The sequence below is a fragment of the Pituophis catenifer genome, unplaced genomic scaffold (genome assembly GCF_029215685.1).
Source record: "Pituophis catenifer annectens isolate HBS135680 unplaced genomic scaffold, rPitCat1.0.hap2 SCAF_7, whole genome shotgun sequence".
Lineage (NCBI taxonomy): Eukaryota > Metazoa > Chordata > Lepidosauria > Squamata > Colubridae > Pituophis > Pituophis catenifer.
Window position 1 is genome coordinate 47,178,356 of NW_027256887.1, and position 72,089 is coordinate 47,250,444.

General features: G+C 38.4%; 2 protein-coding genes across 3 annotated transcripts; both read right to left on the minus strand.

Annotated features, from left to right (window-relative positions):
- Positions 1–6,410: 6,410 nt before the first annotated feature.
- Positions 6,411–9,076, minus strand: PHLDA1 (pleckstrin homology like domain family A member 1). Its single transcript, XM_070947417.1, has 2 exons — positions 8,592–9,076; positions 6,411–7,010 (listed from the first exon to the last, which is right to left on the minus strand). Exon 1 carries the CDS (start codon positions 9,074–9,076, stop codon positions 8,609–8,611), a length of 468 nt encoding a protein of 155 aa, XP_070803518.1. The 3' UTR covers positions 6,411–7,010; positions 8,592–8,608.
- Positions 9,077–15,099: 6,023 nt separating this feature from the next.
- On the minus strand, positions 15,100–58,608 carry NAP1L1 (nucleosome assembly protein 1 like 1). 2 transcript variants are annotated; one of them, XM_070946634.1, is made up of 15 exons: positions 58,510–58,608; positions 48,750–48,786; positions 46,031–46,119; positions 43,877–43,979; positions 32,613–32,754; positions 32,363–32,443; positions 31,312–31,437; positions 30,790–30,861; positions 25,754–25,893; positions 21,530–21,675; positions 19,243–19,262; positions 18,018–18,140; positions 16,346–16,378; positions 16,158–16,208; positions 15,100–15,800 (listed from the first exon to the last, which is right to left on the minus strand). In XM_070946634.1, the coding sequence occupies exons 2-15, from the start codon at positions 48,764–48,766 to the stop codon at positions 15,765–15,767; spliced, it is 1,179 nt and encodes a 392-aa protein (XP_070802735.1). In that variant the 5' UTR covers positions 48,767–48,786; positions 58,510–58,608; the 3' UTR covers positions 15,100–15,764. The 2 variants fall into 2 exon arrangements, with proteins under 2 accessions (XP_070802735.1, XP_070802734.1); XM_070946633.1 differs by having other exon boundaries at positions 31,312–31,440.
- Positions 58,609–72,089: the final 13,481 nt, after the last annotated feature.

Sequence of the window (72,089 nt, forward strand, 5' to 3'; positions counted from 1 at the left end):
TTTTTTTTCTTGTGCTAATCAAACTATGCTGAAAACGAAAACGAAAGTAAAGCAGGCTGTTTGCTGCAATGAGGCAAAATTGCTGGGAGGCAGAGACAGATTTCTTTTTCTTGTTTTCCTCACCAAAAAAGGTAGGTGCGTCTTATACTCCGGAATGTCTTATACTCCGAAAAATACGGTAGTATTTTATTCACAAATTGGCACTATCGGGGTGCAGTGGTTAGAATGCAGTATTGCAAGTTGACTTTGCACCCAGCCAGGAGTTCAATTTTGATCGGCTCAAGGTTGACTCAGCCTTCCATCCTTCCAAGGTCAGGAAAGTCAGGACCCAGATTATTGAGGAGAATATGTTGACATAACAAACCACTCAGAGAATGCTATAAAGCACTATGGAGTAGTATCTAAGTCTAAAATGATATTGCTAGTGCTAATGCTACTTATAATTTACAGAGTTTGTTTTAATTTTTTTTTTTTAAGAATTATGTTACTTACATTTATAATGTATTTTAATTTGCTCATTTTATTTCTGTCAATTATCTAGAACAGAGCTCTCCCCAATGTTTCTGGCTTTGTGGCCTGGCAGCAGGGGAAGAGGGGATGGTTCCTCATGAGTGACAGGCAAGCACATGCTAGTGGAATGCACAACTATGCACTCACCTGCCACTTCCGCAACCGAGTTCCAAATGGCTCAAGGCCCGGTAGTGGGCCGCGGTCCAGGGGTTGTGGATTCCTGATCTAGAAAATCTTTACTTAACTTAAGGTGAGATTTGTAACCATTTTGAAACATTCTGTGATATAATAAAAGTAATTTATTTTAACTCAAACTGAGTTTCAGAAAAAAGCTTTGCTTGGCACCTGCATAGATTGACCTACCATAAAATACAGTGAATAAAGTGGCTACAGAATGACTCCCTCACAGCCATATCAAGAGTAATTTCAGTAATGTCACCTTTCATCTGCAACATCATCACAGATTGTCTTGTTTTGGCATAATATGGGAAACACCGCTCCACAGCAGCCTTACTACAGATAGAGGTGATGTAAGGATGTGTCCTTAGCAAAAAGGATGTGGAAAATCTTGCACTGGAACAAGGATATTGTAGTGGTAAATTTTAAATTAGCCTTGCAAGTTACTTGGGAAGGCCCTGAAATATAGTTTACTTAGGATTACAATCTTGGGCTCCAAAAAAAATCAAGATAACATTGGAGTTTCCTGTATCTTTTTGGCTGTCATCTAATAAGTGTTAGTAACCCAGATACCATATTATATGATATCAGATATCAAATGTTTATACATCTCTGTAATAAATCTATTATTTTCATTAGTTAAAAATAGTTGGAACAATAGTTGAGACAACCACTATTACTTTTTTTAATGCCCTCAGTAGTCCTCAGTTTAAGACCAAATTCCATTCCCAAGGTCTGTCCTTAAGTCAAATTCATATGTAAACTGGAACAATACCATTGTATAATACAGTATAAATAATATTGTGTAGTGAACTTGAACTATTGTGTATTTAACTGGAAGTATTATGTATTTAAATTAATTTTTGTTACAATAGGCTCCATTCTTAACTGTGGGTCATCTTTAAACCAGGGTTTCTTAATCCAGGGACTTGCTGTACCTTGATGAATGTTTACAGTAGACCTTTATTGCTCAGCATTCCAATCTTAAAAGTCTAACCCTTTTAATGTAATTCACATTTAAATCCTCTTTAAATTCGGTCTGAAAACACTTAAAGATATCTATTAGCCCTTTAAATCATCTGTATCAGAAATAAAATGGTAGCATCTGCTCTCCCTGCTCTATTCTGCTTTCTTTGTTCTCAGACTTGAAATAAAATCCTGTTATATTTTTTCTCTTCTTTCCATTGCTTTGACCTCTGGTTTGCACTTCTGTTGTTGATGGTAAATGGCAGGCACTAAACAACAAAATATGGCTGCAGTAAGTGTAAGTCTTCTATCACAGTTTTCGTAAGCTGGTGCCCTTTAATGTGTTGGGGGTACAACACTCTGAATTTTCCCCAGAGTAATTTATGAAAGGGAATTCTCTAAGGGCTAGTTGATGGTTGACAAAATAAATGAAGTGAGGCACTGCTTTTTAATGGAAAATATTATGTCTGAGTCATCTGCCTTATCAGAAAAAAAATATTTGTTTTTAGGAAAGAAAGGAAGGGAAAGGCTAGTTTAATATTATCATGTCATCCAAAAGGAAGACTGTACATTCCTCCCACCTACTGACTGACTGCTGTGTGACTAAACAATTCCTTCTACTTTCAATTTCCTTGTGTAAAATAGAGGTCAAAATGATCTGATGTAAGTTGAATGCACATCAGATGCTAGGGTGCATGAAATCATCCAGTTTGAACAAAGCTTTGCTTCAAAGCCTACTGTTTTCTGTTGTTTTTCTATTTTTCTTACAGACAACTAGATAATCAAGTTAATCTGGGATTAATTAAGTGGTTAATTTCTTTAGCATTGTGTAACCTACAACATTTTTCATGTTTTACAATATGTCACATTAAATTCTACCTATGTATATATAAAATTGAGCTTGGAACTTGGCATTATGGGTTTTCTCTTCTTGTTTGACTCTTAATCTCTGTTGACCAAGGTGATGAATTGTCATTTGCCTTTGTTATTCTTCTGGACATAGTAAAAGTCTGAATGGACAAATTATCAGAAGTAGAGATGCCATCACTGTTGAGAACATAGAATCATGTACAATATGCAGACACTATGCTGGTGTCATCTCTGGTTTTTGGTTGTCCTCTGCATCACCAGGCATCTACTCAGAAGTAAACATAACTGAATCTGCAAAACTTATTCACAGGTAAGAATGTATATGATTGCAGTCTTTAAGAAGGATCAGGATTAGGACCTGGGAGATTTAATTCATGTTTAGTTTCTCCCATGCAGTTCAAACAACTGTAGTGGGAGTTCTTTTCTTTTCTTTTCTTTTCTTTTCTTTTCTTTTCTTTTCTTTTCTTTTCTTTTCTTTTCTTTTCTTTTCTTTTTTTTTCTTTTTTGGAAATGCTAATTGAAATAAGATAAAATTGCATTCGATACTATGCTTCAGATTCCCTTTAAAGGCTTTCTACCTATTTTCTAGATGTAGGCTGAAACCTAGTAAGTTCACTGTCAGTCACACAGATTTTGATGTTCATGATAAAATTGTTGTATTGTTTAGTACCATCTGGGTTGCCAAAATCTCAGTGACCATTAGATGACAGGATACAGAAAAAAACTCTCTCCAGATATTTGCACTCTAGATATAGGTAGTTCTAAATAAGCCCATGCATTTTGAATTTCTAAACAGTGATTACTCACATTTCCTACTGATACCTGTTCTCTATACTCTCTTAAAACTCTCTCATTTTAAGTTGATCATGAACATTCTGCCCAATTCCAGGGCAATCAACCCTGCTGATAAGTAAATTCTATTGAACTCAATGAGATTTACAGCAGTCTATTCATAATCCAAAACCAAGTATCAGTATATCTCATAGATTTCATATTTTGTATCATATCATCTAAACATTCCTAAAGATGTTTCTTTATTTGAAATGGAATGCATATTGAAAAATAAATCACATTTCTCCAAACTTTGAACTGAATTTAGACACATTGGTTTGATACACTGTTTCAGCTCAGAATGCCTGAAACCACATCATGGCAACTAATCTGCAGCCAGTATTTGTAATTGGCTTTTAATTTTTAAATTAACACTTTTTTCCCCCAGAAGATAACGTAGAAAACGTGAGATGATATCCTTTGTGCCAGAAACTTAAAATAACATGTCATTTGTATTCTTGAAAAGCAAATATATGACACAGAATATTATTTTTCACCTTACCATTTGTTTGCAACATCAGTATAAAGGCTATTTTCTCTAGAATAGTATATAGCGTCATGGTATCTCAGGTAAGCACCATATAAAAAGGGTAAAAATACCTAAATATATGTATGCAAGCCATCTGCTGTTACTAATTCACGAAACTTCCTTTCTAAATTCTGCATCAGGTTATATATAAAAGGACTGTGTGAGTTAAAAATTAATATTATTGTATTTGTGTCATACATTTATATTTGTGTCATGGCAGCATCTAGTTGACCTTTTTAGGACCTGGAAGGTAAGTAGGCAGAATGTAGCTAGTCCTTGGGTGAGAAGTAAAATAACCCAGAAGTTCCATAGAGCCCAGTAGATGCTCTGGTGGTGCAGAGGTTAGAATGCAGTATTATAAGCTAATTCTGCCAACTGCCAGCAGTTCAATCCTGACTGGCTCTAGGTTGACTCAGTCTTCCATCCTTCCAGGGTCAGTAAAATGAGATCCCAGATTGTTGGAGGCAATATGCAGACTCAATAAACCACTTAGATGGGGATGCAAAGCACTATATTATTTAATACTTCAGTCCAAAACCTCTTTCTAGAACAGGGTTGTTTAAATCTGGCCCTTGGGGCTGGCCTGGAAATATCAAAGGACCGGGCTGCGGTGCCTCTGCCAGCCAAAACAGGCCATAGAGGACCGCTTGTGGCCCTGCACAGCCCGTTTTCAGCCTCCCTGGCCTCCATCAGCACTCTGCCAGTCAAAAACGGCCCAACAGTGCTGCAGGAGGACTGGATTGGACTGGATTACAATTATGTGGCCTCAAGTAAGTGCCTGATCTGGATAGAAATCCAGCAACATCCTATTTTAATACTACAGTCTAATGCCAGATTTTGCATACTGTAGGTCCATTTAATCTACAATCAACAATCTATAATTGACAGCCATTTCTATTCACTGTCCTGGAAATTTACCTCTGCTGTTAGATCTTGTATTATCATGTTATTTATGCTATTGTATTTTTATTATTAGTTGAATAATAAAAATAACAATAGTATAAATAGCTTTTCTGTCTGGAAAAACAATTTACTATTTAATAGTAGGGTATAAATTTAGAAATAAAAAGTTAAGTGGAGTATGAAGAATAAGTAACAAATGTTTGCCAGTAATATCTGGTAGAAGAGATAGGAAAATGGTTATAGTAAAGAACTGTGGAAAGAAAGAAGGGGAAAAGTTGCATCTTGAACCTGTGTCAAATGCCTGCCATGGCCACACCCACCCCAGCCATGCCCGCCATGACTACGCCCACTGCAGGCACACACACACACGGCCCTCCAAGGTCAAACACAACCCTGATGTGGCCCTCAATGAAATCAAGTTTGACATCCCTGTTCTAGAACATGCTCCAGGATGGAAAAGATATTATTTCAATAAGTCAGAAGGAAGCCAGAAATACTATTGTTGTTCTTCCTATCTATGTTTATTTCAAAACTTAAATATAAGTGTTGAAATATCTACTTATGATAGCCCACTTGTCATAATTTGGTCACATTTGCCCCAAATATAAGATTGCACCTATATCAGAATGGCTATAGTTGCAATTCTTATACCTGGTATTTTTGTACAACTGAGCTTTTTGAATTGCCTGTTAGCTCCGCTCTCAATTGGAGAAGTGTGGGAAGCTGATACTTAGTCATTTCTGTAGGACAAGAGTAAGAACTGAAACTTTACAGAAACCTTCCATAATTTATCAGGATAAAAATGTATAGAACTGCATACAAATATTTAATATTTCAATATTTAGACACTGTGCTGTGTCTAATTTGACTTTAATTAGATCATAATGAATTTCATTTCATGAAAAACTAGACTGATTTGGAAGATTGCACATCCTGCAATACAGAATATCCAGATTGAAAAGCATAGCATATATTACCTTATCAAATTAGTAATTAGGAAATATTATATTGTAAATGAATAGATCAAGGGCTTTGATTCTTAAAGGGGATTTAGAACTCTTCTGTTATATTAAGATTCCAAATATCACAAGACGACCAGAATATTCTATTAAGCTGACAAAAAATAAATGTAACATAGTTTAAATATTCAATTGGACATTATTATAGTTTATTTAAATCTCTGTTCTAAGAAGAAATAATTTTGATTATAGGTGGTATGAAAAATATTGTATAGGACATTATTCCCCCCCCCCAAATGATAGGGAATATTGGTAAAATTATCTAATTAAGTACTTTAAGACATTCTATATAAAATAACGCGATAAGGAATTTGCAAAGATTTCATAAAAACATAAATCAAATAAAACCACAGTAAGAAATATTATAGGCTAGGGACAAATTTAAATAAAGAAGTGCAATGAGTTGTCTTTAGTATGTTTCTTCCAACAAATCTCATATAAAAAAGAACATAACTTTTTTATAATTATTCTTCTGGTAAGTCAGTCAACTAAGATTTTCTGCTTGTGAAGTAAGGATATGAAAACTGGTATAACTGATTACTACTGAATACAATGTATAATAGCACAAGTCAAATGACTGTTGAATAAACAAAACCATCCAGAATTTTAATTCAAAGCCACTGCTTTCTTTGGAGCGGGTATTCTCATTATTTACAATATTGGTACAATAGTTCAATATAGCAAGATACATTTCATACATTCATTTCATAACAGCCTTCCACTTTTTGAAATGAAAACTGTTGCAAAGCGGTAATGTAAAAGCTATATGAAAAGTTTGTATCCTGGTAAATTCTTCATCTTTCTGTTTTCTTCTTGCTTCAGTTTCTTCCACCCTCTCTACCGCAGTTTATACAATTCACCAAAGCAAGTATTTTCCACACTTCATTGTCTCTTGGATGATCTACATTCAGAAGTAACCTGAAAACTTAAAATCCCCACTAATAAATATACATACAAATAAAACATAGTGGAATTTTAAAAATGACAGTGCGACATATGTCCTTTGAGGTCAAATATGCCTTTCCTAAGCTTAAGCAGTAGCCAAACCCAGAACAGCTGAAGTACTTCTCGAAAGCAACCACAGATGGTGTCAAAACTGGACAAAATCCAGGGGCTGAACTGATGCTCTTGTACTTGTCCTCCTTTACTTTGCCAGCCTTTGATCACTGTTCCTCTTACTTCCAGAAGCGCCTCTTGAATTTGATCTATAACAACACACACAAAATATGATCTGAGTAACATAGCAGCATTCTTGTGCGTGCAAATTACAAACTAACCTATTGCTTGTTTTTTTTAAAAAATCCAATAGTGCTGATGAAATGGAAAGGTCCTCCCCCATAATATTTTTGCAAAAGAGCATAATGTTAGCAAACGTCTTCCAACAAATTGCATAAGTAGTTTTAAACTTTAGTTAAGACTCTCACTACTCTCAACACATCCCTATTACAACCCTGTAAAGCACACAATCACCAACTGGTTTAGGTCTCATTGCTGAGAAGTCATGGATGATTACATGCCAGTCACCAGAAAACTCTAATTATGCCTTTACAGAGAACATATTCATAATTGCTGCTTTACATGAACAGGTTGCCTTCCCTGATGAGAGACCATTCATGTAAAAAATGTACTGAATTAATTAACCTCTAATTCTTTCTACTGATTTTTCAGCCCTAAGGTTTTGGGGAAATTATTTGTAGGTGAAAAACATTCCAAGTAAAGATTTGGTATTGTATGAAGCAGGGGATGGGGGTGGGGGAAAGGATTCACAAATAACTCAGCCCCTCTCTTTCTTTACCCCAGAACCTGAATTCAAAAGGATTCATACTACTCGCAGACTGTAACGGAGCCTGCCTATCACGGTCCTAAGTCATAATAGTTAAAAATTGGTTCACCCTCTGACTGACTTGATTTTACTACCGTTTTTGAAGCGGTTAACAGTACACCGTGGTTGTAAGGCAAACAATGTGGTCGTTAAGTGAATCCATTGTTTGCTATGGAACATCTTTGCCAAAAACTGGAAATAAATACCATTTTTCAGCAAGAACATCATAAACCACGGTCACTTGACCACAGGACATAGCAAATGGCCATAAATGTGGGCCAGTTGCCAAGCTCCCAAAATGCCATTATATGTCTGTGGGGGTGGGGAAACTAATGGGACTAGGTTGTAAGTACCTTTTGGGTGGTTTGGCGTAACTTTGACCGGTCATTTAAACAACTGGTCATAAATCAAGGACTACCTGTACACCGCAAGAGGAGCACAAGAAGCCGATTAAAAACTGAATTACTCCGTTTAATTTTAAACACAAGAATCTGCAAAAGATAGTTATCCAATTTTCCAGCAGATGCAGTCCTTGTAACTCCACACTTTTGCAGGATACCAGGTTAAACTGAGCTTGTAGGAAAAGATAAAAAGTCCATGTAGGGCCATTTCTTTCCCTTACTCTATTGCCCCCCCCCCGTGCCTCTGCATATGTACTGAGTATACGTAAGGAAGCCCCTACACGTGAAGATCATCCGGGGATTGTTTTTGGTCTCTGGGGTGTCGGAGAAGCAGCAGCTGCACAGCAAAGGTGGGCGCTTCAGCAGAACAAAAGAGGGTTGAAGCTGCCGCCGCCGCGCTTCGCTTGTTTTTTTTGCGAGAAGCTCCCCTCAGACGCGGGGAGAGCTTGAAGGGGGAGAGGCGGGGGAGAGAACCCCACCTGCCCCCCCCGCGCGCGCCCTAGGCGGCCGAAGCCAAGTCCGGCGACTGCGGGCACAAGGCGGGAAGCGGGCGAAGCGAGTACCTGTCGGGGTGGCCCGTCTAGGCGGAGTTGGAGGAGCTTCGGAGGCGGGGCCCGAGCTGCTGGACGAGGTGCTGCTGTTTCTGCCGGGTCGACTTGACCGCCAGGATGGCCTGCCGGTTTTTGTACTGCACTAGTTGCAGCGTGATCTCGGCGTTCCAGCCTTGATCCTGCGGGCACCGAAAGTCGACCTCCTTCCCCTCGGCCATCACCACCGTGAAATACATGTACTTGCCCTTCCGCTCCACGCAGTCCACCGTCTTCATGGTGGAGAAGGGCAACTGCTTGATTTTGGCGGCGGCCACCGCGGGCTCCCCGTTGGCAGGAGGAGAAGCCACCGCCGCCGCCGCCGGCTCCTGCTTGGGCGGGATAAGCAGAAGCCCTTCCTCGGTGAGGATGCAACGCTTCTTCTTCCAGAGCTGCAGCAAGCCGTCGCTGCGTTTCTCCAGCACGCCCTCCTTTACCGGCTTGCCGCCGCTCTCCAGCATCCTCCCGCCGCCGCCGCCAAAAACTTCCGAAAGGAGTGAAAAGAAGGCGCGCGCGAGGGGAGCGGCGCACGGACGAGCGGGATTTCCCGGGACGCGCCGGAAAGGCTTCGCCTTCTGCCGAACGACGGCCAGGTTTAGCCGCGCGGCTTCTGGTCCCGCCGCCGCTCTTTCCTCAGAGCCGCTGGAGGAAGCGCCCTCCGTCCCCCTCCCGTTGTTTTTGAAAGCGGCTTTTTCATTTCAGCGACACCAGGTTTTCGGGGAGGGGGGAGGGGCGAAGGAAAGGCGGGGCGGCGCCTGCCGAAGAGGCTGGCCGAGGAAATCCCGGCCGTTTCGTCCGCGCCTGCCCGTCTTTAGGGACGGAGGCGGAGGCTCGTGGCTCGCTCTCCTCTCTTCTCCCCTCGGAAGCCTGCAGAGGTTCCCGGTCGCAACAACGCCAAAGAACAAAGCCGGTGGCAGCCGAGCCGTTCTCCCTCCTGGAACTCAGGAGGCCCCTGCGGCCCGCTTGAGGCTGGAGAAAGGCCACTTTGGAGCTGTCGCCGACAGCGGCAGGATGGCATCTTGGCTTCCCTTCTGGATGCCACAACAATTCGGGGGCAGGGATGCCTGAACCCAACAGGGGAAACCTTCTTCCGCGTTTTTGTGTGAGTGTGGGTGTGTTGTAATTATGAGAAATGCCTAATATGATAAAAACAAACCCAATGCTTGCATACTACTTGGATGTCATTCATAGGAGCTAGAAAGCATCCACTATATAGGATTCAAAATCTAACATTCACTTCAATTTCTATTACACACTAAGAACAAAGTTATTTCAGGCTTGTTAATAAATCTCAGCATACACACAGCGGTATTATGCAGCATATACATTAGTTATTTCAGGGGAAAGAGACTTTTAGTCACTGATTATTGTTCAGAAATCTACAACTACAGAATGCTCATCATTACTACTTTTGGTGCTAAAAAAATCCCATTGCTGATGTAATAGACAATGTTCCTAGTTCTATAAATAAGAAATGTACTTATTTTGTACTTATTTTGCCTCAACGTCAAAAGAGAGTCCTCAGAAACAGAACTATATGTACATCAGTAGGATAAAATTACATTTCAGAGCGCTGATGTAAGAATCTCCAGGCCTTAAAATTTACCTACTTGTTTCATCACTCTCAGCAATGCCATCTTCCCTTGAAAATGGGCCTATTTTATATACTGATAGGTTATTCGGAAAAACTAATTAGATTGAAAATGCCATCGCTGAGCAACCATCTAGAGGACATGCATAATAAGGTCATATCAGTAGTACTTAATCTGGGTGAATTATCTGGTCATTTCACAACCTAAACCAGCTCAGAGCCCAAGTATAAACTTCTTTCTTTCTTTCCAATTATTAATTCAATATCTAAAGCTTTCCTCCTATTCTAAGTATATAAAATATTTTGAGAAGGGTTTTTGGAAACAGAACCTGTGGAACTAGCCTTTGCCAACATCTGTTCTAATAGTTGTAACAATAGCCCATGATTGAAATAGGAAATATCCTTCTCCTCAAAATCATTTCTGCCATCTAGTTGGCTCATTACTGCACAAATCTCTTTCAATAAAGATCTACAGTAACTGAAGAACATGAGTCATTCATTTATTTTCATAGAAAATAAAGATTAACCAGCAAAACTCTTCATGGAAAAAATAGGCTCTTAACAGATTTCCAAAGAAAAATGCAATTTCCAATAACTAAAGGTTCTAGAAATAAGTGGTAGCTAGGCAGAAAAACTGCTACAAGAGAAATGTGGATCATAGTACCGTAATGGAGTGCATAATTCAGAGAACTTTTTTAGAATGAAGAAATCTTGAGGATAAGTCAGTACAGTGTTTGAAATAGAAATCGCATGCTCCAAGTAAGATACTTATTTTAGCGGCAGAATCCAGGACAATTATATTGCTGGGTTCAACAGATGTTCACAGAAAAAGCCCAGAAATAGTTAAAGACATGAGATTACTGGAGTTTGATTGTGAGTTTCTGTAAAGTAAAGGGCTATATTTTTGCTTTGTTGTGACAAGACTAACTACAGGGAGAAAAGGAAAGGGAAGAAATCAAAGATAATACATTGTTACTTAAATATGGATGGAGGCATCTGTGTATTTGCTGTTTTTTATATATATAGGAAAGGAAGCCACAAGAACATTGCTTGTTTTTAAGGAAAACTCCTACGTTTAAAAATATACATACCCAAACTGCCTGCAAATAGAATTGGGTACACTTATCCAAATTTCCTTACAGACCTTATCTTTATTAATCCAAGGGGCTGCATTAATATGGCATATATTTGAAAGCCTTTGGTTACTAGTTTTTAATAACCTTTTGGGAAATATAATTTAAAAAGCTTTGACTCATTTTCTTTTTGTACATGCTCACTCTTAATTCCATTTTACCATTTACTGTTTTCTTGAATTTTATGCCTTTTCTTTCTGCGCCCATTGTCTGCCCCTTGTAACTTTTTTGTGTTTTGGCTTACCATCATTAAAATTAGAAACCATTAAAAACCACCAAGGTCAGCAGCAACAACAAACAAGTTTCAATGTCGTGGCTAACTTGGGGTATGCTCCATCCTGCATTTCTTAGGTAATATTGGGCCAATGAAAAATTCTGTTTCATCACTTCCCATATTACAATGCTGTAACAGGCTGGAAACAGTATTAAGAATTCTTGTGGAGGTAGACAGGCAGATAGGTAGACCTTGTTTGCATCTGTCTGTGACCACATTCATTGCATGCCAAAAGATCCCTGGTCTCTTCAGATGCTACCAGAAGTTTGCAAACAAATATGAAATGCTGAACTGGCATCTGGAAAACTAGGTTCAAATTCACCTTCCATCATGGAAACTCATTAAATGACCTTGGGCCAAGACCCCATCTAGGATAACAGGATTGCAATTATTTGAGTGGAGTAGAATAAGGCAGAAAGAAAAACGCCCCTAAATTTTTATCATTTCAGAAAGCAAACCACTATAACATTCAGAGAATTCTATTTCCATTATGTGAGGAAATGGAAAACTGCTGATACTTCAGATCAATTATGTGCACAATGTCTATGTCGGCAATTTTATTTGTAAGATCATTAATAGTTTTGACTAATACACATGGAACAGTATTAATTTTACTTCTTCGACTCGATGGTATCATACACAGCATAGATAATTTGATATCAAGACACTGTAGCACAAGTACGCCTCCTAGTGTCAAGCTTAACTGTACGCACATTTCTGATTTGCTTAATGAGATGTACTGTCTCTTGAACTGTTTGCCACTAACCCAGTTTTTTTTTTTAAATCGTGCAATTAAACCATGCAATTTTATAAAAATTTCTTAGTTTTTCCTTGAAGTGACACATAACTATTTAGGAAAACTATCAATATTCTAGTTAATCTTAAATGGAACTTTAGAGTCATTTTTCTTCTTCATACTCCCACAAGACAAAATTGTAATTCAAGCCATTCAAATATGGCATTTCAAGCTATTTAAAAATATTTGAAATATTGCATGATAACCAAAGGGCATAAAAACTAACTGAAAAGTGATTTTTTTTTTTCCACAAGTAGGCCTGGAGTTATATCTCAGATTTGGCATCTTGGAACCACTTGTATACTATTGTACGCAAAAGTTTGTTTTTGTATTTCAATCTATGCCTTTGGGACATGGTTCAAAGTTAAATGACATTTCTATGAATCTAAGAGTTTATGCATATTTTAAAAAATGAATACAGAAGTGCAAAATTCTTATCAGTACTCCGTAACACCTCGGCAGAAATAATAGCTTCCAAGCATTATTATAGGTTCCAAAGTGTTCCCATTATTGCTGTCAGAATTTCTATTTACTACTCTTCTTTGCAAAAATAGTCTGACTCAGAAATATTCTTTGCGCCCCTTGAATGAATTGCTTAAAGTTCCTCAGATTTCGAACAATATTTTAATTTGATTACTGTGACAGCTATTCAAAGCCTTTCTCTCTTTTCTGTATTTCATAGTTGATTTGAAGGCTGTTTCAGATCACTGCCTCGCTGAAATATCCTATCTTTTTCAGCTTCTCTTTGATCAATGACGCCTAGATCTTCTGATGCAAATATAACAGCTCCAAGTGCTTTGTCAGATTCTGAGATTGTAATTGGGCAATGTTGTTATTACTTACATTGGTAACTGAGAGTGGAAAGCTTGAATTTACAGAAAAACACAAGATTGGTCACTCTTCTATTCCCTTGAATGTGCAATGTTTGATTATTCTGATTTCTGAACTGCTGAACAGAGTTATCATACTTAGAAAACTTAAAGCTCCACTATAGGGCACCTGCCTTTTAGCCCAGAGCACATTTCATCTATCACAAACAAACATTTTCAAGTTTATTGCCAAAGATAAAAAAAAGTTTGCTAATTTTTTAATTATTCCTCACGTACACGTTTCCTCAATAATCTTAAGTGTTCCACAGTTGTATTAATAAAACATATCTCATCCTATGATTCCATTATCTGAACCTGGATCATTTTTAAGGTTTATGGTTTCTATAATTTCTTTCACAAGCCATGCTAACAGTTTTTAGATGATTTCTTTCAATGGGATTTCAAGTACAAAATGGGATTTTAAAACTTCCAGAGCATTCACTAAATTGCCACATAACTGGATGATCAGTACTTGGGTAGGATACCAATAACAGACCCAGATCCTAGGAAACGGAAAACAAAAAATCCCAGAAGTTAACAAAATCAACAAGAAAGGCAAGTCATAATTACTAGGAACTACAGTATAGTGTTTTGACATGGAAACTCTGATTTACTGTACATTGTTTCAACACTGTTGCCCCGAAAGTCATGTTTTATTGTTACAATGTTGCCATTGTTATTAAGACTTACTTTCATTAATAACAATCTCCCAACCAGTTATAAGTTAAATTTGGGCTATACAGATCATCAGAGAAATAAAAACTAGTTTTTTTTTTATCAGTTTGGATAGATTATGAAATTGAGTGTGTGTTTTAATAACTAACCAGGTATTATTTTATGAGAAACGACTTATCTATCCAATGCTTCTCCAGAAACAAAGGTCCTCTCCAAATCTGTTTACATTCAAGACAACTATGCTGGGCAGCTAACTTTTCTGCAGCCAGGAGCTTCATGCGTATTTTATTATTTTTTAACTGAATGCCATGAATTTCAGCAATGTAAACCCCAGGTTCCTATAGATAAGAAAGTAATTGCTAGGAAACATAATCATTGTTTTTTTCTGTAATTGGGTTATTCTACAGTACAGTACCATCAATTTTTACAAATTATTCCAAATTCTGCCTTTCTTCAATTCTGTCTTTTGAGTGCTGATTGGGATTTATTAGAAATGTGGTTCGACTAAAGATTAGTTCTTATTATTTACGTCAAAAGCTAAGTACAGATCATTCTTTTTAGGAAGAAAATGGTTATCATTTGTTTCACAAACAAGACAATAATAACACATTTTTAAAAAGTCAGTAAAATTAGAAGATCTAAAAGAGAACAAATTATCTTATGAAATCAAGTTGCTTCTAGGCGTCACTCAAGAATTATGTTAATGTCTTATGTTAATGTGTTGCATTATTAGATTTTCCAGCTAACATGACAATATTGATTGGAAACTGACAGTAGTAGTTTGACACTCTTAGATATAATCAGAAAGCAGTTTTAAAGTTTGAGCTGTAAGGTGATTTATTGGTAGACTAATTTTTAATAGCCTAAGGCAACATATAGCTGCGAGCAGTTATAAGAATGGTTGAGGGAATTCTTCACCCTTGTTGCGAGGAGGCATAGGTGCCAAGTGACTGAATCAAGCTACAATATTGTCAAAACACATTTATGCAAAATGCAAGGCCTACTGAAATGAATTCATGCAGAAATACAGCATCTGACACATTGCAGTGTTTTGAATCTATATGTGAGGATTGTTTCCAACAGTAAATGTTTTCCACAACTTTGGTTGCTTATAAGATTTTAAAATGTATACACAAGTACAACTAGTTTCTGAAAATACTAGGTTTATTCACATCCCAGTGATAAACAACCTTAATATGATGTTTCTAGAGATTTTCTGTAGGTCACCATCACAAAATACAAAAACCTAGAGCATAAACAAGCAGACAATTATGAACATTCAATGTGGTCTTGATGGAAATTAACAGTTTATATGGAAGTTATGAAATTTGAAAACGTATGTCATTTCCTAATTAGTACAAGTCACTGCTATTTCTATGACAAAGTAATGAAGGCACAGCCAGTGCAAGCAGACTTAAACCCATTTAAACTACTGGGCCAAAAAATACTTTGGTTGGTTCTCTGGGAAAGGATTTTTTCTAAACAAATAGTGGTCTCCGTCAAGAGTTCTGGTATCTTCACAGCTGCAGTCTAATAGCTACATGACAACAGACTTCACTAGAACCAAACTATATATAGCAATGAATTAACAATTCATGCTTTAGGATTTACTGCATTCTACATATTGGCAGAAAAGTACTATTAAAATGCTAGGTACAAGGAACCTACATTTTAAACCGGTTCTGTCAGTTTGTTTTAACAAAATGTTTACTTAATTCTACCAAGATACAAAACATAAGGCTGTAAGTAACTAATAGTTGTATTTAGGCTATTACAGTGCAGATAATCCTCAAGGCCACATACACACTGTTTCACTGCTGCTTGCATTCTGCTGGGTTTTGATCCTTCTGTTGAAGAAAGGAAAGGATACATCAGTGTTCAAACAGGTCTGCTACAGGAATTTACAGGCAATAATTCTAAATGTAATGAGCAATAGCACTTAGACTTGTACACCACTTCACAATGCTTTACAGCCCTCTCTAAGCAGTTTACAGAGTCAGCATATTGCCCCCAGCAATCTGGGTCATTTTACTGAGCTCGGAAGGATGGAAGGCTGAGTTAACCTTGAGCCAATCAAAATCGAACTGCCAAACTGCAGGCAGCCCGCAGTCAGCAGAAGTAGCCTGCAGTACTGCATTCTAACCATTGCGCCACTATGGCTCAATACTCAATATTACTCAGTAAGGTATGAACTGATCACATACCTTTGGGTCATAATCTGGATCATTTTCTTCATCTGCTTCTTCCTCCCCTTCCTAAAATAAATGTATAGTATATAAGTATATTTGGCCATGTACAGCAAGACTAAAATTCCCGTTACTTTTTTCTATAACTTTAAGTTGCTAAAATCAATTGATTTATTAATGTTTATGAAATCCACAATAAAGCCTACCTCATCATCAGCTTCCTCACCTTCTTCATCATACTAGAAAGTGAAAAAAGAAATGCATAAGCTCCAAGACGACCACAACATTTAGATTCCAAAAAAGCCTCCAACTAATGTGTTATCCTTCTGTAAGCTTATTGAGCAGCTAACTTTAAAATCAAAGTTGAGAACTTACACACTTACTAATGATGATGAGTTATAGTTCTCAGAATTCATTTCTAGTCATGCTAATGGGCCTGCTGCAAGCTGAAATTGAGCAATATCTAAAAAGCAGCAGGTTCCCTCAGTAGTCTTAAGTGAAGGCAGGACTTACTTCAAAGTAAATTGATGTAGGATTGTTTTGCATCATGATTTTTAAGTAGATTTAAAGCCTTGAAAATAAAAAGTTCAAATACACAATTCAAGTTAAAACCAATGAAATGTCCTATTTTCCACATAAGCAAGATTAGCATATCTTTCACTCCGAGGGATATTGTTATTCTGAGGAAATTTCTAATGGCCTTTAAAGCTTTTGAAGCAAAAGTGCCACCATAACTGTTAAACAGAGCATAGCCCTAAGACAGCACAATGTTCTCTAAGAACTCTGTTTGCTCCAAATGTTTCTCCATTGTGATTCTTCAATTAGAATTGCTGCTTGTTATAGTAGAAGTCTGTCGACAGTTCTTTTTTAATGGCTGGTTAAAGTTTATCTTCATGCTAATAGGCTTGGTATCTGTCATAGAACAATTTTAAATCCTCTCAAGAAAAGGCACTAGTCATTCAAAATCCTTTTTTATATTGTCATATAGTGTACATCAGATCAAAACCTAAGCATTTCACAAATGGAACAAACTTCTGCACTATGGTTTGCTTCAGAAGTGAGGTCTAAATCAATCAAGAGTTTGAATTTATAAAAAGAGAAGCCATGCTGTGCTTCACAAGACAAAATGGCAATAAATGATTACCAGCAACAAGTTATACAAGGCAAAAGCCCTGAGTTATCTACCTTATGGAGCTTAGATATGTCAATATCTTTCTGAAGCCTCTCTCAAAACTATTCCATTGTTAATTTTCAAGTGATTTATTTGGTTTCCATATTTGTAAGTGATTAATGATACCTAAGCACCTTTGATCCCCCAAAATCACTATTAAACTCTATAACAGAATACAAGTATCAGGAATGTTTAGTGTACTTCAAGGTGTGCCATATTCTGTATTGAAATGGGAAGCATGTTTCATCCTGTTGCAAGGTGTAGTTTTGAATTATTGAATAAAATTAATTTAAATTTGGAGCTCTTTAGTTTCTATGGTTCTTCAAAATGGTTTCATATCCTCCTACTCTAATGGAGTAACTGCAATTTCAAAGTTTTGAGGCTTATCATCACAATACTTGACAGCATACTGAGCTCAACAAAACTCAGAGGCGAAATAATGAATATCTAACGTTGATCTTCGGAAATATTTTTGCTTTAATTCAAATGCATATAGTTGCAATTTTGTCACTAAATTCTCCTATTACCCGGCCCTTAATTTCATTTACTTCTATTTCTTTGCTATGTTCTGCATATCGGTGTTCAGCTTAAAAGGGAATAGTATGGTGAATATATATGTATGCATATTTACTTACAGGCCAATCTAGCTTTAAATCAATTTAATATTATAATAGTTTTGATGTAACTGAAATTAAAACACAACTTACATCGTCATCATCATCTTCAATGGCTTCTCCTGTAAAATACAATACTGATCGTGGAACTATGCGCTCCCGTAGAAAATGGCCAATTTCAAAATCAGCTGCAAGAATTGCTTCAGCATCATCATCCTACATACATAAATTAATAAATATAATGCCATTAGCTGCATTTACTAAATGCAAATACACAATTTCATTCAACTTCTTTAGTGTCAACAGCATTTTCTATTACCCTTCTCAATCTCGTCAACTTTAAGGTGTGTCGATTGCAGAATTCCCCAACTGGAGTGGGAATTCTGGTCAAAGACTTCTGGGAATTTAATTTCATAATTCTTAAAAGTTACAAAGGTTGAAAAATACTGGTCTATACACTTCACTGTATAATTAAAACATTTTTTTTTTTTTTACAAAAAATCATTTATTGGCCTATAAAGAAATATTGAATTTTTAAATTAACAAAATATTTATTATCAAATTTGATTCTGGATTCTCCTGGCAGTTAATTTGCAGTAGTCTACAAAAGTGAATTAAAATTTGTATTAATTAATAAATAACAATAAAACATTAGTCAAATCTTTAGAAATGCTAATCTAACATGAAGTTTATAGCAAAAGAGAAATACGAGTTATAAGTTTTGTAAGTTTTCAAATTATATAAACTTTTATATCAAGTATATAAAAATGTTTAGAATGGGTGAAAACCTTATATAAATGGAAGGAAAATTTCAGAGCATTAAAGCCACTGCAGAGAGCACTTGGTTGTAGCTGATTTCAATCAGGTCTCCTTAGCAGAACAACAGTTGTTAAGATATAAATCAATTCTTACTAAAAAAAAAAACCCAAAACCCTGCAATATGACTTTATGATTGTATGGTTACAATGCTTTTTCCTTAAGATACTTTTACATTATCTTTTGGACTCTCTCACACATATATTTATAAGTTTAAACTCTTAAGTGGATAATATGATGTCTGCACTAGCTCCTTTCATACATACAGTATGGGAAATGCTGTCCACATGTACTTACATAAATAGCAAGTAATACATTTACTGCCTGGATCCTTCACATGAACAATCGAATCTGTTTTTAGGAACTTGTGATCATTTAATATTGTTGTATTATTGGTGTGCATGTATGTATATGTACATATTAGCAAATGGATACATTTATTACAACTAAAAATTTTAAAAGTTATGTTTTCATTCATAAAGAAAATCACTGTGAAACTTACCAAGTCCCCACTTTCAGGAACTGAAATGAAAAAAGATGTAACATTATATATTTAAGAAAGCTACATTATTTAACTGCAGTAACTACCCGAAGCTCCCACCTTTTGTTTCCATGTAACAATATAAAAGATGTCCCAAACCTTTGTTCAAATGCCATTATATAATATATAATGTAAGCTAATCGGCTAATGAAAGACAAAAACAGAGGCACTGCTAATTGATGGGTATTAGAATACAGAGCAGTCTAAATGGACTGCACTCCTACTTAAAAATCAAGTTTTTTGATTTTAAAATTTAAAAATCTTTAAGCTTTGCTCTCAAATGTCTCCATTTCATGGGGATATCACTTCCATGATATGCTGACTTTCAATAAGTTTCTGTAAGCAGGTTCTTATGATCATTTGGAAAATCTTTAAATGGTTTGGAATGAAATGCTTGAAATCTTGCTTCCCACATAAGCAGTTCCACCTTTTCAGTTATCCTTTAAGGTTTGTTCCATGATGTTTGCTTTCAGGATGGTTTAAGTCAAAGGCTTCTCAAATATGGTGCTGCAGGCTATGAGATACTTATTTCTAGAAGCCTTTCAAGTGTCAAAACCAACCATCAAAACATTCTTGATTTACTATACAGTATTTTTATTATTTAACTGGATGCTACTTCAATAGTTCAGGGTTTTTTTCATTTATGACTAATGTCATAAATTTTAATCTATGTTCCTTTTATATATACATTGTGTGCACAATTATTAGGCAAGTGAGTATTTTGACCATATCATCATTTTATGCATATTTTCCACTTCCAAGCTGTATAAACTTGAATGCTTAGTAGATATAAGCATATCAGGTGTATTTGTGTAATGAGGGAAGGTGTGGCCTAAGGAAATAAACACCTTATATCAACATGTGCATAATTATTAGGCAGCTTCTTTTACTCAGGCAAAATGGGCCAAAAAGAGATTTAACTGACTCTGAAAAGTCAAAAATTGTAAAAAGTCTTTCAGAGGGATGCAGCACTCTTGAAATTGCTAAGATATTGGGGCATGATCATAGAACCACCAAATGTTTGTTGCAAATAGTCAACAGAGTCGCAAGAAACATATTGAGAAAAAAAATCCCGCACATTAACTGCCAAATATTTGAGAAGAATCAAACATGAAGCTACCAGAAACCCATTATCCTCCAGTGCTGACATATTCCAGAACTGCAACCTACCTGGAGTGCCCAGATGTTCAGTACTCAGAGACATGGCCAAGGTAAGGAAGGCTGAAACCCAACCACCACTGAACAAGACACTTAAGTTGAAATGGCAAGACTGGGCCAAGAAATATCTGAAGACAGATTTTTCAAAGGTTTTATAGAGTGATGAGATGCGAGTGACTCTTGACAGACCAGACGGATGGGCCCATGGCTGGATCAGTAAAGGGCACAGAGCTCCACTTCGACTTAAGACACCAGCAAGGTGGAGGTGGGGTACTGGTATGGGCTGCTATTATTAAAGATGAGCTAACCTTTTTCAGATTGAAGATGGACTCAAAATCAACTCCCAAATCTACTGCCAATTTTTAGAAGACACTTTCTTCAAGCAGTGATACAGGAAAAGTCTGCATCTTTCAAGAAGACCATGATTTTTATGCAGGACAATGCTACATCGCTTGCATCAAGGTATTCCACCTTGTGGCTAGCCAGTAAAGGCCTTAAAGATGAAAGAATAATGACATGGTGCCCTTCCTCATCTGACCTAAACCCTATTGAGAACTTGTGGGCCCTTCTTAAACGGGAGATTTATGGTGAAGGAAAACAGTACACCTCTGAACAATGTTTGGGAGGCTGTGGTTGCTGCTGCACAAAAAGTTGATCGTCAACATATCAAGAAATTGACAGATTCCATGAATGGAAGGCTTATGACTGTTATTGAAAATAAGGGTGGCTATGTTGGTTACTGATTTTTTTTTGTTTGAAATGTCTGAAATGTTTATTTGTACATTTTGAGTTATTTATTATTCTCACTTTAACATGCAAATAAACGAGTGAGATGGGCAAATTTTCATTTTTCATTTAGTTGCATAATAATTCTGCACACTAATAGTTGCCCAATAATTGTGCACACATATTCTCCTAAGAAAGCCAAAACCTCACTTTTACTTTCTCAAATATTCAGATTTGAGGTTATTAACATTTTGGATTGACTAACAGCACTGTCATTGTTCAATAATAAAATTAATCCTCGAAAATACAACTTGCCTAATAATTGTGCACACAGTGTATATAATGTAAATAAAGTTAAATTTACCTTCTGGAGGACTGAAAAAGTTGAAGAAGGAATCGTTGGAAACAGTTTTTGTCACTGTTCTAACTGTTCCACGGCCCTTGTGCTTTTGTTTCTTCTTTATAGTTTTCAAAGTAACGTTCTTCCCCTTTTTCCAATCTATTTGGCACCTATGGGAAAACTGTTATGAAATCAAGCACATACCTACATGTTCAGTTTAACTACTATAGACCTGGCACATAGAATCACACAACCAAACTGGACCCTGAATACATTAGTAATTCAACTGTATGAACAACAAAGATAATTTAGATTTCTCAGAACGTAATTCTTTAATACTAAGGAATGAATAATATACTGTAGTACATATTACTTTTTCTGACCACAACATAAATGGGTTTTCTCCCTTTGAAAATTTTACATACATACTAAACAATTCAGAATTCTGCAATGTATTCAATCTGCTATAAAATTAAGATGAAAGCACAGATAATAGTTCCTCTATACATTTTCCACTTATTACTGCAAAATGAAAAAACTACCATCCCAGTCCAAAACAGATATTTGAATCCCAATGAAACTATGGCACTCAGGTAATCTGGCAAGTGGTGCTGGAAAATTCAGCATCTAAGACAATTTAAATGGTTGCCTTAAGATATATTGCACTAAACTCTATCCACCGACCCCCAATGCAGCACAATGAAATATGAACACTTTAGTCTAGCATACCTAGTAGTAAGCTAGGTTAGGAAAGGTTAGCCTAGGCACTCATCAGGGAATAAACAATCATGATAATGAAGTCAGAACAGATCCGATGAGAAAACATCTCCCATTATTCTTATAAATTTCAGCTAATTCAAGTGCTAGGAAAAAAAATAAAGCAAAATGTTCTAGATTCACAGTAACCTGAAAGCATGTTTCGGAATCTGGGCATGTGAATTGCATTATGTAAGAATTCAATGTGCAAGGTTATAATACAGAAAATGTAAGCGTCCTATTTGTTAACGTTATTTCCAACACTAGGAGTGCTAGGCACAGAATACGTTTACTTTCTTTACAGCAAAAAGCTGACGTCTGTACATTTATTTTATAACATTAAAATATATCCATGTATACTTTTGGATGGTTGTCATATAAGAATTACACTTCACTTTAAACTATGATTTCTACTTTTAATGGTTGAAATCTCCTGGTCTTAGAAACTTTAGTATAATCCATTTGTTGATGAAGGTATTATTTGCTCGCTTCAAATTTATCCTTTATGAAGCAAAGCCTGCTTCAATTTCAGATGATTCTGGTGCTCTTTTAGCAGACATCCTTTTAGCGCTGCTTACAGCTTTGCATTTGATACACTGGCTTATCTTGCTGTCAGATGTACACTGCTCAAAAAAATAAAGGGAACACTTAAACAACACAATGTAACTCCAAGTCAATCACACTTCTGTGAAATCAAACTGTCCACTTAGGTAGCAACACTGATTGACAATCAATTTCACATGCTGTTGTGCAAATGGAATAAACAACAGGTGGAAAGCATAGGCAGTTAGCAAGACATCCCCAATAAAGAAGTGGTTCTGCAGGTGGTGACCACAGACCACTTCTCAGTTCCTATGCTTTCTGGCTGATGGTTTGGTCACTTTTGAATGCTGGCGGTGCTGTCACTCTAGTGGTAGCATGAGACGGAGTCTACAACCCACACAAGTGGCTCAGGTAGTGCAGCTCATCCAGGATGGCACATCAATGCGAGCTGTGGCAAGAAAGTTTGCTGTGTCTGTCAGCGTAGTGTCCAGAGCATGGAGGTGCTACCAGGAGACAGGCCAGTACATCAGGAGACGTGGAGGAGGCCGTAGGAGGGCGACAACCCAGCATCAGGACCGCTACCTCTGCCTTTGTGCAAGGAGGGACAGGAGGAACACTGTCAGAGCCCTGCAAAATGACCTCCAGCGGGCCACAAATGTGCATGTGGCTGCTCAAACTGTCAGAAACAGACTCCAGGAGGGTGGTATGAGGGCCCAACGTCCACAGGTGGGGGTTGTGCTTACAGCCCAACACCGTGCAGAACGTTTGGCATTTGCCAGAGAACACCAAGATTGGCAACTTCGCCACTGGCGCCCTGTGCTCTTCAGAGATGAAAGCAGGTTCACACTGAGCACATGTGACAGATGTAACAGGGTCTGGAGACGCTGTGGAAAATGTTCTGCTGCCTGCAACATCCTCCAGCATGACCGGTTTGGCAGTGGGTCAGTAATGGTGTGGGATGGCATTTCTTTGTGGGGCTGCACAGCCCTCCATGTGCTCGCCAGAGGTAGCCTGATTGCCATTAGGTACCGAGATGAGATCCTCAGACCCCTTGTGAGACCATATGCTGGTGCGGTTGGCCCTGGGTTCCTCCTAATGCACGACAATGCTAGACCTCATGTGGCTGGAGTGTGTCAGCAGTTCCTGCAAGATGAAGGCATTGATGCTATGGACTGGCCTGCCCATTCCCCAGACCTGAATCCAATTGAGCACATCTGGGACATCACGTCTCGCTCCATCCACCAACGCCATGTTGCACCACAGACTGTCCAGGAGTTGGGGGATGCTTTAGTCCAGGTGTGGGAGGAGATCCCTCAGGAGACCATCCGCCACCTCATCAGGAGCATGCCCAGGCATTGTAGGGAAGTCATACAGGCATGTGGAGGCCACACACACTACTGAGCCTCATTTTGACTTGTTTTACGGACATTACATCAAAGTTGGATCAGCCTGTAGTGTTTTTTTCCACTTTAATTTTGAGTGTAACTCCACATCCAGACCTCCATGGGTTGATAAATTTGATTTCCATTGATAATTTTTGTGTGATTTTGTTGTCAGCACATTCAACTATGTAATGAACACAGTATTTACTAAGAATATTTCATTCATTCAGATCTAGGATGTCTTATTTTTGTGTTTCCTTTATTTTTTTGAGCAGTGTATTTGTTTAGTGTGCTGTTTTCTCTTTTTGCTTGTTTGTTATCCAGCTTCTTGTTCTATTACCTTGTGCTTCTAAGGGTAGTCCTTGACTTACAACTGTAACTGAGTCCAGAACTAAGATGGTAAGTTATGGCAGTGGTTAAACGGATCATCATGTAACCACGACAGCTTTTACTTTTTTTGGGGGGGGTGTTCTTAAGCAAATGCCACGGTCATTAAAAAATATTGTGGTAATTACGTGAATGTTATGGTCATTAAGTATGCCCAATGGGCATTTTTCCTGGAAACTGGAGGTTAACTCCTGTTTCTGGCAAAAAACGTAAATTGTGATCAACAGTCATTAAGCAACCAGTCATAAGTTGAGGACTACCTGTATATAAAATTGCAACCTTTGATATTTGAGTTTAGCTTATATCCTTTGAACACTCACATGGTTTCTGGCTAAGATAACAGTTAATGGGTGATCAATAGAAACAATGGTAAATTAATTTCTACATCATACATTTTAATTTTTCTTCTCGTTGTTCTCATTACCCATGCAAAGCAGAGAGATAGGGAAAGAAGGTAATGCAAGAGAGTAAGAAACACACAACAGGGAATACACTGAGTTGGTTGTGCAGTGAACTTCTGACTGCCAGCACATTGTTTTCATTGTGTATTCCCTATTGTGTGTCTGCTTACTTTCTTGTAATTCCTTCCTCTCCAATCATCTGCAAAGATGAGGGGGAAGAAAAACAGTAAGTCAGACACAGTACGATGTGTACTGAATGTAATGGCGATTACATGACTGAGAAACAGCACAAATGTACCTTTAAACGATCATTGAATGAGGCAATTGGTAAATGGGAACTACCTCTCTATATAATAAATTTACAATAGCCCTTGACGTGACAGCAATTGGGTTTTAAGTTTTAAGCTAGGTGGTCATAAAGCATAATGTCACATGCTATGTCAGCGAAGGCAGTTCTGGCAGGCCTGGCTGCCATCGCTAAGTGAGGACGCAACTTCCTAGTGGCTTCCCCACTGACTCTGTGGAAACCCAGCTGGGAATGTTGGAAATCACAATCACATAACCTCAGCTCAATGTCATTAACAGCACTAAGGCACTAAGAACCCAGATCACAATCAAGTGACTATGGACACTGCAATGACTGGAATTACAAAAAACTGTTCAGCCCCATTACAATTTTGAAGTCACTGAATGAATGACCCAAGAACTACCTGTATTTATTTAAACATGAGGCTATATATCTTAATTCTTGACCACTTATTATACAAAATTACACTTACCCCGTGCAGCCCATAATTTCTGGTCCATCGAAGGAGAAAGGATCAGAATCATCGGGTTCTGACCTCATTCTGTATGTTTTTGTTACTACTTCATTTGTGAAAAATTCATTAGGTTCAAAGTGGAATTCTAAAGTAAAAGTCTTTGAAAAAGTACAAGTCAGAATAAGTATAATTATAATCTGAACCACAAAGCTGTTACATTCTCTATTAATTTTACTCTTTTATCTAAGGGATCAATAATTCTAAGCCTTTGAAGTTATTAGTTCTTAATGCTGTTGAACTGTAATTTCAATCAATCCAAGCAAATATAACCAAGAGCCATAAATTAAGGGACACTGACAACTTTTATATTATTTTGTACAATACTCTGCACTTCTTCAAGAAACACAAAGTCCATCTTTGGACCCGTGTCCCTCCTGGTTGGTACTGGCCTCCCGGGAGGTTACACGAGGCTGGCTCCAGGGGATTATAAGTGCTTCTCTGAGTGAAAGTGCCTTTCCCGCCACCTTGAAAGAGGCGGTGGTGAGGCCCCTCCTCAAGAAGCCTTCCCTGGACCCGGCTGAATTAGCCAACTACTGTCCGGTCTCCAACCTTCGTTTTGTGGCGAAGGTTGTTGAGAGTGTGGTGGCACGACAACTGCCCGGGCACCTGGATGAAGCTATCTATCTAGACCCGTACCAGTCGGGCTTTAGGCAGGGGCACAGCACAGAAACGGCATTGGTCGCGTTGGTGGATGATCTCTGGAGGGCTCGGGACAGGGGTTGCTCCTCTGTCCTAGTCCTATTAGATCTCTCAGCGGCTTTTGATACCATCGACCATGGTATCATGCTGCAGCGGTTGAGAAGGTTAGGAATAGGGGGCACCGTTTTGTAGTGGTTCTCCTCCTTCCTCTCCGACCGCTTGCAGTTTGTGTTGGCAGGGGGGCAGAGGTCGACCTCGAGGAGTCTCACATGGGGAGTGCCACAAGGGTCGGTCCTCTCGCCCCTTCTGTTCAACATTTATGTGAAGCCGCTGGGTGAGATCATCCGTGGTTTTGGGGTGAATCATCTGTACGCTGATGATACTCAGCTGTACATCTCCACCCCAGACCACCCCAACGATGCCCTTGATGTGATGTCTCGCTGCCTGGAGGCCGTGCGGGTCTGGATGGGGAGGAACAGGCTCAGACTCAACCCGTCCAAGACTGTGGCTGCCGGCATCCCGATATAGTCAGCTGATACCATCATTGACTATTGGGGGCGAATCTTTGCCCCCCCCAGAGAGGGCTCGCAATCTCCTGGATGTCCTGGATGCACGGCTGTCTTTAGAAGAACATATGACGGCCGTGGCCAGGGGGGCCTTTTATCAGGTTCACCTGATCCGCCAGTTGCAGCTCTTTCTGGACCGGGACGCCTTGCGCACAGTCACTCACGCCCTCGTCACCTCCCGGCTGGACTATTGTAATGCTCTCTACATGGGGCTCCCCTTGAAGAGCACTCGGAGGCTCCAACTGGTCCAGAATGTGGCCGCGCGGGTGGTTATGGGCGCAACTCGTTGTGCCCGCGTGACACCCCTCCTGCGCGAGCTGCACTGGCTCCCAGTGGTCTTCCGGGTGTGATTCAAGGTGTTGGTCATCACCTTTAAAGCACTCCATGGCACAGGACCCGGGTACCTTCGAGACCGACTTCTGCCACCAATAGCCTCCCACCGGCCAGTTCGCTCCCACAGAGAGGGTCTCCTCAGGGTGCCATCAGCCAAGTTATGTCGGCTGGTGACACCCAGGGGGAGGGCCTTCTCTGTGGGAGCCCCAGCCCTGTGGAATGAACTGCCCCCGGAAATACGTAAGATCTCCGACCTCTGGGTGTTTCGCTGTGCACTGAAGACCCTGTTGTTCCGCCAGGCCGGGCTATCAATATAATAATTTTAAATTGGGGTATTTTAAATTTTTTGGGGGGTTTTAAACCAGCCAAATCTATTTAATTATTTTAATTTTTAATCATTGTTGTGTCTTGTGCTTTTAAATTGGCTGTACACTGCCCTGAGTCCTTCGGGAGGAGGGCGGTATAGAAATAAAATTATTATTATTATTATCATTATCATCATTATTATTATTATATTATTATTATTAATTATTATTATCTTCCTCTCCATTTCCCCAAACGCCACAACAGGCCGACAATTATGGCTGAATATGAATTCTGTATCTATTAAAAAACTATCGTGTTTCCCCGAAAATAAGACCCTGTCTTATATTTTTTGAACCCCGAAATAAGGGCTTGGCCTTTTTATCGGGGGTGGTGGTGGTCTTATTATTTTGGAGGTGCAGAAGGCGGCGAGCGTGGCCACCTCATGGCTGCTGCTGTGTTGCGCTGCTGTGGCAGCGCAACACAGCCGCTCATCAGCTGTTCGCTGGGGCAACCAAAGGTGGGAATATTCCCAGCGTTCTTGGCATTCGCCCGCCTCCCATCCATCCATCCATCCATCTCTTGCCTGCAAACTCCCGCCCCGCTCCCGCCTCTCTGCCAGGAGATCCCCGGCAGCCCCAGACACCCAAAGCCTGTGCCCACCCAGCTCCCTTTTTCACAGCACCCGGCTCTTTATCAAGGGGGGTGGCATATGGGACGGGGGAGAAGCAAGACACGTGGAGCAAGATACGTCTCACTCCTCTTGCCGTCTCTTATCTCCCCCTTGCCAGAGACCAGGGAGACATGAGATGCGCGTCTTACATTGTAGGGTAAAACCAAACTTCTCGCGAGTTCAAGAAGTTTGATTGAACTCGCGAGGTTTTTTTTTTTACCCTATAACGTGTTTGCCTGCAGACAACATCGAGACACGCGACAAAGCTGCAAGGCAGGTAAGACACTCCACGTGCCCCAATGGTACTGTAACAGCAGCCTGGCTGCTGCCCTTCCCCGCCATCTGTCGAGGGGGGTGGCAGGTAGGGCAGGGGAGAAGCCAGAGGCATGGAGCATGACGGGGCTCCTCTTGCCATCTCTTCTTCTCCTCTCGCCGGGCATGGCAGGGCTTCCTGCCACTGCCCAAATTGGATGCAATTTGGGGGTGGCAGGTGGGGAGGGGTGTGGCCGGGGAGACACGAGACGCGTGTCTTATCTGGCTTACAGCTCTGTCGCATGTTTCACCATTGTCTGCAGGCAAACATGTTGTAGGGTAAAAAAAAGCCTCACAAGTTCAATCAAACTTCTCAAACTCACGAGAAGTTTGCTTTTACCCTACAACGGGTTTGCCTGCAGACAAGAACGAGACACACGACAGAGCTGCAAGGCAGGTAAGACACGCGTCTCATGTCTCCCCGGCCCCATCCCTCCCCATCTGCCACCCCCAAATTGCATCCAATTTGGGCAGGAAGCCCTGCCATGCTCGGCGAGAGGGGGAGACAAGACTGCAAGAGGAGCAAGCCCTGTCTCACTCCATGCATCTCGCTTCTCCTCCACCCCACCTGCCACCCTCGATAAAGAGCTGGGCACTGTGGAAAAGGAAGCTGGGCGCAGGCTTTGGGCTTCTGAGGCTGCCGGGAGACACCCGGCAGACAGGTGGGAGTGGGGCGGGAGTTTGCAAGCAATTGCTTCCCCTTTTCCTTCTCTTCCAAAAGCGCTCCTCGGGCACAGCCACTTCTGCAGCAGGAGACTCGAGCCTGCCTTCCGAAGGGTATTGTAGCAGCAGCTATCCACAATTTTTTAACCCTTATTTCGCCCTGACCCACGTGGCCCAGTACGGTCGGGATGAAATAAGGGTTAAAAAATTGTGGATAGCTGCTGCTACAGTACCCTTGGGAAGGCCGGCGTGAGGCACATGGGGTGCATTGCTTGGCCTCCTGCTGCAGAAGTGGCCGCAATCCATGGCAAAAACGGCCATGTTTGCTGGAGGCGCTGGCCGGAGTGGCACCCATGAGGCAGCTGTTCCGTGGACAGAACTGCCTGCTGTGACTGTCACTATTAGGTAATGAGGGTGTGAGGCATGTGGGGTCTGTCGCTTGACCTCCGGCTTCTTTTGCAGCTGCAATTGGTGGCGGCCTGCGCAGCACCCGCAAATCAGCTGTGAATGGTGGCCTGAGCTGCTCGCTGATCCAATTAAGGGGCAGAGAAGCCCTGAGGTGACCAGGGAAAGGAAGGGCTGTCTCATGTGCTGGCCATGCCCACCCCGTCACTAGGACTTATTTTCGGGAGAAGGCATATATTTACGCCCACCCCAAAAATCAGGCTTGGCCTTATTTTCAGGACATGTCCTATTTCTCCCCTCTGTGTTACCTCAAAAAAAATACTAGTATTTTATTTGCCAATAATTTCTTCCTTTTAGAGAACTTGCTCTGAAGAATTCCCTATGGTATAACTTCAATAGAACTCTCACCAAAATAAATTAACTGTATATGCTTAACTAGGCAGTGAACTTATAAATAAATTCTTTAAAATTTTCCTTTTTAAGCATCCTTATGGGCTGAAGATTAAAAAGTTTCAGTAATTTGGGAACCTTGGTTAAAAACAATCTTTTGCTTTAAACTGTTATAATGATAATCATAATTAATGGGCTGATCATTAGAGACAGATTACTTAACATTTTAATTTAGGTGTTAGTCCAAAAGAAGTTTTTACTGTTATGAAGTATCAAATTGTTACACATATTTTCAGTGTTTAATTTTGCTATGAAGTCACACAGGTCATGTATGATCTATTGTGACTCAAGAAACACACATTCTCTATAACAGCACCTGCCCTTTGGAATGAGTCCCCCCTCCCCAGATGCGAATGGCCCCAGCTTGCTAGTGTTTTGGAGGGCTGTAAAGACCTGGTTCTTCACCCACATCTTGCTGGCAAGGATTAATGTGTTTTCTTAGATGGTGTGGCATGTTTCTCTTTCATTCCTGTCTGGTTCTTTTCATTGCCGTTTTTTCTTCTCTCGCTTATATCTGTATTTTTTTTTTTTTTAATATTTTTACTTAGGAGCCATCGAGTCACTGGGAGTCAATTAGCATACAAATTTAATAATAATCTACATAGAAGAATATTTTAGCTGCCTTATTATTTTTAATAAAACAAGCTTACCATGGGTTCTCCAGCTTCTGAAAACTTCACTTTAATATCTTTTAAATGCTTCAGGATAGGTTCATCGTGTTCCTATACATGTAAAGTAAAACCGCAATACATTAGGCAAGCTTTTTACACTTTTAATGCAATTACAAAGTAGGAAATAATATGATAATACAAAAGAGGAAAATCAAGAACAGCAGGTTACATTTAACATCAAATAATTTTGTTAGTTTCATAGGTGGTACCGGTACTAATATATATTTATCATGGAAGTATTTATTTCCATGGAACATCAAAAAGACTTGCACAGAAATAAGGAATTTATCATATTTACTTAGCACTATATTTCTACCAAATATGAGACTTGCAATCTGAAGAATCCCAGAAAGGATTACTGATGGAACATTACACAAAATAAAACTACAGCCAAGAAAAAAATATTTTAATGATGTCCATGCTACCTAGTTCTGAATAAGATATTCTAATAAGTTTAGTTTATCACTAACATTTCAAATAATTAAAAGTTTATTCCCTTACCTGAACCATATCACTGAGTAAATCAACATTCTTGAATACTGTCAGCCAAAATTCAGGAATTCCTTTAGGATCATCTTTTTCTTGATCTTTTTTCTCCTCTTCCAGCTTGGCCTTCTCTTTCATTTCCTCCTTGTTAAAATTAGTAAGTTAATCTTTCTAATATTTGAGTGTTAAATACCTATCAAATTTAATGGTATACAGCCAGCTACAAAAATTGGATGAACATTAATTATTTTACTTATTTAAAATATTTATATACAGTTTCCCATAAAGAAAAAACTCAAAGCGGTTTACAAAGTATATTTACATACCAGACAATGAACTACAATGTCCTTACTTTTAGGCTACATGTTTTTCTACTGCTGCTGAGAGGATCAGAAATTTTCCACCGCAAAAGCCAAGATGAAAAAAACTCAAGACTCCAGATTCCCCTCTTTGCAGTAACTTTCTTAATTCTTATCTTTATATTTATAAAGACAGTAAAAAAAAACAGGAGGTCCCTAAAGACCATGGCTAACTCACTAAATGCAAAACTAATTTTGCCATCATATGTAATTTTTAATTGGTTTTAATTTAATCTAATTCACTTCTCTCCCGTTAGTTTCAACAGGAGGGAATTTGAACAAGGAAATGAACAATATGAGCCTTGATGGTACAGTGGTCTAAGCACCCTGTTATTAACACAGCTGCCTGCAATTACTGCTGGTTCGAATCTCTCCAAGGCTCAAGGTTGACTCAGCCTTCCATCCTTTCTAAGGTAGGTGAAATGAGGACTCAGTTTGTGGAGGCAATAAGCTGACTTTGTATAAAATATACAAAAGTATGAAGGCTATTGCTTAACGCATTGTAAGCCGCCCTGAGTCTCCGGAGAAGGGCGGCATATAAATCAAATTAAAAAAAAATATCAAAAGAAACAAAAATCCATTGTTCCATCCCTTCTGCTTCATAATGCAAACACAAAAAGGCTTTAGACTACCCTCCTATTAGCATTCCCATGAAATAAGGCAGGACTGCCCTTTAAGTCTACTTCCAATAACATACAGGTACTCACTGAAATTTCTTCTTCCGCATCTGTTTTCCACTCACATTCTTCTTCAGTAGGTTCATAAACAGCATTGATTATTTCACTTCTCTGGAAGATCAAACCATTGTTCTTTCAGATTACCATGTTAATATGACCCAATACCTTTTATAAGGTGGTAAAGCACAATTTTGGAAATAAAAACTGCAAAATTAGAAAATCTACATGAATTTCAGGTACTCCCACTTTCAACATTATGTAGAAAAAGCATACAGATTACCTTGTCAAATAAGGGCTGATAAAGAGTAGCATATTTTCTTTCCAGTTCATGAACTTCTTCATAAAACTTTGCTTCTATCTGTGCACATTTAACTTGAAGATTCTTGAGTGCATTTACTCGTCTCTTAACTACTTTAGGCAAGCTGTAGGGAGTGGAAGTGTATTGTATGATTACATTAACAATAATTTATTTAAAAATAAAAAATGTCAATAAATATGTTGGTTGAAATGTATAATTTCTAGCACATGCAAATCTAGAACTACTGACATTATACAAAAATATTATAGTGACATACCATTCCTTAGCACAATTTCAGAAAAAAGTTAGAAACTTAGCTTCATTTTATGCACTATAGGACTTGAGAAAATTGAGATTAAGCAGTTATCTATTATCTTTAGTTTTATTAAATACAGCTTAACCTTACTATTCTATTAACACATTATTGCTTTGTCTCACTTATTATTTCACTGTCTAGAGTAGATTTGAAACAAAGTGACAAATTCAAGTTTTATCTCTAGAAAAAAATATTCTCACAATGTTTAAATTTTAAAAAGTTATATCAATCTAAAATTGACATTAACTAATATACTTTATCATAAAAGATTATCAGCACTAGATAGGATGCTATGTTAATACTACAGAAGTGCTTTTTGTGATTAACATTATTACTAATCCTATAATCAGTTAAAAATATTTATTTAATGCATATATATACTGATTACATAGCTTGAAAGCTATACTTTCCTTTACTTTTCAATAATTAGGTAATATTTATACTTTTCTCTACTTTGCAATTTAATTGCCAAGATTACTTCTCTTAAAATTCACAAACAGGGAAACTCAGATAGTAATGGTTTATAGTGGATAACATTTTAAAATACAATTCCCTCTCAAAAAAAAAAAGCATGAGTTCAAATAGCAATGTAACACAGAGACACATTAGAAAAAACTGGAAGTGAGAATGTTTTGCTCTTAAAGAGTATTTAAAAGAGGAAAGAACAGTGTTCCTCTACAGATAGTCCTCCACCTACAACCGTTCATTTAGTGATCATCTGAAGTTACAACTGCACTGAAAAAAGCGACTGATGACCGATTTTCAGAGTTATGACCCTTCCAGCATCCCCACGGGCCCCGTGATCAAAGTTTGGATGCTTGGCATTTATTTATGACAGTTGCATTGTCTCGGGATCTCCTTTTGTGACCTTCTGATACGCAAAGTCAAAGTGGAAGCCACATTCACTTAACAATTGCAATGATTCACTTAACAACAGTGGCAAGAAGATTTGTTAAGGTTGTAAAATGGAGCAAAACTCACTTAAGTGTCGTGCTTAGCAATGGAAATTTTGGGCTCAATTGTGGTCATCTCTGTAGTGTGTATGATGTTCATGGAGCAATCCTAAACATGTAAACTGGTAACAAAACTTGGTTCATGGATCCATGCTCCTATACTCAGTAACTAATGCAAGAAGCAAACTAATAAGCACTGATTTGTGAGTCACTGATCAAAATTCTTTTCTGTAATGTTTATTTATTTATATTTCATATTTCTGAACCTTTTTAAATCCCAAAAGATAGGGGCATGTATGCCAGTGGGTGTGTCACAAAATGATTTAACTAGAGAAAATGGGCGCTGTACTTACCTGATACGCCCCTTCTCTCTTTGCTGTCACGGCAGTCAGGCTTGGGTTGATGACTGGTAGCTGGCCAATAGGACCGAGTCCACTGGAAAGCTTAAGCTCCGCCTCTTCCTCTTAGCTCCAGTTTTGAGGCGAAGGTATCCAGCAGACTGTCATGTCTATCGGGAAAAAAGGCAAGAGAAGTGAAAGGTACCCCCTCCCGAATTTTCCCTCCAGAAAACGACCGGGGTGGGGCTGACTGCCGTGACAGCGAAGAGAGAAGGGGCGTATCAGGTAAGTACAACGCCCATTCTCCTCTCTGGCTGTCACGGCAGTCAGGCTTGGGACATACCAAAGCCACATGTCCTACAGGGAGGGTTCAGGTCGGACCATTTGAAGCACCCGTCGGCCGAAGGCTGCATCCGCCGAAGCATAGGCGCCCACTCGGTAATGCCGAATAAAAGGTGTCACTGAGGACCAGGTTGCCGCCTTGCAGATTTCCTCCCACGGAGCTTGGGTAGCCCATGCTGCCGACGTGGCCGCACTTCTGGTAGAATGCGCTGTGATGCGCCGGGGCACCGGCAAGGATTGAGTGTCGTAAGCAGTAGAAATAGTGGCCCACAGCCAACGGCCAATTGTCAACGAGGACACTCGTGATCCCATAGACGATGGTTGGAAGGAGATAAAGAGGGCCTCCATTCGCCTGAAGGACTGAGTACGGGATAAATAGATCTTCAGAGCCCTGCGGACATCAAAGGTGTGCCAGAGCCTTTCCAAGTGGTGACGTGGAGCAGGACAAAAATTTGGAAGGATGAGCTCCTGCGACCTGTGAAATGTAGAGTTGATTTTGGGGATGAATGCAGGGTCTAGACAGAGGACCACCCTGTCCTTGTGGAAGAAACAGAGATCAGAGCGAACGGAGAGGGAAGAGAGTTCCGATATACGACAAGCAGATGTGATTGCCACCAGAAAGGAGACCTTGAAAGACAGTAGTTTTAGGCTGGTTTCACGGAGGGGCTCGAAGGGCGGCTTGGTAAGGGCCGTAAGCACCTTGTTAAGGTCCCAGGTAGGGAACCTGTGAATGACAGGAGGACGCAAGTTTGTCGCTCCCCTCAAAAAATCCCGGACCAGAGGATCCTTTGAAAGAGAGACAGATGTTCCGAACCTCATGACAGAGGACAGTGCAGCGACCTGGCGGCGTAGTGTATTAGGGGCGAGGCCAGCGGTGAACCCGTCGTGCAGGAAGTCCAAAAGCTGAACCACGGAAACAGAAGACGGATCCAGGCCCTTTTTGGCGCACCAATGCAGGAATGACTTCCACGTAGAGTCATAAATACGTGTCGTGGCCGGCCTACGAGCTGCTAAAATGATGGAAGCAGCAGCTGGAGAGACCTTAGCGGATGTCAAACGGCGCCGCTCAACTTCCAGGCGGTCAACTGGAAGGACTGAGGATCTGGATGGAACAGATTGTCCTGCTGCAGTTCGATGAGGTCGTCTGGAATTCGCCACGGGGGGGGGGGGCACTGACAGGGCCACAAGGTCCGCAAACCATGGCCTGCGGGGCCAAAAGAGGGCAAGAAGAAGAAGTTCTGCTTTCTCCAGGAGGAGCTTCCGGACTACCTTGGCAATCAGTGGAAGGGGGGGAAGGCATACAGCAGGACCCCGAGGCCATGGGCTGCGCAGAGCGTCCACCGCCTCCGCCCCCTAAAAGCGGGAGAAAAAGCGAGGGAGACGATGATTGACGTTGGTAGCAAACAGGTCGACCTATGGAAGACCAAAGCATTCCGTCAGTAGTCTGAAGAGTCTGGGAGGAAGACTCCATTCGGTGTGGTCCAGGGCGGCTGAGAGCATCCGCCCGGATGTTGTCTTTTCCGGCAATGTAATCGGCTCATAGAGATCTCAGATGGGCTTCGGCCCAGAGACCCAGACGATGGGTCTCCTTCATAAGGAGCTTGGAGTGAGTTCCGCCCATCCGGTTTATGTGGGCCTTGGTCGAGATGTCCGTTAAGACCAAGACATCCCAACCGATGATGTGGGGCTTGAAGTGAAGGAGGGCCAGGTAAACGGCTCGCAGCTCGAGGATGTTGATGCTAAGGGTCTGTTCCAGCAAGGACCAGAGGCCTTGAGCCGAGAAGGAACCAAGATTTGCCCCCCAGCAGAGCAGGCTCGCGTCCGTAGTAATGACTGTCCGATGTGGCTCGAGGAACTTGCTCCCCTGAGACAGGGATGGGGATGTCCACCAGGGAAGAGAGTCGATGACTGCTGGAGGAAGTCGAATAGCCCGGGAGACAGTGGGAGTGGCCGTCCGTTGGAAAGGGAGCAGTAGCCATTGGAGTTCCCTGCTGTGGAGACGAGACCAGGGAACGATCCCGTAAGAAGACACCATTTTGCCCAGCAGCGTTGATAAGTCTGAGAGAGAGGCAGACCGGCGAAGCCGGATGCGGTTGGCTAGAGAGGATAGGCTCAGAAGACGGTCAGGAGATAGGAAAACCTCCTCAGTGACTGTGTCAATAACTGCCCCCAGATGTTGGATCCAGGTGGAAGGAACCAAATGGCTTTTAGCCCAATTAACGGAGAAGCCATGGGACTGTAAAATGTGAACAGTTTTGTCCAAATCCTGCCGGGCCAGTGCAGAGGAGTGGGAAAGGATGAGAATATCATCCAAGTAGAACATAGATCTTATGGGAATAGAGGAAACATGGGCCATAAGGGCCGCCATTATTTTGGAGAAAACCCTAGGGGCAGAGGACAAACCAAAGGGAAGGGCCGTATACTGAAAATGGCGTCCATTGTAACAAAAACGAAGAAATTTGCGGTGACCAGGCCGAATTGGAATGTGGAGATAAGCTTCTGTTAAATCAATTGAAGTCATATAGTCCCCCTGGCGAATGCCAAGGAGAATAGTTTGGAGGGAGTGCATCTTAAACCGGCAGTAACCTATGTGCCGGTTTAAGGACTTTAAATCAAGAATAGCCCTCCAACTCCCCGAAGCCTTAGGGACAAGGAATAGACGAGAATAGAAACCCTGACCTTCCTGGGAAGGAGGTACAGGCTGGTTAGCTCTAATATCCAATAAGTGAAGGATTGCGAAATCCATCCGAGACCTCTTGAAAGGGTCCCAAGAGAGGGGACATTGGAGAAAAAGCTTCGGAGGGGTGGAACGGAATTCTAGGGAGAGGCCGAAATGAAAAGTAGATCTGACCCAGGCATCTGAGACTGTGAGGTCCCATTGATTAATGAAATAGGATAATAGGACCCCCAATAGCCTGAGGAAGGAGAGACTCAACGGGACCTCCTGAAGGGACGGCCCCTGCCCCCTTGAAAGGGCCTTTTGAAATTAAACCGGGAACCGGGCCTGACCTGTTGATCCGCAGAAAACTGACCCCTTGATGGAAAGGCACACTGAGGCCGTTGAGCTGGCAGAGATGACTCCGGGGTCCGATAGGATGAGGAACAAAAGAAGGAGTGTGGACGGGTGTCAGGTCGCCAGTTGAGAGCAGGTAACACCTTACGGTGATCTCTTGTTTCCACCAGCAGAGGATCAAGTTGAGTGCCAAAGAGCTTGTCTCCAGAAAAAGGCGAAGAGGCTAGGCGCCATTTGCTCCTGATGTCCGCCTGCCAATTGCGGAGCCAAAGGAGACGACGACCGGTGATGGAAGAACCAATGACCTTGGTGGAAAAGCGGGCAGCATTTAAGGTGGCATCTGTGGAGAACTCCACTGCAGCCATGATCTTGTTCAGATCTTGGTGGGAACGATGATCAGAAGGAGGCAAACGAGCTTGCAGCTGCCTGAGCCAGAGGATGGTGGCTCTGTTGAAGAAGGAAGCTGTGGAGGCAGCTTGCACTGACCAGGCCGAAGCCTGATGAGCCTTGATCAGTGTTCTTTCAGCATTCTTCTCCTCAGGACGTAAGCACTCCTCCGGGGGACCTGCGAGAGGGGATGGAGAAGACAGGGCCAGCACTGGTGCGTCCACAGAAGAGATCTGGAGAAGTTGAGAGAAATCAGGAGCCATGTTATAAAACCGCTTATCCAAATTGTTGGGAACCGGGCCAGAACTCGGGAAGGACCATTGGCAAAGTAATACATCGGAAAATAATTTGGGTGCAGGGACCACTTCCTTTTAAACCGTAGGTTCTTGAAAAAGGGCTGAAGCCGGATCAGTTGAAACAGAAGTACCCGCAGGAGATGAAGAGGAGGCGCCTAGGCGGGTGACATTCTGAGCCTTGAACAGCAAGGATCTGAACAATTGAGGACGGAATAAGCCGATGAAGGCGGGTTGATCAGGTTCCAAACCATCATCATCCTATAAATCATTGTCTACTATAGGGTCACCCTCAGACAGGGAATCCTGACTCGCTGAGTCAACAGGGTCCCCTACATCTATGACTTCATCTACAGCTTCCTGGAATGCTTGATACCTGTAGGAAGGGTTGGCACAGGCCTGATCAGAAATTACAGAGGAAGGCCGCTGTTGGAGGCCTTGAGAAATACCCTGGCGTATGGCTTCAGCAATTAGAGCAGTTAAGGCAGGAGGAATGTCTTGAAATGGATGGGAAGCAGCGCTGGGCACCTGAGCTGTTGAGGCTTGAGAAAGTGACTGATCAGGGATTGGAGGAGTGGAATCCTCATGAACCACTGGAAAAACCGATTCTGCCTCCGCATCAAAGGAATTTTCTCCCTGGATAGACCTGTCGGGGGACAAGGCCTGAGGAGGCTGTAGTGGAACCTCAGCTGAAGAGGTAGCCAAAATAGGCTGGGAGCCTGGGTGATCAGAGGCCGATTCCAATGTAGAAGAAGCCTGGGCCTTTTGAAAGGCCTTCTCAATGGCCTTGTGACGTCTCTCCTCCTCCCGAGATGGTTTGAGGGTAGAATGCAGTGAGGAAGGAGGAGCTGCGACCTTTCTTATTTTAGGGGACTTCCCCTTTGAAGGGCCCTCACCTGGGTCGTCCTCACAAGGGCGTTTCCCCTTGGCTGTGGCCTGGCGGGAATGGCACGATTTTGAAGCATCCGCCATTTTAGGTAGGTCGCCCTGAGTAAGTTGCAAGCCTGACTGTGAAATGGCCGCCTAAAGAGAAGTGAGATTGAGGGAACTCACTGTGCTTGCCAAACGACGAATCCACAAGCGGGAAGCTTCAAACCACCGCCGCTGACTTGTTAGCGGCGATCGGACAGTAGCGCGGCACCGGAGCGGCCAAAATTAGCTGCTGCTGGGCAGAAAACCCTTAGGCGCAGTGATCACCGCCAGTAAACAAGGCAGGAGAGCCTGGTTAGAGACCCGAGAGTTGAGGCCAGGATCTGAGAGAACCTCCGCCGATGAAGGCAGGAAAGCCGGGGGACGCAGCAGGGCAAACCCGTGCGCGTGCCAACGAAGCCGCTGGCCGGCGGAGAGTAGTAATTAGCGGCGGCCGAGTAGACTCGTTAAGGGAAAAGGCAAAATCCAAAGTCAAGTCTGAAGTCAAAGGCAGATAATTAGAGGCAAAGTAGCAAGAACACACGATAGACACGGCTGTCCTGGTAGACTGAGTCAAAAAACTGGAGCTAAGAGGAAGAGGCGGAGCTTAAGCTTTCCAGTGGACTCGGTCCTATTGGCCATCTACCAGTCATCAACCCAAGCCTGACTGCTGTGACAGCCAGAGAGCAGAAAAGGAATTTTTCAAATTTGTTTTCATATTTATTACATAACATATAATTTGTTTATTCTTATCAAATATATATTAATACTCATATTAAATATATTTATGTTAGTAAAGCAAACTGTAAATTAAAAATTATTTTTTAACAAATGAAACAATTGAATTTCTCTAATATTGTTTAAATATTATATATTTATATTAAATATTATATGGATCAAATTGGAAGAAATAGTTCCAAGAATAGATTCTACTCAGAATTTTTTTTCATATTGCATTTATCAACAACTGTTTAAAATGGGCTTAAACATTCAGATACTTCTTACAAAATTGGGGATACTGTTCTTCATGCTCAAATATGCATCTTCATTTTCCTAAAGAACATATGCAGCAATACTACTTCATGATAAAAAGCTGCCAATTTCTAGAGCTTCAATAATGAGAACAGAGAAATTTAAGACACCTCAGCAGACTCTGGGGTTTGTTTGTTTTTTGGTCTGTGGAAGCATATTTTAAAAAGACATTTAAATCCCAGTTTCTCAATAGAATGCCCACCAAAATCTGGGCAATAATTTATAAAAAAGGGCTACCAAACCTGCATTCCTACCCGTAAAAGTATGAATCCATAGCATTTAAATTATAAACAGGATTACAAAAAAGCTACAGGTCCCATCAAAGATCATAATGCAGAATAGCAATCTTCCAAACTATAACAGAATCATTTGTTATAAGCCCCTTAAGGAAAGGAATCAAATATCACTCAACATGCAATATTTTATACAACTAAGCTTTCAACCATAGAAAAAATTCTGTAATATTTGCTATTTAGTCCTAAGTGAACCAGCTAATTACACTCCTACCTGTTATTCAGAGGAAAAAGGTAGACAAGTAATAAAGTTGCATAACAAAGCAAAATGCTTTTAGTGTGATAAATACAGCAAAAAGCCGCCCTGAATCTTCGGAGAGGGGCGGCATATAAATTTAATTAATTAAATTAAGGTATCATGGCCAAGTGCTATCTCTAATGAAAATTAGATAGAGACATAGGATGAAGGTGGTAAGTAAAATAAGTTAAAATAACAAGATCTTAAGAGAATGGAAGTATTTCTTTAGAAAAGCTATGTCTGCAATTTTAGGACCATTTTCGTAGATGGTACTAAGGCCATCTTCGAAAGAGGGAAATAATGCTTTGCTTGAATTAATTCTGTTAAGAAATGTATCTCCTACATGTAAACAATTAGATCAGAACTGTTCAGTTAAGATATGCAAAATATACCCGCAAAACCTTTTAACGTCAAGTGAACATGCAAAATATTAAACACAGTTCTATGTTATTCTTGTTAATTTAACTATTTTCAAACTGTCATAGCTGACACGCTACATAATTTTTAGTATTGAGTTACTTGTAATAAAAAGCAAGCTTCGGTAACTTCTCAAAAAGTATAGTATTTCATTGAAAGCAGCATCATTAAACCCAGAAAGAACTTACTGATCTTGGGTCAAGGACTTTTCAGATTAGCAGAGGTTACTTAAATATACTGTGAGAAAGAAAAAAAGTAAGATCACAGCACATCTGAGATCAATTATGGCCAGCAAAGTAATCTGTAAAGATCAAAAGATGTCATGCACAAATGGATGTGTTCAGATAAACAGCTTCAGATTCTGTGACAATAGGAAACAATTGGAAGAAGACATGATTATTTCTGTTGATTTTATATTTTGTCATTCCCACCTCAGCTATTTATCATGATAGGATTCTATGATTTCTATGAGATGGGTTGGGCTGAGAGAGAATAACTGGCTCAAATTGTTGTTGGCAAAAAGGAGCAGGGAAGAGTATTGGTATGTTTGGCACCTTGAGCTGCATATGAAAAAGAAGTTGGGATAAAGAATCTTTTTAAAAAAGGACTATTTGCAGCAAGAGGGGAAAAAAGATGGGGAAAAGATATATTTCAACACACACAACCAAAAACAGCCTATTTTAGCTAAGATGTCGTAGTCCAATCTTTCAGGCATTGCTTCCAGGCCTCTCAGATAAGGTTAAGTGTAGTGTAACAGTTTTACATGATTATATAATTGTCACACTTGAGAAAAGTTTCCAGAACAACTTTATCTGAGGTCGACTTTATCTGAGGGAAGGGAACAACTAGAAGACCCCTATTATGGTATTTATGAGTAAATTGTCCAGCACAATAACAAATCATAGGAGTAGCCATCCATGACCTAAATCAAGACAAGTTTAGAACTACCTCACTTTGACCAAGTGTCATAACTTAGTGCTGCTCTGTCATCTTTAATTCTGATAGGCAGTTCCACAACTATATTTTCCTTACTATTTTATTAATATATTAGCCTTGCATATCTTGAAATAGCAACTCTCCCCAGTTGATTCTCATTACAAAAGGGCAACAGATGAAGAAAACAGAGTAAAGAGAGACAACTTGGTGATGTAAGAATGAATCAAAGGTCTGGGGAACTGTTTTATTATCATTTAGCACTTTTAAGATTTTGGAGTTAGAGTAAAGGAAGAAGGGATAAAATAAGAAAGAGCCGGAAAGCTCAACACTCAATCCTGAAGAGAATGCACTTCCTGATGGATAAAGATGTGCTACCCATTATTTATACTTGTACTGCCTAATAAAGTTACTGCACTGGCTATAATATAAGCAGAATATGGATCTGGACAATACAGCAATTATATCAATTTCTTAAATACAAAGTATTATGGAATGTCTGCATTTTGAGAAACACTGATACTATTTCTCATACTATCATATATATTCATATTACCAAAATGAATTAACATTTTTCTATTTCTAGTAAAGCTACAGAAGCAGCCAAGCAGAATAAAAATCTCAAAGAAAGCATTATGTTCTATAAAAGTCAAAGAAAACAGGAAGCAGTCATGAAATTGTAATGTATTTAATTAGATTGTACAAACTTATAATTGTCTTATTTCTATATGCTCCCCACTACCTTTCATACGGGACGCAGTAGCTAAGATGCTGAGCTTGTTGATCAGAAGGTTGGCAGTTCAGCGGTTTGAATCCCTAGTGCTGCGTAACGGAGTAAGCTCCCGTTACTTGTCCCAGCTTCTGCCAACCTAGCAGTTCGAAAGCACGTAAAAAATGCAAGTAGAAAAATAGGGACCACCTTTGGTGGGAAGGTAACAGCGCTCTGTGCGCCTTTGGCGTTTAGTCCTGCCGGCCACATGACCACAGAGATGTCTTCCGACAGTGCTGGCTCTTTAGCATAAAAACGGAGATGAGCACCACCCCTAGAGTCTGAAACGACTAGCACGCATTTGCGGGGGAACCTTTACCTTTCATAAAGAAAACCACATACCTTTTTTCTCAACATTATTAGTGGAATCCTATATAGATAACTAAAAATTATCACTAAGTTAAATACTTCTTTCCAAGAAAGCTTGAATAGGACTGCAGGCTATTCTTTTCTAAACCCTCAATTATGAAAGCTTCTCTGAAACAGATTGCAGGTAGTCCTCAATCTACAACCATTCATCTAGTTACTGTTCAAAGTTATAATGGCACTGAAAAATGTGACTTATAACCAGTCCTCAACTAAGAGTGTCCCCATGGTTACGGTATCAAAATTTGGTTGCTTGACATCCAGTATGTATTTAAGTAATTGTAGCAGTTCTGGGGTCATGTGATTGTCACTTACAACCTTCCCAGCAGGCTTCTGGAAAACAAAGTCAATGGGAAAGCCAGATTCTCTTAAAGACCACATGAATCATATAACTGCAGAGATTTGCTTAACAACCATGACAAAAAAGGTTATTAAATTGTGTGTGACCCACTTAACAAGTGTTTCCTTAACTAATACTAATTCTAGCCTCAATTTTTGTTGTAACCAGTACTTGTTAGTTGCACAATTTAACTTCACATATAAAACACATTCCTTTCATTGTTTTGCCAAATGATTATGTGGTTATCACATACAAAAAAATTAAGTAATCAAGCAATAAGATGGTAAAATAATAGACTGTAATGTACCTTTCTATATATCCTGTAGGTGTTCCAACCAAGCCATCAAGCCTTTCCTGGAGAGCTGCAAGAATCTGAGGATTCTGCATCATTTGTACAGTTAGTTGGCGTGCTGAATAAAACAAAACAAAAAGTTTTTTTAAAACTCTATTATAAAATACTGTTACCTTTGTATTTGTTTAAATAACACAACATAAATAATTGTCCCCTCTCTATCTGCTCACTGATTTAAGCTAATTAGATAAATATAACATCTATATTCCTTGCTAAACAATAACAGCAAAAGAAATTACTTGTGTCAAGTCTCTTAAACTTTGCAGTCTAGTTGAAAAAATATACATGTATAAATATTATTACAATATTTCTTTTTCAGTGTACATAAATCAGGGATCCCCAACCTGTGGGCCTCAGCCCACTACTGGGCTGCAACCTATTTGCAACTGGGCCACATGAGTGGCTGGCTGGTGCGCCATTCGTGAGCGCTTGCGGCCTCACTTGCACGAGCAACAGCTGCTCGCAAAACCATCCCCTCTTCCTCCCCCCCCTTCCCGGCCACCAACCCAGAAAGGTTGGGAAACTCTGATATAAAGTAGAAAAAGTCAGAAATACTAACAAAAACAAATTAGAGCATGAGGTTAACGTCAAGAAAAAATAGAATTCATTTATACTCACTATTCATTATAATGCCCTCACTATTCATTATAGTGCCCTTCTGCCCTTGTAAAAGCATTCCTCCTTCTATCACTTCTAAATGCCTCTTCATCCCTTTTCTCAGCTCTCTTTCTGATGTCATAAACCTATCCAACTACAACTTCCTTAAGTCTTCTCTTATTCTCTTTCTAACCATTTGTCCTTCATCTATTTGTTTCATCATTGAGTACTTACATTCTCACTATATGACCCAAACACTTCAATGTATTTTGGTATTGATCACACATTCAATATGAATATTGAATGCAATCAATATTCATATTGCATTCATTATTGGATTTTTCTTTTCTAATACATTAATTTCTTTAAAAACTAAGAAATTCTCACCTCATCAACTTATTTTTATATTTTTACCAGCATACCCAGTTCTTACTAAAAGAAAGTAGGCAGAAGCAAGACCTCATGTAACTATTTTTGCTTCTTTTGATAAATTCATTAATCATACCGTGTTTCCCTGAAAATAAGACCCTGTCTTATATTTTTTTGAACCCTGAAATAAGCGCTTGGCCTTATTGCCACACACTCAAAAAGCCCGACTGGGTTTATTATCAGGGGATGTCTTAATTTGGGGAAAATAGGGTAGCAGATTACGTACATCCAAAACCCTTCTATCAGCATTTGCACAACCTGAAACTTCTCCATTCATCTTCAATGCTTAAATCTGATCCTTATTACTTTTTTCCTGAGCATACTGTACTTTCAAAATGTTGTTGTCAACTTTTATATTTCAATCAGAAATCTGGGAAGCATAATCCCAGCCACTACCTACCTTCTATAGTTTTTGTATTTAAGCTTGCTTCTTTTATTTTGTCAAGGAAAACATAAAACAAACTATAGAGTCACCCCAAAAGCAAACAAAGTCTACAAAATACTATATGTTTATTGGAAATTTTGCATTTAAATTTAGTGTGGGTTCATTATGAAGACTGAAATCTTGTGTGCATTGACACAATAAAATAAGGTCCACTCTATTCAGTGGAGGTCTAATGATATGTGGTAATGACCTTGGGAGACAGAGCAAGAGATGCAGCCAAGAGAATGGTCAGATAAGACAACTCGCCCACAGCATAAATATGGGCTGGGCAGTAAAGGCAACAGGGAAGAGAAGTACTTTCAGACTTGCAAGATGTTGTTAAAATAACAATAAAATAAAATTAGCTCATCTAGTCATACTTCCTGTCTGGTCTACCTCATAAGGCCGGCAGCAGTTTATTTAGAAGTAAAGCCATATAAGCTGCAATAGAAAACCTCTTAATAAAAAAGTACCTTTTCACAAATATGAATTAGAAAGTATTTGACTGTGACCTAAAAGGCAAATATTGCATTTACCAAGGTTTTGTTCCCCCCACATTACTAATAGGTGTTTGCTTTATTAGGCCTCATATTACATTTGAAAATGTGCATTTACAGTAGTCATAAACTTAATGATCTCATATTTGTTTCTGTCTTTACCTTTACTGTTAGCATCCTCACCAGATTCTTCCTCTTCTACTTCCTCAACATCTTCCATATCTTGCTGGTCAAGCTCAGCCTGTTCTTTGCTATTCAAAACAAGAGTTTTCAATTTGTTATCAGATTTTTAATTTTTCTTAAAAAGTTAACACTTCAAATATATTACCAACATTCTGATCAAAATATGTGCAGAAGTTAGTCTTTCAAATCAATTTACTTAATGCAAAAATCGTCAGATTGTTATTTCAGCATTGTTTCAACATTAAGAACCAACAACAGCAAAAGTGGAAAATAACCTTGTTCCACTTATGGAACCCTCAGATAATTTGCAATTAAATGTGTTTCAGTTTAGGATACTGAGAATATTTCAGGGGCAGTGTAAAGTATATCTTGTTTTGTGATAAGCTTCTGCAATTAAAAACATAAACAATATGTATGTGAGCATTTATGAAGCAACTGTATTTTAAAAAAATAAAATGTATAAATATTAATAAAAAATTCAAAAGAGACACTCCTCAAGCTTCTTGGTTCCAGATGAATCAATTTATCTGCCCTGCAAAAAGATCATATGATGCAAATTTGCAATACACTGTATTGCAATATGCTGCAATACACAAGGATCAAAGTTCTAAGCACTATAGTTACATAAAGAATCTAAGTGCCAAAAATGATAGATGTTACTGGAATTTAGTTTTGTAAGACTTCACATTGATTTTTACTGTTCTGATGGGATTATACAAAGGAATATAACTTGTATACATCACTTGGAGTAAAATGCTCATTTAAATATTTATGCATCATTTCCAGTTATTCTAACTGCACTTTCCCGCTTTCCATTTATATTCTCCAAATGTACATTGTCTTGCCGTTGGCGCACAAAACACTGTAACTGACATTTTAAAGAATAAGTAAGACAACATTGTCATTCCAATTTAGCATTATTAATCAGAATGAAGAGCAAAGTGTCAGTTCAAGCATAAAGCTACTAGTTTTAGAACAGAATTTTTAAAATTTATATAAGAAAGAATCTGACACTCAGTTCTCACTGGAGCAGAACTTAAAGACATGTCATATTCACTACTTTGCACTTAGTATTTATAAATCAACACAACAAAACACTGATATTTTATTGTATCCATATGTAACCTGAATTTTAAGCAAGTTTAACATCGTTTCATGAAGATATTCTCAGGCACCATAAAATTAAATCATTGTTATGGTACCATTATTGGAGAAATATAGAAAAATCTTTTTAAAAATGTGCTTAGAATTGTACAAATAGTCCTTGAATTACAACAATTCCTTTAGTGACTGTTTGAAGATGCAACAGCACTGGAAAAAGTGATTTATGACCATTTTTCATATGACTGCTGTAGCATCCCCATGGTTACATTATCAAAATTCGAATGCTTGGCAACTGAGATGTATTTATGACAGCCTCACTGTCTCAGGGTCATATGATCACCATTTGTAATCTTCTCAGATGGCTTCCAACAAGGAAAGTCGAGGGGGAAGCCAGATTTGCTTAATGACCCCATGATTCATTTAACGACTGTAGTGATTTGCTTAACAGTGGCAAAAAAGTCATAAATTGTTATTAAAATTCACCTAATAACTGCCTTGCTTAGCAATGAAAATTTTGGACTCAATTAGGGATCTAAGTCAAGGACTACCTGTATGTCCAAGAATAAAATCTCATTATTAATACTTTGAATAACTTTGTGCAGTAATACAGAAATGGTGATGGACAATCATTATACTCTATATAGAGTAGTAATATAATATATATTAGTTTTTAACAAGCAAATCTGATTTTAACTGAAGTAACATTGAATAAAATTATAAGAAGTATGCTGGTTATAAATATCTTGAGAATGATTAGGTTGCTTGTAAAAACTAGGCCTATGAGTTATTCTGACATTTAGTCTGAAAAAGGTGCTTTAAAGCAGGCAATGAAACAAAAACGCATCTCAAAGCAATCACACAGTCCTAAAGAAATACAAGCTTCTTTAGGAAGAGATATGCAAGGTCTGTATCTTTTGTGTGCTCCAAAGCAACCTTTTCAGAATTGAATCAAAAGCATGACACAATCCTAAAAAAATCTGTCAAGTTTCTGCTCCTATTACAAGTCTGAGTTTTCTATGTTTAACTTCAATTATGCGCTTAAAACCATAAGTTGAGGACAACCTACATTCTATAGCAAATTTATCAAATTATTTTTGCAGAATTTATTCATGTTAGGGAGCAGCCATCAAGTAAGCAAATACTAAACACATTTTTGATCACTAAATATTATTCTACCACAATATTTGCTCCAGATCATACATATATTTAATAGAAAAGCATTTTATTTATATTGTGGTGGAAGAGGAACATGCTGCTCCTTTGTACTTTATGAAAACTGATTTATGATACAGATATTTGACAATCATATATCCATTTCTTTTTTTAATCCTCAAAAGTTTGTCAAAGGGCAAATATAGAAAATATTTCATCCTTTTACAATATGAAACAAACCACGACACATTTGAATCAACTCTTTGAATTTGAAATACATTTACTTGCAAACATAAAAACATTACTATCTAATGTTTAAAGCAAATATGCATAACTGCTTTGAATCTGGCATTAAATGTCACAGGTAGCAAATTGAAAGGATGAATTTTGCAGATCTAAGCCCTTTAAAAAAATAACATCAATCAAAAAGTTGTACGCTTACTTGTCAATGTCTGCCATATTTCTAGACCGCAGCAAACCTTTAAGAAAAGAATAATAATTTTAATTATTTAAAAATAAATAATTTCAAATTGCTTTAAGCAGAAATTATACTAATGTTAAACTATCTTCCAATGGATCTGGGAGAGGTATTGTATTGTAACCATTTTTAAGCCTGTCAGAACCATGGTCTTCCTCTTTTTATATGATCACAACCAATGTATTAGGTTGAAAAGTCTTTAAGTAAAATTCCTAAACTACATGTAACACACTATGAATAGTGCAAGATTCCAAAATATATCTTGGTACAGAAAAAGATACTCATGACTTGAACATCTCCTAGCAACTACATGGACACATTTTTATACCTTTCTCAGAAGTGATGTGGAAATCAACAGTGGTATATTGCAAGCAATTTTGATGTTTTAAACTATAGTTTGCACTTTGAAAAGAAATTTCTCTGTGTATTCAAAATTGCTCTGCAATACTAAGGTAAACCTATCCACAAAGATGAGCGGAAGCACCCACCTTCACTGGAAATGCAACTGAATGTTGCTACTCTATTTCAAAATACGTAATTTTAATTGATATTGCTGTAACCAATTATATTTGTGTTAGTCATCACAATTAACTCTCCATTCATTCATTCATTCATTCATTCATTCATTCATTCATTCATTCATTCCATTCCATTCCATTCCATTCCATTCCATTCCATTCCTTCATTTTTCATATTTCTATGCCGCCCAACTCTCCGAGGACTCTGGGCGGCTTACAACAAGAACAGTGTGAACAATATACAATAAAAAACGTTTTAAAAAAAACCCCATACACACTGCTCATGGCCGGATCTCGCAAGATCGCAGTGGTGAGATCAACAGCCCCAAGCCTGCCAGAAAAGCCAGGTTTTCACCATTTTCCAGAAGGCCAGTAGGGTGGGAGCGGTCCAGGCCTCAGGAGGTAGCTGATTCCAGAGAGCCGGGGCAGCCACAGAGAAGGCCCTCTTCCACGGACCTGCCAGCCAACATTGTTTAGCTGACGGGACCCGGAGGAGGCAAACTCTGTGGGCTCTTACCGGTCACTGGGAGCTATGCGGTAGAAGACGATCTCGAAGATAGCCTGGCCCTAAGCCATACAGGGCTTTAAAGGTAATAACCAACACCTTGAATTGTGACTGGAGACCGATAGGAAGCCAGTGCAGCTCACGAAGGATTGGTGTAATGTGGGAGTACCTAGGTGTACCCACAACAGCTCGAGCGGCTGCATTCTGGACCAACTGTAGTCTCTGAACACTTTTCAAGGGTAGCCCCATGTAGAGCACGTTGCAATAATCCAACCGTGAGGTGACAAGGGCATGAGCGACTGTGAGAAGAGCCTCCCAATCCAGGTAGGGACGCAATTGGTGTACAAGGCGAACCTGTACAAAGGTTTAATCTATATTAACAAAGAGAACGTGTGATTATGTTATGTAAAAATTTATTCACTTCTTTCTGTACAAATTGTAACAATGTTCTTGTTTGAAGGATCTTATTCATCCTAGCACTTGCTTTTCCAATATTGTTACTCATTTGCAGAGATATCCGTGACAGACAGAAGCACATAACTGGTCATTGTTAACTGAGCAGAGTTGCTTCTTGTATAAGCTGCATACTCAGGAATACCAGACTATATTAGATAATAATTTTAAAGTATTTGTATTACTGAATTCTGATATATTATATTTTTGTTCCTCCCAGAAGAACAATTGTTATTAGAACTGTGGACACATTGAGTTAAAAGAACTTGCCAATTAAGACATTACTAGTAAAGGCCAATTTTTCCATTAAGTCATCAAATAGCAGGCTTCTTCAATGGCTTCTCTGGAGTCTCTTTGATGGCTTTAGTGGAAGACCACTTAAAAAAAGATGTTGATAAGATTGAGTGAGTCCAAAGATGGATAATAAAAATGGTGCAAGATCTGAGGGACAAAGCATATCAGGAGAGATTGGAGGAACTGAATATGTACAGCCTGGAGGACAGATGGGAAAGGGGTAAGAAGATTGAAAATTTAAATATATTAAGGGTATGAATAAGTTTCTAGAAGGCAGCATTTTAAATATTAAGCAAAAATCAAGAATACAGGGACATAACCTCAAACTGATAGGATGGAAATTCAAAAGTAATGTTAGAAAGTACTACGTCAGAGAAAAAGTAATTGGTCAATCGTTAGTAACTGAATTTAAATATGCTTGGGATAAACACATGTCCATCATCCAACAAAAATTAAAATATAAAATAAAAATAATTTATAAAAAATAAAAATAAATACGAAAACAAAAACAAAAAAAACCTCAAAGGGCAGACTCAATGGACTGCTAAAACTTTTTCTGCATCAGTTTTCTATGTTTCTATATTTTGACTGGTAATCAAATTGATTTAGCAAATCATCAGTTTTCATACTTCCAGCTATATTGACTGATGTATCTTCCATTTGTGTAATACTTTTCCAGCTATTTTGAGCAAGATATGTCTCAAAAGACTGTGACTGCCTTTCAATGGTTCCTCAAACACAGCTTTTCTACATAAAATTATTACATGCAAGGCACTGATAAAGAAAGGTGTATCATAATTTTTGGAACTATATTTCTATTAGATCCAAACACCTTCAAATTTTGTTTCAAACATAGATGTATCTGCATACACAATACAAAACCTCTTGTATAGCATCTCATTTCACTTGAAAGAATTATGTAAGATCATTGTCTAAATAGTATATAATGAAATGCTAACGTGATCTGATTAAAAATGAAATGAAGGACAAAAATTCAGTTGAACATCTTTGGAATCAATGAAACTTTCAGCCTATCTCTCTAAACTGTATGTATAAAACCAAATATCAATTACTCAACATTTGTCTATGACCAGTCATACTGAAAGTAACAAAAGAAAATTGTTTACAATACAAGCAAGAACATTTAAAGAAAAAAAACCCTAAATATTGGTACAAGATATCAATATTTTTAATCTATTGTGAATATAAAGGTGAATTAACACCAGTTGCAGCAAAGGTAACAATCTTTAAAAACCAATCTTGCATTTTGTTAGTATAGAGTGAATACTGTAATATAAATTGTTAACAATTTTTTAAAAATACTCATTTAATTTTATTTTCCTATTACTAGATTTTCTATATAAGGAATTAAAGAAAGTGATCCAAATCTGGTATATGAAAAACACACATTTATTAATCTAAAGGAAGTAACATGGCATTAAAACCAGACTGCCTGAACAGTCTACCACTTATTGTAGGATTCATTTTCAGAAAATGTATTGCACTCTCAAAATGCGCACACTTTGGAAGAAAATCATGCATTTCCAAAAAAAAGTGGAAGATTTCAGGATCAGAACGTGAAATTTTGCATATAGCTGGGAGTTGATTGATATAACAAAAGAGAAGGACAGGAATTCTGCTGCTTGTTTTTGAGTCCAAGAAAAAAATAAATTTTGATGGTGGGTCAAGGCGCTGCTTCAAGTAATTACTTCATCAATGAAGTACCTTGATTTGACGGAGGCTGATTATGGCAACAAAATCTGCTGTTCCAGTTCAGTTTATGCATCCTATCCACTATTATCTTTCTGCATTGCAGAGCAACCATTTAATCTTTCATTGAATTTTCCACTAGAAAGAATAGCAGAGATTCAACACCTTCAATCTTAATTTAAGATACTAGAACCACAAAGTCTTGCCAGACTAAACAGCAGCACACGGGGACAATATCAGACCTTACACTCAAATACGTTTTAGCTATGTCATCAGGCTTTAGCTGGATATTTAAAGTAGCATAAAAGTCACTCTTAAACTTTGTATTAAGGTCTAAAAAGTCAGAAAATTCATGAAAACATCATGGATATTGTCCAATCTGTACTGCCTATTAATAACTTTTACTGACATCTTGTACCTTTTCCCCTAGTATTCTTAAAATGAAAAGGAAAGAAAAAAGGAAAGAAAAGGAGACTGATTGAACATATTAAAACTCCTTTGAAAGCAATTTCACTTTTTAAAAAAACTATGGTATTGCATGGCTTCATATCAAGTCTTTGCAATTCTTAACATTATTACCCGTATTTTTCAGACTATAAGGCGCACTGGTGTAATAAGATGCACCAAGATTTTGAAGAGGTAAGGGGAAAAAAGTTTTTGTCCTCCCTGGCCCCCAGGAGCACTCTGCAGGCCTCCCAAACCCTCTGCGCACCCCGTTTTTGTGAAAAACGGGCCCATTTTTCACAAAAATGGGACAAGCAGGGTGGGGCTTCGGGAGGCCAAAAATGGCTGTATTCAGTGTATAAGACGCACCAATATTTCCATCCTCTTTTTTTGGGGGGCGGGGGCGGGGAGAAAGTGTGTCTTATACTCTGAAAAATATGGTAAATGGTTGGCCTTCCATATTAAAAAAATACCAATTTTGATCAAAGTTTAAAAATATTCAAACAATGAAATTCAGAATGTCATTAACTTCTACTTGATTATTATTTATGATGCACAACCCCTACTCTTAGCTCTATAGCTTAAAACAAGTCATTGTATCTGTACATTTTCTTCTGCAGAAATCAGAAAAAAATTCTAAGTACTGTATACTCTAGACAGACTTTACAATCATGATGAATAAAGCTAGCAGAATACATGACTACATATTTCTTCTGCCCACTCGAATTCACTAAAGTTGTTTGAAGAGAATATTAATGAAAATTATAATGCTGAAATACATCACTACCATCAAGTAATAATTTATATAGTAACACATGACAATCCAAATTATAGATGTCCTTAGATTTTATGCCACAGAAAATCTTGAAGAGTAAGATTTTGTATGAAGTCCTCCTAAGCCCGCATAAAGAAATCCACATCCTAGAATTCCACCCCAGCACACATATAAATGTAGTTATTATATTTTGGGGAAAGAATAAATGTTAGTTTATTAATAGATCACTAACAGTAACATCAACCCCAACATTTCAACCAAATATTCCAACTCCAACCCCAAATATTCTTTATTAAATATTAAAGAGAACACAATTTCCAGAAAAAGGCCGCAAATACAGGTAGACTTCAACTTACAACAGTTCATTTAGTGATTGTTTAAAGTTACAGCAGTACTGAAAAAAGTGACGTATGACTGTTTTTCAGAGTTACTACCTTTGCAGCATCCTCATTGTCACAGGATCAAAATCCAGATGTTTGGCACCTGGTTCATATTAATGACGGTTGCTGTGTCCCAGGGTCATGCAATCTTCTGGCAAGCAAAGTCAACAGGGAAGCCAGATTCATTTAACAACCAGGTTACTAACTTAACTATTCAGTGATTCACTTAACTGTGACAAGAAATGTGATAAAATGGGGCAAAATTTACTTAACAAATGTCTCACTTAACAACAGAAATTTTAGGGTCAATTGTAGTCATAAGTCTAGAAAAATATTCCACAAAAATCATATTATTTTCAACAAATTCCAGTAATTCAATTTCTAAATGTTTTCCTCAAATTGTTAAAAGATTATGGTACAGGTAGTCCTCGATTTATGACCAATTGCTTAGCAACCATTCAAAGTGCCAGCAGACCTACCTGGGAGATATTTACAATCCAGATTCAAAGTTTCCACAGTGCCTCCCATGGTCACATGATTGCACTTCGGGCACTTGGCAACCAGACCACATTTATAGCCATTTTAAAGTCCTGCAGATACATAACTATGTTTAATGGCTTTGCCAAAAACTGATATTTACTTCCAATTTTCGGCAAAACCACATCCTTAAGCTTAATGAACACAATGTTAACAACTACAGTGATTTGCTTAATGACTGCCAAGACAAAAGGCTGTAAATTAGAGTCAGTCATGTGACCGATACGACCATCATGAATTATAACCATAATGAAGCCTATTTATCATGATCATATCTCGAAAACTACATGTACTCTGTAAATAGAAAATATCTGTCCAATCTGCACAACTTTGTTGAAGAGTTGAAATCCAAGCATCTCAAAAGTTGCCTAGGTTGTGAAACAGTGCTAAAACTAATCTTTAGAGTTTAAAAAAAGGAGCACTGCATAAATACAAACAGACTGAAGCAACTTTGTCTATAGTTAAGAAAATTTTGGAAAGTCATAAAACTGAGGAAAAGATCCTATCTTCCTATAGTACCATATACAATGAAAACTAAAGGAACAGGACAGACCCAAAAACAGAAAAAATGATACATTAATCTAGTTTGCAGCTATTGAGAAGGAAATCCCTATTAGGCATTCTTAAGAAAGCAATAAAAAATCATTTTAAAAATGTCAATATTGCTACACTGGCATAATCTATGGTACTACAATGCTTGGGATAGTACTGTGTGCAATAATGGCTCATGCACTTTAAAATAAGGTGCTTAGAGTTTGGAAAACGCATGGTTATCTATTCCATGACATCAGTTATTAGAGGAAGAAAACAGAAAGGGAGTATTGCACCCATTTCTTTCTGAGTTTGCCATAAACATCTGTCTAATAATGGAACAGAATATTGAATTTAAAATGGACTAGTTTTACTCAACAAAATTCTTATATTCACCACTGGCACAGAATCCACATGATGAAAGTATCTGCTTAATGTAGCAAAGCCCACTTCAACATTTGTGTCAAAATATTGGGAAAGGAGGTTTACGAACAATAGACATTCCAGACATCTTAGTTGCACTATTTAATACTCCAGAAGAGGATAGAAAGGATTAGGTTCTAATTTCCTACCTGTGTTTGAAGCATAACTGGATGTTTTTAAACAGCAATTCATGATCCCAAGAGAGTAATGTCTGTATTAATTACCACATGGATGTTCCAGTTATGTTTTCCTGATCATCAGGGCAATACAGATCAATTATGCAAATAATATTAAATGACCTTTATGCTAAGTGCTATCATACAATTAATATAAATTCTGCAGGATAAATACATGATACTGAAAACATGTAAAATCAGCAATATACAAACACATTAAAACTATTTTCTCAGCTGTTTTTACTTTGACCATGATTAATATTTCTATATAAATGTTACTGAACATAAACTGATTTGCAGTGTTATTTTAAAAGCCTGTGCTAGGCCTGCAAAATTTGTGGAGGCAAATGGGCCACACTGATAAGTTAAAAATAATCACAGATTGCAAAGGAGTAGTTGGATGAACTGTTCAGTGGCTACTGAAGCAGTGACAACAGAGATGGAGACACTAGTGCCATTTGGCAGTGTATCTTTCAAGGCAGCAACAATAGTGGAACCTTCCTGATGGTTGTGACACTTGGCAGCAGCAAATTTATTGAGTATTTTAAAAAATGCCAGTGAGCAACATAAGGCTGTTTGGCAAGTCACATGCAGTCCATAGGCCAATGTTATATAGGCATAGCATATGCATGTACTACAGTATTATGTTCTGTACATCAGGTGTTGAACCGGTCAATTTATTTATTATTTGAACTGCAATCCATAAATAGTATCAAGTTTATACAGGTATTTCTCACAGTTGCAACAGTCTCAGTTATCATTGTTAGGTGAATCCTACCTAAGTGTCCCATGGTTATGTGATTGGCATTTGCAATCTCCTGCCAGCTTCCCTAATGACTTTGCTTGTCAGAAGCTGGCAGTAAAGGCAGCAAACAGCAATCATGTGACCATGGGACACTGCAATGTCATAATTGTGAGCCAGTTGCCAAATGCCTCAGTTGTGATCATGTGATTTTGCAGGGTTGCTCCGACATCTGAAATTACAATGTAACTCATAAATTTTAAGCCACCTCCATTCAACACTATAACTTTGAATAATCGCTAAACAAGTGTTTGTTCAATGAGAGCTACCTATATTACTAAACGCAGTTAAACCAACCTCAGTTAAGGCACTCTAAGACATGAGTGCAAGACCACTTTTCTGATTCAACACAACGGACTGTGCTTTCCTGGAAAAATGCAAAATGCAATTCAATTTATCTGAAAAGCTTCAGTTTAATAAAGTAGATTAAATAATGCTTATATTTACATGTAGTAGTATATCCCCTGGAGTCTCTTAGTATTCATTACTTTGCTAGATCCAATGCATTTTTATAATTTTGGACATGCATCTTCAGGTATATTAATCACTTCCATTTTACAGAAGGGCAACCAGAAGAAAGTAACTTGTCAAGAGCTGCCAATCATGTAAAATAAATACTGCTACAGATTTTGTAACAATTAGGGTTTTATGTCTCAAAATTTAACATTAATGTTAATAGACAACACCTAGCTGTGTAAGAAAACTATTTTTGACATTTAAAATATCAATTTGTGAAAATGTTTTTACACAAAACATTGGCCAACAAAAATGTTTGAATTGGAAAGTCATTAAAATTTTCAAGGCAATTTTTTAAAAGACAAATTCACTTGCCACATCAGAGAATTAAAAAATCAAGAATTTAAGGTCATGCCAACTGTCATTTGCACCCTTTCTAGATATTACGGTAAATAGTACATTTAAAAAAGCACACATCAACTCTTGTGTACATGCATTCTTTGGCTACCTTTCTTATATTTTATAACCTTAGACCTTCTGCTAATTCATATTCAAAACCCACCACTACCCAATTTATGAAACAAACTTATCTTTTAATCTTCTACTGAAGTGCTATCTCTCAATTTACATATCTTCTTTAGTTGCCACATCAAAAAGAAAATCGCGGTAGTGCACTACTGCATATCCCACCCCTCTAAACAAATACAACAGCTATCTACTGAAAAACAATGAAGCAAGCAACAGTATTTCAAGACACTTTAATCTTGCTTTTATACTGCCTTGCCTTAAAAACCATATGGCCAGTATCATAAAGGGTGTTCTGTAGATTAAAGTGCAGTTAATCTGATGCTGTCTAAAACCACAGTCCTGGCACTATCTCAAAAGTTATAAAGTACATTTAGAATAGCTATTAAATCAATCCACTGAGTGAGAAAATTTTGATCTACGAATACAACACTCTCTGTGCAAAAGGAGGGAAAGTGAAAAAATGAGTTTTTATTAGTACGTATGGGAACTGCCTTTAAATCGCGGGGGGCGGGGTATTATAAAACAGCGTAAAGTTATCTTTAAACCGATCGTTTCCTCAGGGAACACGAGTGATAAGACTCCCCGCCGCAACGCGCACCCTCCCCAAATGCCCACACCCAGCCTCTCCCGGGGCCCACTATCAAAACCGACTGCCTATTTCGATCCCCTTTTCCCTACCCCCATCGCGGCAAAATCCTATTAACGTCTCAGCCCCGGTAAGAGGTTTTAATCCACGCAGCGCCACTTACAGGTCACCGACTCCAGGGGGAAAAGCGCCTGAGGCGGCCCAGACCTGCCTGTTTTCCACGTGTTTGCTTGTGCTTCAGCCGGCCAGACTAGGCCCGGCCAAGCCAAGCCAAGCCAAGCCAGATTGAGCCGCCCGGCCAAAGGCCTCGCCCTAAAGCGAAAGTGAGGAGGGCGGAAGGAGAAAAATGGCCTTGGCACCCCCTTGGCGCGCGCGACCGGTCTCCCACTCGAGCAACCACCACCGCTGCGAACTGAGGCACAATTCCCACAAGAAGCCCAACGGCCAAGAAGGGCACCGCCTCAGCCCGCTTTCTCCCCCTCCTCGGTGCCGACTAGACGCGTGGAACCCTGCAACTGGTGGGCCGAGATCGATATTTAGCCGGCGGGCGGCCGGCTGTGATCTTCATGATCCCACCCTCGAAGCCAAGCCACGCGTCTCGGTTACCTGCGCGAGGCCGGGTCTCGCAGTGACTCAGGATTGAGGAAGAAGCGTCTCGCAGCCGGCGGTAAAAAGACCCAAGCTCCCGCCGCTCGCGCTCATATAGAATTAACGTCACTACGTAACTCCCCCCCCTCCACCTCCACCGCCTCTCTTTCCCGCGCGCTTCGGTCTCCAGGCAACCTCGGGCGCGCGCCTGCCAAGGAATGGCTAAATTGCTGCCTAGTGACAAATAAGGAATCCTCTCTCTCTCTCTCTCCCGCCAATCAACCCGCCAAACCTCAAGCCAGGCGGCTGCATTGGCGCTCCGCGGTTAGGCCACGTGCTCCGGGACTCTCTGTGATAAACAACGCATGTAGCAAAAGGGAAGGAAGGATGCTCGTGCTGGGTGTGTGTTTGAATGAGACACAGCAAATTATCCCTTTTCTGAGGCAGACATTTCCAAATGAACCTTCTTCTATTTCTCCATAACTGATAAGGTATTATTATCAGTACATGAATACCCTAAATCGACATTGTTATTAACTCAGTGTGTAATTTGTGGTTGCAGTTGTCTTATTTTTTTATCATATTTAACTCAGTTATATTTAGTTACTGTAATGTATTGACTCAATATACATCCACATCGGTCTTATATTACGTGTTATTACGTCTTATATTAGGTGTTATTTATCACCTTTAAAGCGCTCCATGGCTTAGGACCTGGGTACCTACGAGACCGTCTTTTGCCACCAATAGCCTCCCACCGACCAGTTCGTTCTCACAGGGAGGGACTATTCAGGGTACCGTCAGTCAAATTATGTCGACTGGTGACTCCCAGGGGGAGGGTCTTCTCTGTGAGGGCTCCAACCCTTTGGAATGAACTGCCCCCAGAGATACGGAATATCCCTGATCTCCGTGCTTTCTGCTGTGCCCTCAAGACCCTGATGTTCCAACAGGCGGGGCTAAACATATGAACATGTGAATGATTTTTTAAATGTGATCTAATTCTGGGTTTTATTTAATTGACCAAACTAAGTAATAATTTTAATTAGCAATTTTATGATGTTTGTGTGTCTATATTTTTCTTGACTGTACACCGCCTTGAGTCCTACAGGAAAAAGGCGGTATAGAAATTAAATAAATAAATAAATAAATAAATAAATAAATAAATAAATAAATAAATATTACGTGGAACCCCCTGAATGCACTGGCCTACAACATCCATCTAGCCACGAGTTCAAATTATGCCATGCCACCAGTAGGGCTAGTGGACAATGATGCAAGTTGTAATCCAAAACATCTGGAAAGAGCTGGAGCCGCACAAATGCTATAATTAATCTTACAATGATGTTAGTACTGTATAAAATGACAGATTACAAAGAATTTCTAATTTGACACAGGAGAAACAATAGGGGAAAAAAGAAATAGGAACATTTGTGTTAGCAGTTTAACTACAGTTAACTACAGTGGATTATGTGACAGTCGCTTTGAAGTCAGATCATGTGAAAGTTGCTTTGAAGTCACATGTTTAGATAGTTGTGCTGAGCACAAAAGGAAAAGGACTGACTCATTTGAGAGAAAAGACCTTTCGATTATTTAGGGTGATGGAACTGCAGGAACAAAACTGAAATTGGGATACAGAATGGTATAAGAAAGAATGAGGTATAAAGGTTTGAAGAGCTTTGAAAAGAAAACTTGGAGTAGACAGGAAGATAGTGGAGGGTGTTATGGCATGTTACATGACAAAAGCCAAAAGAAATATGAGTAATTACTACTAGATAGATGTAATAGGATCAAGATGACACAGTGGCAGTCGATAAATATATGACAAAGATTTTTTCGGTGGTGCAAAAGGCAATGATGCCAAAATGGCAGTGCGGAGTGATCTCATCATATAAATTTAGCAATTATGTATTTGTATCTCAACTTCTAAAATAATTATATAACTTGTCATTTGCTTCTCTGTGTGTGTTCATGTTTCTTATTCATTAATGTTTCATTTTTTAAAAAACTGATAATTCCGAGATTTATATCTTCTTTTTTTTATATAAATGTGCTCCACTGGAGACTGGAACAGACTTTGATTTTTGTTTAATCTCATGGTCTTGTTGAATTTGAGCAGAGGTTTCCCCAAACGGATTCGAATTTCCCGGCTGGGAGAGCGCCACAGACACGACGAGTAGATTAACGAGTGAAGCGAGCTACGTGAAAACAGGATTCTTTATTTTCGTTTCAGGAAGACGGATCCAGCAACTGCACGAACCAGCGTTCTTGGGTGAGCTGACATCGTTACAAGGTAAGCGTACATTTTTATATTTTTCTGTACAAAGGAATTTCTTTGTTTCTTTTGTCGCTTTTGTGGGTCTTCCCTTTGTGTGTGTGTTCATGGATTGCCCTGTGTTTTCTTATTCTAGTTTTTCCCCACTTGAAACTGGGTGGTGTCTTGGTTATTCGGTCTTGTGTTTGTTTCCTTCTGTTCCTATTATTTGCTCCTTGCCTTAAGCTGATCATGTTGTTATCAGGTAAGCCCTCCCCCCCCCCCGCTCGACTCTTATCAGATTGCTTGGGCTATTGACTAAATCTTTTCCTTAGCTAATCCTCTGCCATTCCTTTTGTTTTGCTCTCCTAGTTTGTGCTGTTTCGATAGTTTCTTTCCTGGCATGTCCTGGGTCTTTTGTGTGTGTCATTTCCCTGGGTCCTCTTTTGTTCCTAAATGGCCCTGATGTTTATGTGTTCTATTTTGGGAAGGTCATTTTCCTATGCCTGTGGCCTTTACCTTTCTGAGTTGATCTTGTACTATGAGGTGTCATTATGTCTTACTGGCCCTGGCACTGTCTTGGTGGTGTCCCCCTCCTACAGTCTATATCACGGGTGTCAAACTCAAGGCCAGGGCATGCTTGGATCTGGCCCATGGGGACACCCTGGAAATAGCAAAGGATTGGCCCACAGTGCCTCTGCCAGCAAAAACGGAGCTCAGACGGGCCAGGGGCGGCCCTCCTGAGTTCATTTTTGCTGGCAGAGGGTTGCAGGAGGCCGTCGCAGCCAAAAACAGAACTTGGGAGCCCGTTTTTGCTGGCAAAGCCCTTGGGCCACCACAAGCGCCCCCAACATGAGTGACATCAAGCTGGCCACACCCACCCTGGCCACGCCCACCCTGGCCTCGCAAGGTCAAACACAATCTTTTTTTAAAAAAAATAATCTTTATTTACATTTTCCATTAAAAAAACACAAAAAAATAACAACACACCATATAAATAACATACAAGACAACATAACAAATAACAAACATATCTGCAAGTACATTATATTCCAAGGGAGATAGTCAATTTATCTGCTTCCGCACAATCCAAAATCTTTTTTATAATTGCTTCCTCTGATGGAATATTTTTATTTTTCCAAAATTGTGTGTATATCAATCTCGCCGCTGTGATGATGTGTAGGGCTATGTACCATAAGTCTTTTTTTATATTATATTTATATTTATATTATTAAGGTCAAACACAATCTTGATGTGGCTGTCAATGAAATTGAGTTAGACACCCCTGGTCTATATTGTTTCATATACACATTTTCCTGGCTTTCACAAAGATCAAAATAGCGGTAACTTTCTTCACAAGAATAACAGACCTAACAGATCAGCCTAGATCATTCTCAGTCAAGCTATCTCTTCTAACAATTATATGAATGATAGCAGTGAAGATACCTAAATAGAGATCAGAGTATTTTCATATTGTTCTATGTCAGTGTTTCCCAAACTTGACCCTTTGAAGATGTATGGACTTCAACTCCCAGAATTCCTCAACCAGGCATACTGGCTGGGGAATTCTGGGAGTTGAAGTCCATGCATCTTAAAATAGCCAAGTTTGGGAAACACTGTTCTATGTCATAGAACTAGAAGAACAAGTACTTATGTACAATTAAGAGCTAGATATTTGTAATAAATTATGTTAAAATTTATGAAATCTAAATATCTCTTGTAAATGTATCTTTCCCATTTCAAATTCCTATTGCTGAGTGCCTAATGAGCATGAAGAATACCATCCTTCATATTCTTACAACCAGCATCTCTTTCAGTGAATTAGAATTGTAAGAACTAGGTAGTATCTTGCTTTTAAAGAAAGTTCGAAAGCCACTGTTTATCATTAGCACAATTAAGAACTGAAAATATCTATTGATCTATTATATCAACTCTTAGTTTGGGATAAAGCTCAGCTCCAGAACTGGCTTAATTTCAGGGCTTGGTCTACACTTTTTGAAAAAGTAATTTACTAATAATATCTACAAATAACAAAGATGAAATAAGCTCTGAGATCTGCCTCATCGGGGAGATGCATGGCACATAAATATCAGGGAGAATGGTGAGATATAAATTTAATGAATAAATAAAATGTGCTGATTATCTTTTCTTCAACACTGAATAGTCATAGCTATTCTCAGACTTCAATCTGAAACATTGATTTTGAAATTTTATCTTTTACCATATTTAGAAAAGGAATTAATAGCAAAATAATAGTATAATTATTCATTCTCCATCTATAATTTTGTAACAGTACCATAATATTTTGGTTTTTGGTCAATAGTAATTGTACTATTGCAGAAATAATACTATTCCAACTTTCATATAGTTTTATAACTTCTATTTTCAGAAAGCCAGAGAATACAGGCTATGCCATTAATGTTATTGTGACATAAGTGATTCTCCATCCTGATGGATAGATTAGATAACATAGATTTTAACTCTCATCATATGCAGCCAGCAAGCATATTTCCATTTCCATCATATAATAAGAACATCACATAAGCCTGATTTTCCATAATGCTTTTTTTCTTTAGTTCTTTAATTCTTTAATTATTGCCATTATGTTGGGTAATGAGAGATACTCTGCAGTGCATATTCATTTCTGTTAAAGGAGTTATTACCAAACTCCCTCCTGTAAAGAACTCTTCATAGATATCAGTGAGTATTTCAAGGACAAATGTTGCCCAGGCAAATATTTTTTAGTTTTCCGATTGGGTAACTCTAATATTTTATTCAATCAATCAAATCATTTTTTCTGCTCATCTCAATCCAATTGACTCTATTGCTAGTTATTTAGATATTGCTAGATTTGGAGTGTGTACACTGTATACAAAGCACTGTAGGAGGTTTTTATATCAAATATAGTGGATATAGATATGGTTTTCCACTCTAAAAGCCTTCTGCTTTGTAGGATACTTCAGGGCTCTATACTCTCCCTTTTCCAATTTAACATCTACATAAAGCTGCTGAGTAGGTCATTCATAGAATGGGCATGCTGATATTCACCTGTGCATTTCTATTCCAGGCCAACCAAGTAATATTGGGGAACTTTTATTCTTATGTGTGGGGATTAAGTAACTTTAGATTTAATGGCTCGTGGACATGGTGTTTTTCCATATTTAGTTTTGGGTAGGGTTACATTACCCCAACAGAACCTGGGAGCAGGGGTGAAATGCTACCAGTTCGCTCTGATTTGGGCGAATCGGTAGTGGCGGCGGCATGTGGTTCAGTGAACCGGTAGTGGCGGCAGCACGAGGCTCTGCCCACCCGTCCAGACGTCATTGCTTTCTGATTTTAATCAGGAAGTAACCTACTTTTGACCCTCTGTGCATATGCAGAGGGTCTATAATTGGACATGAAGATGGTGCGTGTGCACTTCCGAATCGGTAGGGAAGGTAAGTACATTTCACCCAGGGGTGGGTTCTACTTACCTTTACTACTGGTTCGCAATGGGATCGTTCCAAACTTTTGGCAAGAACTTTGCAGCAACTAGTTTTGTTCCACCCAACATTGACTTATGGGCACAAAAACCTATAAAGTAAGACATTTTTATTCAATAGTGGGAACCATAACTTTACAATACAAATGCTATTCAATTGATTGTCCTTAAAGTTGCAATTAAAGCTATTATATCACTATTACATTGAAAACTATTTATATAAGGTCAGTGTGCTGCTGAAGTATAAAAACCAGCTCTCTGTTGGTACAATTTAAATTATAACAAACACATGGCAGGGTCACCTTGCATTTTATTGCCATTTATTAGACAGTTGAGACTTAAGAACTGATATAATATGACATTTCACAACAGCAATAGTTTCTCATATTTATGAGAAGTGTTGTCAGCCATTACTTTTAATGGTTACATGAAAAAATATATTAATTTGTATTATATTTTTTACAGAGATCAGATTTTTATGGAAAAAATATAGTGCTGAGCAGGATACAACATGTAAATATTTATTTAAAGTACATGGCAATGGAAAAGTGAAGCGATCCCAACAGATGAAGATATGATTAGAAAAATATTAGAATGTGCAGAAATGGATAAGCTAACACAATTAAGGAAAAGAAAGAAAATGAATATTTTATCAATGGCTAGCTGACAAAAAGAGGAGCTAGAAAAAGGGAAATATATGGAAGGATCAGTGATATAAGGAAGATATGTTAACTTGGTTAAACAAGTATTATGATTATTATTAATATTAATATAATTGATATTAATGCAATGAATATTGTAAAAACTTTGATCATTATTTCCTAAAATGATTTTTACTCAGACAACACGCTATTCAATTGAAATTGGAATTTTTGTATGTTATAAAATAAAATAAAAATATTACCAAAAAAAAGGTAAATGGCAATTAAAGTTTATAGAATACTAGCTGATAACCTGGTGTTTCCTGGGTATTTATTTATTCCTATCTTGTATTAGACAGTAAGAGCCCTGATTTCACCCTGAGCCCTGATTTCGGCGAGAATTAAATTAGTTAAAAATGTTTTTCCTGATCACCCAGAAGCGGCAAGTAAAATGATACTACCTTGTTGTTTTGCTAGCTGATCCATGATCATTCTTGTCCGTGATATATGCACTAAGCTGTTTGACATTGTAGTTCTTTTCTCGTATGTAATCTGTGTGAAGTACATTTTGTCGGTCTCATAGTGGTGCAGGCAGGCCGAGTTGCAGTAATGTTTTATTGATCATGGCCATACATTTGTCCTCAAGAATAATCAGAGCCTTGTTAGAAATGTCTGGACCAAACGTAATTTTTAATGTTTAACTGTGAAGCCGTTATCATGGCAACTCCACTGTGCTGTACAGTAGAAGCCATTTTAAGGCAGTCCAGTAGAAGCCATTTTAAGGCAAAACAGGCTGTATCTTAACAGAACACACACCCTTGCGGTGTTAGGGGTGTCTTACCCCCACAGTATTTCTTTCCAGAGAGTAAGTCATCTGTGTACCAAGTTTGGCTGAAATTGCTCAAGGCATTCCAGAGTTATGCTGGAACACACACACACACACACACACACACACACACACACACACACAGAGAGAGAGAGAGAGAGAGAGAGAGAGAGAGAGAGAGAGAGAGAGAGAGAGAGAGATTTTTATATATATACACAAAAGTAAATTAATCGCTTTCAACTGGGAATAAAAGGTTCATTTAAGATTACGACTATGTTTATATGGACCATGAAGTTTTCTAAATATTCTTTCAGAATAGTAACTGGTGTTTTATGATGTCCCACCATTTTGTACCTTTCAGATGAACTTTTACTCTAGTCATGACTAAAAATTATTGGAGTTATAGCCCAATATTTTGGGAGAAGCTCTCCTATTCAGAATCTCTATTAGTGACTTCTGAGGCAAAATAAATTCTGTCCTTATTACTCTTATTTTTTTCACAATGAGTGCCGATAGACACTATACGTTGGAATCTGATTTAGATTATAACAACCAAAGTGTATGATAGTTGTGATACAGTATTCTAGTAGTCAATGATGATTATACTTTTTAAATTCACAAATTGCATTACCATAAAACTAAGCCTTAATTCAGAGAGCAGGAATAGGAGGAGAAGATAGGTAAGGGCTAGAGAACAGAGATGGCCACAAGTGATCACAAGTGTGGCATGGCTTCAGTTTCTCCCTTCCTAAGGATGCTATTCCCAATAGTATTGATGAATTGATGGTATTAAAATCTTACTAGTTTATGACTTGATTGTGGCATGAGAACTTAACTGAAATTGAGATGGGTAAACTGGGTGATGTGGATTTGGGAACCTCCCCACTTGATTCCTGAGCACTGCTTCACCCCAAGGTGAAGGCGTTCTGAGGATAAAATCACTGTCTTTATGAAACTGAAAATGCTGCTTTTATACAGATCATACTGATGTCCAATGCATCATTTCAGTTTTTAAGGCTTGTTGATGTTAATAAGATGCTATTCCTTACCATAATATTTAAAATTTGTGATGCATCTATTATAAATTTTATGTACATGTTTAAGATCTAGCTCATCAGTCAAGATTTCTTTGTATTAAGGTTGTATTATTTTCTTCTCCTTACCGCTTTCTACTCTCCTGATGGGCGTATGAGTTTTGATTCATTACTGTGCATCTTATACTTTTGTAAAAGCTTCAGAATACTATTGTATAGAAAGGTGTACAAAATTAAATATTGAATGCAGCATGTGAACCAAGTTATTTTCTAAGGAAAGTTCACCTGCCACTCAAAAGACAGAGAAATGACCAGAAGATAGACATTAAATCAACCTTTCCCAACCTATTGTCTTTCCAGAGGTATTGAGTTTGAAATCCAATAATTCCGAGCCACTCAGGTAATATTACATAAGATGCCCCAAACTGTTACTTGCAGCAAAAGCTGAAAGCTGCATTACAGAAGTGGCTTAGGTGCACCTGACTTTTATTTTCTATATCGTATCTTTGCTCTTGATTATATACTGAACAGCAATAAGAATGTACTATTTGCCATTTTCTTGGGTTTGCCATTTTCTCTAAGGCAAAAGATGATGCTGTGTGGAAAGTTTATCTTGCAGAACTTGCTGGATCAGTTGCTATTTATCATTTAGTAAAAGCTTTTTGCTTCCTTTGTTGCTTCTGATGTTGGAATTATTATCTAATTGTATATTGCAGACATAACTGCTACTTGAATGAAGCAGAATCCATTTTTGAAATGTAATTACATCAAGGCTCTTTTATTCTGTCCTTTAAACTGAATTTCTATGATTAAACACTGTCATCTCAACCTTCTAGAAGAGTTTTTCCCCCTACCTCATGTCCATTAGAAGTGTTCAAACTGCAACACGTAAAGGATAGGCTTGTTTTCTCCAGGCAAAGCAAGGTTTGTTTCATTTGTATTGTTATGTAAAATATAAAAAGATATAAATTGATATAAAATATATATTATAAATGTACATGTTATGGGTCCCATCAGCCAAGGAATGTCATCTGGTGGGGACCAGGAGATATGCCTTCTCAACTGTAACCTTTGCCCTCTGGAACATTCTCCCTTCAGAGATTAGGAAGATCCTGACCCTGCTGGCTTTTCGTAAGGCTATGAAGACTTGGCTATGTTTCTGGGCCTGAGGCCCAAATGCAGTAAATGCCCCGTTTCTTGGCTGTATTGACACCCATGGCAATAGTTCTAATTGGCGACCATATATATTTATTTTGTATTGTTTTACTTGTTTTTACATTGTTTTTATGTTTATGATGGATATTGCCCAGAAATCAAGTAGATAAATTAAAATAATATAGTAGTAAAATATCCTAGCAACCACACAGGATCTGTGAACCAAAACAATGAGGGGAAATTGACACTGGGAAGGACAAGGACTGACAAGGTTCTTTCCTCACTTACAATTTATATTGGCACCAAAACATTCTAGAAAGTCCAGTGTTCGCTATTCATGACAATACTGGCTTTCTTATCTCCCCAGCAAATAAGGTAAACGTATCTACAATGTTTCTTAATACGCTGGATCTTGACCAGTTTTTCCTGCTTAAGCTGGCAGAGTCCTGCTATAGCACCAAGGGACACTACTGTTTTGGGAGGTAATATCAGATGGTTTGTTGCAAGATATGACCAAAAAATATCAAGTATGTGGGAAGATACGGTCAAATGGATATCCTAGCTGTGTCACTGACCAGCCATTGATAAATCACAGGCCTGAACATGCTATGAACACAGGATAGAGAGGACAGGACAGAAGGTTCTATGCATGCACAGAAGCACCGCGCATGAGTGCGCTCCCAATTCCGAACCGGTAGCGAAGGTAAGTGGAACCCAGTACTGATTTGCATGCTTTCAAACCGCTAGGTGGGCAGGAGTTGAGGCAAGGAATGGGAGTTCACTCCCATCCTTTCAGCACAGAGCTCAAGTCTCATAATTAGCTAAATTTACATAACCTACAAAACATTAGAAATTGTAGTAGCTAGGGTTACAGAATGAACAAATCCAAAACAAAAATAACAATAAATTAGGTCCACATATTTTCCTGAACATGGTTTTTATTTCAGCATTTGTTTTATTCAACACTTGATTATATTAAAGTATGCTAAGTCAAACAGCTAGAAATTTTTTAGCAACAATGCAGCGACACCCACATTTGTGAGGCTAAACAGAAACTCTTTATTTTCTTTCTTTCTTTCTTTCTCTTTCTTTCTTCCTTCCTTCCTTCCTTCCTTCCTTCCTTCCTTCCTTCCTTCCTTCCTTCCTTCCTTCCTACTAATTCTCCCCCACAGTCACAATTTTTTTATGATTTTTATCTTTGAATTACATTGATGTTACATCAAAGTACCCTACTCTGGTTATTTTGTTAGTACTTATAGAGCAATAGTAATAAAGCCACTAGACATTTCACAGTAACCCTACTCACTGTGCCAAAAATGTCAAATAAATCATTTCTTTTTGATTGCAGTGACTTTCAGATATCTCTGTTGATAGAAAATAACCTACAGAATTGTATTATATAGCAACAGGAAGAAGCAAAATAAGCTGGAAGCGAATAGCCAAATTGGTAAACATCACAGAGTTATGATTCATCATTATTTGCAGGTATTTTTTCATAATAGATTTAAACCAAGAATATTCTGCCTTTTGAAATCATATAAAAATATATTGAAGAATTTATATATCCATATACAAAATTAATCCACTTGAAATTAAGATTTATTTCAGTAACTGTTTCCTTTACTCCCAATAGCTTTTGTGTTTGTGTGTGTATATGTGTCTGTCTGTCTGTGCCTTTGATTCAGCCGTGTGGTAACTAGTGACTGCCTGGATGCCTGGACAACCTGCAGGCTTTTTGGCAAAATTTTGGAAGTGGTACCCAGATAGCTTCGTGCTTAATGTGGGACTCCTGGTTTCTAACTTTAGAACCTTCTTTAACCACTACATCCAACTGGCTCTTCCCTTTACCACACATGTAGGACATATTGTTAAAAAAGGCAAGAATAGTGTGCTATTATAATGTTATTCACACTGTGGATTGATATTGAAATTATGTTATTGTCATCTGATGCAATCCTTAGACAGTGATTGAAAATTCTGTGTAACTAGGCATGTAGGGAGAGGGTATGACTTAAAAGAATTTCCTAAACATTTGTTCAGCAGAGCTGAAGCGGCTATATAATACTTAGTATACCCCAAAAGAAAGTAAAAATAGACATAGAATAATAAGGAAAGTAAAAAAAAAATAGTTATATAAACTAAGATTGCATAGGATGAATAATCCAAAGTAATATCATCTATAATCTATATGCCAGAGTCACAACAAGGAAATTAGGTGAGAAATTAGATAATCAACTTGATATTTATCAGCTTTCAAGACCACAGTTATGGAGGTCTCATCAAAAGAAATTAAAAACACATAATAAAAAAGCATGATCTACCTCTGCAAATTATTTTTTTTTAAAAATTAAATATTAAATATAAAACAACTGCCCCTTTTTTACTTCAAAACATTAGAGTATAAAAAATCTAAAAGTTTTTCAGAAATCAGGGATAAACAAAATATTATTGGAAAAAGAAAATAGTTTATCCCTTTTGATCTGCTGCCAAACAAACTTTGATACATAGTTTTTTTGTTGTTGAACCATTTTGGAATCAAATCTTGAAAAATCATTACCTTTAGGCTCCATTCCAAAGATCCTACCTACCAAGATATATACAGGATATGAAGCTGCTCTGTATATCTTTACAATCTTATCATAATAAGACTACATTTCTGTCCTGAATGGAAATAAAAACCCATGCTACACACAGTTCTGATTTCCAGCTTCTATTCTGGCTTCAGTGACAAGTCTTAATTTATAAATTTCTTTATAAAGACTGTTGTAGATTGTTTTTTTTTTTTTATTATTATTATTATTTTTGTTTTTTTTTTTTTATTTGATTTATATGCCGCCCTTCTCCGGAGACTCAAGGCGGCTTACAATGTGCTAAGCAATAGCAATAGCCTTCATTCTTTTGTATATTTATACAAAGTCATCTTATTGCCCCCACAACTGGGTCCTCAATTTACCTACCTTAGAAAGGATGGAAGGCTGAGTCAACCTTGAGCTTGCAGTAATTGCATGCATCTGGTCTTAATAACCAGCTTAATAACAGGGTGCCTTAGACCACTGTACTACCAAGGCTCTTTTTTATTAGTACTATAAGGAGTACTTAAAGTAAATATTCCCATGAAGTAAACTTTGTGCATAGATCACTTAACTTTGAATATATACTTACTTTCAACACTATTTCTACATCTGTGGCACCTTGTTTATTAAAAATGTTGAGCTAGATGATTCTTTATGTAATTCAGTCATGCACTGGGTGAAATTTTAATGAAAATAGTAGATAAAATAATTACTGAGGAAAAGTGCTAGTAAACATCTTCAGTGCATAATTATGACATAAACATCTAATAAAAAGAAATATCAAATTTTAGCCAAAATGAGTGAATTTTTGGAATTCAGAGTGGTCCTTTTAACAGGGAGTCACAGATAGCTTGCATTACTCCAAAGTTACTGAGCCATGGAAATAACTGGCATATTAACATTTGGCATAATTTTGAGCCTGAATAAAAAATAATTATACTCTAATTTTATCAAGTATGATTCAGCATGATATTGGTATTTGAAATGACTTGGCATGTTTGCAAAATGTCTCTATACTCTTTGGGAGTGAGTATGTGAAAGAAAAGAACACAGATAATGTAAAAAAACTACCAGATTTTTGTTATGAATTATTCATCTAAACACTTGAGAAATTAGCTTACATAGTATTTATAATGAATTTTATGGGGAAACCAAATTCACATTTACTCTTATTAGAATTATTCTGCTAAATTTCCAAGCAGTCCTTAGACATAGGAAATTGCAAGATGGGAGTTATTTTCCATTGTCAGAATTATACAAAATTATTAGACATTAATCTTACTTTTATCTCCTTGAAAATACATTACTATGGAAGTCAGTACAGCTGACAATTCCATTTCTAAATGTTGAGGCTGAAAGATCTTGATAGACCATTGTTATGGATGTAATTCCGCCTGCAGCATTTTTCAGCAGCCACATCCTCTGTAGGACTTTTGTTCTAAATTTGGAAAAGCTTTTATGGTAGAGAAAAACCAGTGTTGCTCTACAGATACTGGTACTATTTCTACATTTGATGGCAAACAATAAGGTGGACTAATGGTTCTCTGCATTTAAGAAAGCAGATCTTATGCCTTCCTTTTTTTGCTGAAATGTAAATTCATAGTCCATCTGTACAAGCACATTCTCTGCTGAATTTG

Coding starts and splice junctions, on each gene's coding strand:
- PHLDA1 (XM_070947417.1), bottom strand. CDS start 9,076: ATGCTGGAGAGCGGCGGCAAGCCGGTAAAGGAGGGCGTGCTGGAGAAA.
- NAP1L1 (XM_070946633.1), bottom strand. Junction 32,755..43,876: donor CCTACAGGATATATAGAAAG/GTACATTACAGT, acceptor CACTCCCTACAG/CTTGCCTAAAGTAGTTAAGA. Junction 19,263..21,529: donor CTTTTTCAGTCCTCCAGAAG/GTAAATTTAACT, acceptor TTTTCATTTCAG/TTCCTGAAAGTGGGGACTTG.